The 72,089-nt window shown below is 41.0% G+C and overlaps 2 protein-coding genes across 4 annotated transcripts; both read right to left on the reverse strand.

Annotated features, from left to right (window-relative positions):
- Positions 1 to 5,205: 5,205 nt before the first annotated feature.
- gxylt1a (glucoside xylosyltransferase 1a) lies at positions 5,206 to 33,715 on the reverse strand. 3 transcript variants are annotated; one of them, XM_060914632.1, is made up of 8 exons: positions 33,383 to 33,715; positions 30,940 to 31,032; positions 30,532 to 30,718; positions 28,172 to 28,303; positions 27,676 to 27,927; positions 27,080 to 27,203; positions 20,652 to 20,824; positions 5,206 to 6,278 (listed from the first exon to the last, which is right to left on the reverse strand). In XM_060914632.1, exons 1-8 carry the CDS (start codon positions 33,565 to 33,567, stop codon positions 6,117 to 6,119), a joined length of 1,308 nt encoding a protein of 435 aa, XP_060770615.1. In that variant the 5' UTR covers positions 33,568 to 33,715; the 3' UTR covers positions 5,206 to 6,116. The 3 variants fall into 3 exon arrangements, with proteins under 3 accessions (XP_060770615.1, XP_060770613.1, XP_060770616.1); XM_060914630.1 differs by having other exon boundaries at positions 30,940 to 31,056; XM_060914633.1 differs by lacking the exon at positions 30,940 to 31,032.
- Positions 33,716 to 33,788: 73 nt separating this feature from the next.
- yaf2 (YY1 associated factor 2) lies at positions 33,789 to 41,665 on the reverse strand. The gene is made up of 4 exons (XM_060914634.1): positions 41,531 to 41,665; positions 41,142 to 41,267; positions 37,059 to 37,211; positions 33,789 to 36,694 (listed from the first exon to the last, which is right to left on the reverse strand). Exons 1-4 carry the CDS (start codon positions 41,554 to 41,556, stop codon positions 36,439 to 36,441), a joined length of 561 nt encoding a protein of 186 aa, XP_060770617.1. The 5' UTR covers positions 41,557 to 41,665; the 3' UTR covers positions 33,789 to 36,438.
- Positions 41,666 to 72,089: the final 30,424 nt, after the last annotated feature.

The raw sequence follows: 72,089 nt of genomic DNA on the forward strand, positions 1-72,089 counted from the left end.
ACGTTAGAGTGTCATGCTCTTCAATAATAATTAAGAATAATCTAACCCTTTGTTCAAAGAATTAACCTTGTCAATATCACAAAATTACTTACGTTTGAATAGTGACCGGGCAGCACGGTGGTGTAGTGGTTAGCGCTGCCGCCTCACAGCAAGAAGGTCCGGGTTCGAGCCCCGTGGCCGGCGAGGGCCTTTCTGTGTGGCGTTTGCCTGTTCTCCCCGTGTCCGCGTGGGTTTCCTCCGGGTGCTCCGGTTTCCCCCACAGTCCAAAGACATGCAGGTTAGGTTAACTGGTGACTCTAAATTGACCGTAGGTGTGAATGTGAGTGTGAATGGTTGTCTGTGTCTATGTGTCAGCCCTGTGATGACCTGGTGACTTGTCCAGGGTGTACCCCGCCTTTCGCCCGTAGTCAGCTGGGATAGGCTCCAGCTTGCCTGTGACCCTGTAGAACAGGATAAAGCGGCTAGAGATGATGAGATGAGATGAGATGAATCGTGACCTAGAAATAGTTCAGATTCTTGGATATCTTATTTTATTCTTAACTTTTGTTTATAAAATGAAAAACTAATTTCAGTCTTTCAGTGTGCTCACTGTATGTGATCCTATTTGGTTCCTGCCTTTTCATCAGAACCAGCATGAGTCTTTTCAAGCAGCATGTACAGCTGGCTTTCTTTTATATGATTCTACAACACACACCATGCTAGCGTAAAATTATTCATTTTCAAAACAGCCTCAATTATGTGAACTAAGATGTTGTGTGAACAGAGGCTGCCATTTAAATACCTCCATTTAATTGACTTTGATTTGACACGTGGGGAAAACTGTTCATGGTTTATCCATTCAGGAAGAATTTAAGTGGCACACCTTATGTGGCACAGAAAGCACAATTACAAAAAACATCTTCAATTGGCCATTTTCTTCCTAAAGCAACTCATCTTGCACTCCATCACCAGCTGGATTTTCAATGAACTGGGTCATTTCTCTTCAATTGATTTATTCTACGGTATGCCTCAGAGAGCCATTGAAATTGGCATTACACACATGAGTGTTAAGAGGACTATCCTATGGGCAGTGTCACGTAAAATGAAATAGAATGAGCCCTTACAGCTCCAATACATCACCAAACATCATTATTTCTCACCAGAAGCAGATATTCTGAGGAAGTCATCTTGCTAAGTGCTTTGATTTCAAGGGATTTGAATGATCCCTCCTCCTCATTTGTATAATTACTTTAGGAAAGCGATGAAAATCCCCCCCTTCAACATGATACCCGTTTCTGGACCAGTAAAGCTGGGGGCATTTAGCATTCATACTTGCCCTTAGCAACCCACTGGGTTTGAAAGAGGAGCTAGAAAGCTGATAATTACAGAAAAGCTTATTGTAATTGAGACCTCCCATGAAACTCAAAGCTGTGCGAAATGAATAAGGCTTTGGGTGGGAGATAGTTTCCACTCACAAATCAAGAGCAGAATTAATCCCTTCCTGCATAGAGAATCAGAGGCTTGACACACTGGAGATATAATATGACACTTTGGATGCGCTTGGATCTACATTTGTCATCAAATCTCCGACTACACAGTTAATATATGAAGTGAATTGCAGACTGATGGATGGCCTGAAACGAATGCATCCAAGAACCACATGTATTTTATTCTAAATCACAGTTTGTCATTTGCAACGAACTTTTGGGGTAGATAGATTTAAAGCTCAAGGAAAAAAAAAAAAAAAGTTTTCCACCCACACTAAATCACTTTAAAACCCAGAAGACTGAAAAAAAAATAATTAAAAGTGCAACATTTATTACAAAAATATACTGCATCATTCAAACATTTACATTCAGCACAGGTACCACGATTAACATTAATAGACAATATTCATGATCACACCACATGTCTGCAAATTAAAACAATATAAAATATTTTGTACATTCATAAAATAAGTGTTTAATATTAGGGATACATGTTATGCATCACAGTCACACAGTTATTCAATTCAGCAGGCACGTTGGCTATAGATGGTAACAAAAATGTCTAATTTCTGCTGTATGATCAGTATGCACTCTGGTTCATCACTCAGTGTTTAATGTCGAGGTGGGCATATAGAGCAAATGCTTAAGAGATGGCTTTGATTATAACTAATCTGTGACTTTCTTTACAGACCAAACAGTGAATCTAAAAATAGTGTTTCAGACTTAATCTGCATCTGAAAAGTGGCTGAGAAGTTAAACGGAGGTTTTTGGAAGATCCCGTCCTTTTCTAATCCATCTCTCGGACTAGAAAAGAACCAACAATCAAAGTATTTTATTTTAAGAAATTGTTTTAGAAAACTGTTGAGTGACTGCTTACTGAGTAGTGTAGAGGTTTACTATTAGTACTTTTTTTTTTAACATGATAACTTTTACTGTGAAAGTATAAACAATGCCACAGGAGACTTAAAATCCAAGGGAACACAGTGTAGAACATTAAAAATATTTGCAGTGTACCAAATTAAGTATTATACTAAACATTCAGCAAAGTGTGTTTTTTTTTTTTTTTAAATCATCTTCGGCATTTTTACTTTACTGAATTTTTATTTTTATCCATTTGTACTGGTATGCCCTGCGGCATTTCAAAAGAAATAACTGTACTTTTTTTATTTTAATAACATTACCACTTTTATCATCATCTTTAGATAACACCCGTCGATTGTTTTTAAAATTACAGCGTGAACTGCCTAGGAGAAGTTCATAAACACATTAAACTGATAAATTATCTCACAAGCAAAGTGACCCAACTGGTAATTTTTGGCAAAAGGACTTCCCTGTTCAGGAGAAAACCTTAAAAACAACCTTATAGCGCCACCATCAGGCCAATGCTTTCTCCCTCTTTTGGAGTAGTAGGAGAATACGGACGGTCCCTACCTGACAAATCTAGTGTTTCAATACCTCACTGTCTTCGTTTACAATCTCATTTCAAGAGAGAATTAAAAAAAAATCTTTAAAAACAATAGAGCTTTGGTGCTTGGACCCTTCATCATTTTACCTGGGAGAATGCCATTGTCTACTTGTACACAATTAAGTGATTATTAATGCAAGATTTGGCCCAGCCCTTGATGATATGGTCCTATTTTTGTTACAATGTCATGTTTTACGTATAACACTGAAAATCTGTAAACATTAAATCACCCGAAAGTGAATACTTGGTTCCTAATTGACCAGTAACAGCTACAAATGTCAACGATTCATTATCTTCAAGGTTGTGAGCTTATATCTGTAGGTTAATAGGCTTAACTGATGCATGTATGACATTGTATGTACCTATTAAATCCAGTGATTAGTTTAAAACATTATTGCTCATTATTGCCTACAAAAGGTTTAGTTAGGCTCATTTTCCAATCATAAAAACTAACAAACAATCTTAAAATAGCATCAGAAAAATACATTTCTAGGAATAAAACTGAACTCAAATCAGCAAACAAAACTGATTCAACTATCCCTGGATAGTAGGCATGCAACGATGTATCATACGATGATAAATTGCAATACAAATTTAGGAGGATTCAAATGGATAAAATAAAACCGGAATCTGGATCATCAGGCTGCATAATATCTCTAGTTTTTGCCAGCTGTAATTGCGTTGTTTAGATTGCAGAGGGTGCAATAATGTAAAATTGCAGGAACACACGTCACTTCACTACAGGCGGAAGTAACACAGTTCTAATGCTGCGACAAACAGATTTAACATGAAAGCGCTCTTTTACAGACTACCGAAAGCTAAAGAGGAGGGTAGGTGTTTTCTGTTTCAGCTGACTACAGCCTTCACTAACGTTAATAAATGTTTATTAAGAAAAGGCCCATTTGTTGTGTGTTTCATTTTTAATAAAAGGATTTTAGTTAATAGGCCATTATATTTTACTCCCACCTTTACAAATATGGGTAAATAATTACTGTTGGTTATTAAGCAAAATTATTTTTTATTTACCAAAAGGAATATTTAAAATAAAAAATAAATGTTACTTTTTTGGTAATAAAACATGCTTCATTTATTTTTCAAAAAATATAATGGGAAAATTGAATCATGAGCCTAATATTGTGAATTGAGTGAATCGTTACATGCCTACTGGAGAAATAAGGCTTCATGCTTAAAGTGAACTTTTACTCTGCATTACATGTTTCCTAATATTACTCAAAAATATTCACAGCCTGCAGTACCAACACATTTATTTAACTTCATCATTAGCTGAAGATTTAAAAAAAAAAAAAACAGGACAGACAGGACTGGAAGTGAGGAGCCGTTTCTAGAACAAGAATATTTGTCACATTTGGCTCTTCTTGATTACATGTAAAAGTGATTTCAGTGCCTCATTTCAACCTCCTTTTCACTCATACAGGTCTATCAGGATGATTTGAACCACTTGTTCACTTCTCCTGGTTTACAGTCATTTAGCACAAAAGTCTTTTCACACAAATCTAAAGTCCTTATGCACGAGTTCCAGGAGCATTTAATCTTTATTATAAATACCTACTGATCGTATTTAAAGGAACAGTCCACCGTACTTCCATAATGAAATATGTTCTTTTCTGAATTGAGACGAGCTTATCCGTACCTCTCCGAGCTTTGCGCGACCTCCCAGTCAGTCAGACGCGCTGTTACTCCTGTTTACTCCTGTTAGCAATGTAGCTAGGCTCAGTATGGCCAATGGTATTTTTTGGGGCTGTAGTTAGATGCGACCAAACTCTTCCACGTTTTTCCTGTTTACATAAGTTTATATGACCAGTGACATGAAAAAAAGTTCAGTTAAAAAAATTGAAACGTGGCGATTTTCTATGCTATGGAAAGTCCGCACTATAATGACAGGCGTACTAACACCTTCTGCGCGCTTTGACAGCGCATTGATACCGTCACTCCTGAGTGAAGGTATCAATGCGCTGTCGAAGCGCGCAGAAGGTGTTAGTACGCCTGTCATTATAGTGCGGACTTTCCATAGCATAGAAAATCGCCACGTTTCAATTTGTGTAACTGAACTTTGTTTCATGTCACTGGTCATATAAACCTATGTAAACAGGAAAAACGCGGAGGAGTTTGGTCGCATCTAACTACAGCCCCAAAAAATACCATTGGCCATACTGAGCCTAGCTACATTGCTAACAGGAGTAAACAGGAGTAACAGCGCGTCTGACTGACTGGGAGGTCGCGCAAAGCTCGGAGAGGTACGGATAAGCTCGTCTCAATTCAGAAAAGAACATATTTCATTATGGAAGTACGGTGGACTGTTCCTTTAAAAGGGCGGCACGGTGGTGTAGTGGTTAGCACTGTCGCCTCACAGCAAGAAGGTTCTGGGTTCAAGCCCAGCAGTCGACGAGGGCCTTCGTGTGGAGTTTGCATGTTCTCCCCGTGAGTTTCCTCCGGTTTCCCCCCACAGTCCAAAGACATGCAGGTTAGGATAATTAGTGGCTCTAAATTGACCGTATGTGTGAGTGTGAATGGTTGAGGGAAGAAAACCTCTATAATAATCCAGTAGAAGGCAACGGGAAACCACTACTGTAATGCTCCCTAGACACTTTGATGGCTGAAGCCGTTAGAGCAGCCACGTCACTGTAGTGATATGCTAAGATGGATGGATGGATCGTGTTTAAAGATGATGGATTTTTTTTAATGGAAGTTGCTGCTTTTCCGATCGAATATGAGCAATTGTATTTCGCCACTCCGCCACGTATGATGAAGCCCGCATGTTAGTCACCAATCCTTCCTTCAAACAATTTAACACAGTACACCAGTTCAGTGACAGTTGGCTTCCAGGTCTGTAATGTGTATGTGACAAATAAAGGCTTCTAATTCTTAAAAAAAAAAAAAAAAGCATGTCACATAAAATACAAAAAAATAAATAAAAATTGCAATGAAAAGAAAAACCACAGAGTGGTCAGCAATGGAGTTTATAGGCAGCAAGATGCTCCCAAAGTCTGGGTGAGCATGTGTGCATGCGTTTTCACTGCTTCAATGATTTTACAAACGCTTAACACTCATCTTCAGGGTTGTTTACAACAATTGTGCAAAAGGACTTTTGTGCTAAATGATCGGATAGCCTTCTCCTTAGCAACACTCTAGATGTAACTAACTCACATGGGCGAAGCTGGAGGAGATCATCTGGCATTGCGATTGTCATTCTGTAGGTTACTGATGCTCTCCTGTAATTTCTTAGTGAAAAGGTGACTGGCTCGTCCACAATATGTATGCATGGTATTCTTTAGTTTTTCTTCCAGAGGCTTAAGTAGAAAATCGACAACATCTTCTCCAAATGGGTACTGCAAAAAGGAAAAAAAAGGAAATAAGTCAGACCTGTTCAACAGCTTTCATCAGACGCATAAAATGATTCTGCACTTTGACTACAAGGCACAGTGCAAAACCTGTTTAAAACCTGTCTCCATTACACCCTAAGACTAGCATTTAGCCTCATAATAGCACCAGCTTATTATTCAAATTATTCCTCTGAAAGAACACTATTCGGTACCTGCTACAAATTAATCACTACAGTGAAACCAAGAGGAAAGGTATGTAGTTACAAGTATGAGAGTGAGGAATATAGGTGGTGGTAGTTGAGGTGTAGCTTGGCGTGGGCCTGGACTGTGAGGGAGGTGTTTGGGAACAAGCTAGAGGAGTAATGACAACCTGAGCCCTGTTATCATACGCATATTTATGTGCTCTTTCTCACCCCGAGTAGTGAGCCAAGTGTGTGTGAGGCCATAAGCAGAGCAAAACCAAAGCAAAATAGAAAAGTTACAATGACATGAAAAAGCTCATGTGTGCAATTACTCTGGGACTGCTGCATTCTCTCAGCCAACTGTTCTCAAAGTGGCATCTGAGAAACCCCCATGGGTCCGTGAAGGATAGCCGGGAGGGGGTCAGTGATTTTTTTTTTTAAATTTAATTACAGCAGTAACAGTAGAAATCACAGCTTTTTTTTTTTAACCAAAGCTATTAGTCTGTTTGACCGTTCTTTAATTGAATAGCTTCAATCCAAACTTCAAGGAACAAGTAACCTATAAATAACTTCAACTAAATAAATAAAACATTACTTCGGCATGTATATGTAGTGTGACAATAAATAACAATACAAATTTACAATCCCAATTCTTAAAAAAAAAAAACCTGGGACACTGTGTAAAACATCAATAAAAACAGAATGCGAAGATTTGCAAATCTTAGAAACCCAATATTTCACTGAAACTAATTCAAGAGACAACATATCACATGTTGAAACTGAGAAATTTTGTTGTTTTTTGAAAAATGTATACTCATTTTGAATTTGATGTCAGCAACAAGTTTCAGAAAAGTTGGGACGGGGGCAACAACAGACTGAAAAGTTGTGTAATACTTAAAAAACACCTAATTTGGTTAAGCCTAGGTCACAAATGGACGTACGATTTTTTGGCCATGCGATTTTTGGCGTTTCCCAAATCGCTGCGTTTTTTTTGTCCGTGGAGAAAGGCGCACTTTGGCCATAAGTTTGTCTTGCAACCTGAAAAAAATGTAAGCGCCCGTAGAGTTTGTTTGACATGACAAAGAACCTCTGCGGCCAGTCTGCGGCTCGAAAATCAGCACATCACACGCGCGCCCTCTGTGCGTTTCTTGCACGTAGACCGGCCGTAGGAGCACATACGGCCGGTTGTGACCGAGGCTTTAATTGACAACAGGTCAGTAACCTGATTGGGTATAAAAAGAGCATCCCAGAGAGGCAGAGTCTCTCAGAAGTAAAGATGGGGAGGGGTTCACTGCTCTGTGAAAGACTGCGTGGGCAAACAGTCCAACAATTTAAGAATAACATTCCTCAATGTAAAAATCGCAAACCAGAACGTCAAGGACGTAGTAGCTCATCTGGCCTGCCATAAAAACAACCTGACTACCAAAATATCAAATAGAACTGAAATGTGACAATATGAGAAAGGACCAACCTCGATGATAAATTGTTTACAACAGAGGACTAAGGCTACATCCACACGACAACGAGATTTTATTAAAAAATATATCACGTCCACATGGGCAACGGATCAGTAAAATATCAGGTACATATGGCAACGCAACGCTTGCTGAAAACGATGCAATACACATGCCACACCTCTACGTGCGCTGTAAGACGGTCCCATCGGAGACACCAGAACAACAGAAGAAGTAGGACGCATGCGCATAAACACCTTCTTCTACCCGGCGTGAAGTACTCACAGGAACAAACACACAGCAACAACAACAAGAAGATGGCTGTGACTACGCGAGGAAATCGTGCCTTCTGTGTGTACAAATTAGTTTTATTAGTGTGCATAGTTTTATATAACTTAATTTTCTTATTGTGTGTGAACATTTTGAAAAGCATTTTTATATAATTTATATAACTTTTTATATTGTGTGTGAACTTTTTGAAAAGCAGTCTTATCCAATAAAAAAAAAAAGAAATTAAAGAAATGGTTCAGTTACTTGTTTATTTAAAAGAAAAGCTGTATACAAAAGTGAATGCAATGCAGTGGTTCATACAAAACAGCGAGAGTGCTGCTTGTTCTAGTCATGTGGTTGTGACGTCATCGTAAACAAATCCATTCTACTCATCCAGACAACTTCGCAACGGCGCCGTTGCCAGATTTTTCCACTCTGGAACCCGTTCTCAAAAAATATCGTTTTGGGGCACCCAAAACACCGGTGCCGTGTGGACGCCAGGACGAAACGATAAACAATTTTATCAGATTCACTTGAATCTGTGGCCGTGTGGACGGCCTCTAAATTTTGTTCCCCAAGGGAAGATCTACCCAAAACATCGACCAGTGCCGTGTTTCCCAAAAGCATCATAGCACAAAGATCATCGTTAAATGGTAGAACGAGCAGCACAATGAACACACTCTCTCCTAATTAAAATGGAGAGCGTTAAGAGGCTTTTGGGAAACCCACCACAGAACTGAACTGGCATGATAAATGAGAGAGGAGATACAATTCTAGTCAGAAGAAAATTTGTTAAGTTGACCTAATTACTAATTTGTTCGCAAAAAATTGACAACAACCAACTTTTGTGCAGAAGTTCTCATCTCATCTCATTATCTCTAGCCGCTTTATCCTGTTCTACAGGGTCGCAGGCAAGCTGGAGCTTAACCCAGCTGACTACGGGCGAGAGGCGGGGTACACCCTGGACAAGTCGCCAAGTCATCACAGGGCTGACACATAGACACAGACAACCATTCACACTCACATTCACACCTACGCTCAATTTAGAGTCACCAGTTAACCTAACCTGCATGTCTTTGGACTGTGGGGGAAACCGGAGCACCCGGAGGAAACCCACGCGGACACGGGGAGAACATGCAAACTCCGCACAGAAAGGCCCTCGCCGGCCCCGGGGCTCGAACCCAGGACCTTCTTGCTGTGAGGTGACAGCGCTAACCACTACACCACCGTGCCGCCCATGCAGAAGGTCTAGTAAAAGTTCTTTCAAATAAAACAATCAGAACTGAAATCCATTGAGAACTGAGGGAGGAGACACGATTTAACTGAAAACAAACAAACAAACAAACAAACAAGTTATTAAATTGTTTATAACTGGAAAATCAAACAAATGACCAAGTTTTGTTCCTCAAGGGAAGAGCTACCCAAAACATCGATCAGAACTGGAATTGGATGAGAAATGAGAGAGGAGATAAAATTCTTGTGAGAGGCCTGGAAAATTCGTTAATTTGACCTAATTACTAACTTGTTCGCAAAAAATCTGACAAAACAATAACCAAAGTTTTGTGCGGCGTGAAGTGTTTTCAAACAAAACAATTGAAACGGAAATCTGTGGAGAACTGACGGAAGAGATACGCTTTAACTGAATTGTGGATGACGGACGGAAGCCACGCCAACAGCTCATCGGGTTTATGGCCAGATGAGCTAATGAGAATTTGGAGATCACGTCATCTATGGTACATAATATCATGAAAAGATTCAGAGAAGGCTACAAGAAACAAGGCTGAAAACTGACACTGGATGCCTGTGATCTTCAGGCCCTCAGGTGACAGTGCATTAAAAGCAGACGCGTCTGTAGTGGAAATCACTGTATGGACTCAGGAACACTTCAGAAAACCATCGTCTGTGAAAACAGTTCATTACTGCATCCACAAATGCAAGTTAAAACCAGATTAACAATATCCAGAAACACCGTCACCTTCTCTGGGCCCGAGCTCTTTTATGATGGACTGAGGTGAAGTGGAAAATTGTCCCGAGGTCTGACGAATCGAAATCCTTTTTGGAAATCATGGACACCACGTCCTCCAGGCTAAAAAGGAGAGGGACCGTCCGGCTTATTATCAGTGCACAGTTCAAAAGCCAGCATCTGGCATCTGTGATGGTATGGAGGGCATTAGTGCACATTGCATGGGTAGCTTGCACAATAGGGAAGGCATCATTAATGCTGAATGATCCATGCAGGTTTTGGAACAACATGCTGCCATCCAGAAGACATCTTTTTCAGGGAAAGCCTTGCTTATTTCAATAAGATAACAATAAACCACATTCTGTACATATAACAGCTGCATGGCTCCGTAATAAGAGAGAGTGTGGATGCTAAACTGGCTTGCTGCCATCCAGACCTGTTTCCCATTGAAAACATCTGGTGCGTTATGAAATGCAAAATACGACAAAGGCGGTCCAAAACTGTTGAGCAACTGAAACCATATAAATCAGGCAAAAATGGGACATTTCACAGTCAAAGCTACAGCACAGTCTCCTTGGTTCCCAAACATTTACAGAGATTGTTGTTAAAAGTAGAGGTGATGCAACACAGTGGTAAACATGCCCTTATCCCAACTTTTTTGAAACGTATTGCTGACATCAAATTCAAAAAGAGCATACATTTTTCAAAACAATAACACTTCTCAGTTTCAACATTTGATATGTTGTCTTCATACTATTTTTCAATTAAATGTAGATTTTTCAGGATTTGCAAATCTTCACATTCTGTTTTTATTGATGTTTTACACAGCGTCCCAACTTCTTTGGAACTGGGGTTGTAATTACAAGCAACCAATTATCATTTGTATAAAACCACAGTGAAAAACTAATTGCAAATGTCAGTGGAGCTAGCGAGAAAAATGTGTCATGAAACAGAAAATGATTCAGCAGCAGAGTGCCTGTGGAGCGCGCTGTACCAACGTTGGTAAATATGAAAAGGCAAACGATAAAGCTGATATTAACTTTTGGCTTCTAACAATATTGTTTCTCAAATAGATATTGTTTTGCAAGACAGACTTTCTATAATGAGAACCATTTACATTAACATCGTGGTTTGTAAGGGTTTTCCATCCAGATTCCTCAAAAAAAAAAACTAGATAGAACTCGTGGATGCCTCCGCCTGGTAGACTACACGCCTTAAGTTGTGATTGGGGGATGGACATTTGACCTCACAGTAATCTTGACCTGTGACCTTTTAACCTCAAAATCTAAATCAGTTAATGTTTGTCCCCAAATGCACAAATGGTGAAAGTTTGGTGAAATTCCTTTCATTTGCCTTGGGGATATTGTGTTCACAAGGTTTTTGGACAGACATTTGACCTCACAGTGACCTTGACCTTAGACCTTTAGATCTCAAAATCTAATCATTTCATCTTTGTCCCAAAGTGCACAAATGGTGAAAGTTTGGTGAAATTCCTTTCATTGGTCTTTGAGATATGGCGTTCACAAGGTTTGGGGATGGACATTTGACCTCAAAGTAATCTTGACCTGTGACCTTTTAACCTCAAAATCTAATCAGTTCATGTTTGTCCCAAAGTGCACAAATGGTGAAATTCCTTTCATTAGCCTTTGAGATATCGGGTTCACAAGGTTTCGGGACGGACGCATGCACGGACAGACAGACAACCAGAAAACATAATGCCTCCTGCACCTTAAAGTGCTGATGACACGTTTTTGACAACTTTGGCGATGTTTTATAACATAAAAAGTAATTCCCGATGATCCATATATTAATTCATGAAGGTGCCTATTTTACAAGTTATGATATAAAACGCGGCTAGTTGGGCAAATTTGACGGGGCTGCAGCACCCAGGAGACGAAGGAGGAGGAGGAGCTATATGACGTCAGCAAAAGAACCTTCCTCCTAACTTACCAGTTTGTTGTTGATGCAGCAGGTGTTCAGTTTATCATTATTAGTATTTTTATTAGACATACATACATATATATATATATATATATATATATATATATATATATATATATATATATAATGCCTTCACGTTGTGTTGCTGGCTTTTGCTCCAAAAGCCACAAGGATGGGGTAAGTTTATTCAAGTTTCCCAGAGATCCCGAGCTGCATGCGAAGTGGGTGAAGCAAGTCAGGTGCACTCGTGACAAGTGGGAGCCCTCACCAACATCCGTCCTGTGCTCTGAACACTTCGATTTGGATTGTTTTGACACCCTTCCCAGCTTAAAAGAATCTCTTGGGTGTTCAGTTCAGCACAAACGTGTGTTACTACAAATCAGCAGTGCCTACACAGTGTTGCCAGATTGGGAGGTTTCCTGCCCAGTTGGGCGGTTTCAAGTGCATTTTGGTGGGTTTTGAACATATTGTGGGCTGGAAAACGTCAGCAGTATCTGTTGCCAGATACTGCTGAAGTTTTCCAGCCCACAATATGTTCAAAACCCACCAAAATGCACTTGAAACCGCCCAACTGGGCGGGAAACCTCCCAATCTGGCAACACTGCCAGTATTCCGGAGGGGGTCTACTAGTAGCTACGCCGGATCCAAAGACAGTCCTCCTGTCAGAACATGTGTTGTGAAACGACATAAGATAAAGGTACGTAGAGCTATAGATTCTACATGATAATCATAAATGTAATCATAAAGTTGGATTTATATCAGTCATGTATTTGCTTGTGAGAGCTTGCGGCTTTCATGTAACTGCCGCCTAGCAACGAGAGGCAAAGAGTAAAGAGGGTAGGCTATCATAGATTCTATTCGGAAGAGATCAACACATGATTGCTTAAAAATTAGGTATTTTAACAATTTGCATCTGTTTTGTGATTATCGTGACACTTGTGTGTTCTATAGAACTGTATGTCTTATCAGCACATCGAGGATCTTCCACCGGAGGCTTTAGCAAGTACTCGTAGCAACACTACACTTTACCCTTTGCCATGCGTTGTTAGGGAACGGTAGCAAGTACCCCGATGACCGACTTCAAGAATATGTAGAAAAAATTTAGAAATTATACTTTCCAAAAGTCATTTGAGTTTAGTGCATTGCATTTCCATTTATATTGTAGGTTCTTGCTGATGTTTTTGCGGAGTATGACGCAGCTGCTGAATCAGAAGCTGCAGAGTTTGTATGTACTAGTTGTGAACATTCACATTATTATCAGTCTCATTTATTTAAAATCAGATAAAATCATGCCATCATGATCACTGCTTAAAGTACCAGTATTTGGTTGTTGAAGAGCTAGCACTAGAGAGTTCACCGGCGTTTTCATGTGCCATTTCCATTGAGTAGAACAGCCAGTGAACCGCAGCGTGTTCTTCCGCTGACGTCACAACATGGCCGCGAGCCACGGACCCAGTTTTCTTGCGCTGTGCAATTAAAAGTTGGATATTCGCGTAACAACAGCTTCTTTTCACGTAATTATAACAGAAATCTAACACGTTTGCCATGTTGTATAGTTTATTTAAGAAATTGCATAGAGTCATGTTCGTGTCATCAGCACTTTAAGGTGGCGGAGAGGCATTAAAAAAAAATTAAAAAAAACCACCTCCCGCCTCACTCTAGAACTCAGGGTCACATTTATTACATTTCTCTCCATTTTCTAAATATACAACACTTTAGTCTTTTGTTTAAATCCCTGAATAAGAAAAAGTGTGCATTTATAACCTGCAGAGTAAATAAAATAAACTTTTTTTTTATGGGGCCTCATTTGCTTTGTGCTCCTGTTTGGTATGAGATCACTAAAAAGTGCATTCTTCATGATCAATGATAGAACACACAGCACGCCTTGATGAAGTGGGGTTTACTGTCTCCTATTGATTTTTTATGGGACGGGTGGAGGTGCTGGATGCTGCCTTGCTTTCTCTTGGTCCCAAACGGAACATCGGTACTAAAGATTTTATGGTGCTTCTGTGAGGTTTGGCACAGTAATGGCGGGGTCTTTTACTGCCAACTGCACTCCTGTCTCTGTTAGTATGTCTTTAGGGAGTACATGTTATCATGAGACACAGAGAGGCCTGAGGTCTGGTGCACTCAAGAGACAAGGAAGAAGAAAAGCAGTAGAGATTTTGTGGAAGAAAGAAACTAGAAAAGGACACTTTTAAACCAAGACAACTGTGATCGACAATAGGTTACAATATCATGGCTATTTTTAACCCTCTGTGGTCGAGAGCTTTGCCAGTGAAGCTCGGCAGGTTTAGAATGAGTAGGTCACGTATTTAGATTAGGGATGGCGAAAACTAAAAAAAATCTTGACCGACCACCGAGCCTCATTAGCCGGTTAAAGTCAGTTAACCTATGAGTTTAAACAGGGATGCAAACAGCGCGCCTTTTGGCGGATGCCGCCTTTTTCACGGCTGAATCGTGCAGATCTGATTTTTTTTTTTTTGGGGGGTGGGGTGGGGGGGTGTTGGAGTGTCTGATTATAATTTCAAAGTAAATTCTATATTAAAATTACTAAATAAGCAAATGCCGTTACAGTCCATGAAAAATAGGAAGTATAAGTATGAGAAGAAAACAGTAAATCAGAAACCTGCGCACGTTTGCACAGCTTCCGCGAAAACGTGCGCAGCTTTCTGATTTACTGTTTTCTTCTCATACTTCCTATGTTTCATGGACTGTAACGGCATTTGCTTATTTAGTAATTTTAATACAGAATTTACTCTGATGAAATTATTCAGACACTCCAACGCCCCCCCCCCCCCCAAAAAAAAAAACGGATCTGCACGATTTAGCCGTGAAAAAGTCGGCATCTGCGCCTTTAGTTTGTGTGGAGAGATATGATCTGCAGTAACATGCATTGTTGGCTACAGACCGAAACATACTTTCAGAATGCACTGGCCAAGGCAGGACTAAACTCGATGTACCTTCTAATAATAATTTAAAAAAAAAAAAAAAAAAAAGAGTAGTAATTTGTAAGCTAAAAAGCCTATGTCTACACTTTCCTTTCGCTGAGTGGCAGCTGTTTTCAACTGGGGCGGGACATGACTGAATGGGTGTTTCTGATTTGTCAGCTGTCTTCAACTGGGGCGGGAGGGCGGGACATGACTGAATCAAGGCTGTGGAATAAAAATGACAAAATCCGAGGAAACAATTTTAGCAGGGGGTCTAGGGGGAGCAGTCCCCCAGGAGCCGGGGGCCCTAGAAGCTGAAAAGATTTTGTGTATATTGATAGATTTGAAACATCTCCTGAAAGCAAATATTTTCTCAACCATGCCATTTAATTTGAACTGTTTATTATTATTATAAATTGAATATATAAATGTGAACAAGATGGTCTACCTGGTAATCTATAGTTCAACAGCTTCAATTTCACCAATTCCGCATGTTTTTTTCCCTTTAACATGGTCAACCAAACGCGTTCTTCCACCAGAACCGTACTTCACATCCTGATGGCACAAGATGCAGTAAGCTTTCCCTGGTTCTTTTATCTTCCGTATGTGCTCATTCATTACCGACTTTAAACTCCAGCCATTGCCAATTCCATGGATTTTTGATGCCGTTTTCCTTGGCAAATGTTTTTGACATCGTCGGTCTCACCGTCCTCCCTCTAAACGATGTCCCTCCGTGACACGGACATACCGCGAAATTCTCCTTTTCAAAACCGTTGATATCGAAAGCATGTTTAAAGAGCACAAGATTCGTGCCGTGGTTTGTAAGCATGGAACAAATGCCGTAAACCGGTCTGTCATTGTCGCAAAAGAAACCTACCCCCCTCCCAATTTTTATTGCAAAATTAGATGATTTACTAAAATGATATTTTTGGCAGCCAAATTCACGGAATTCCGCGGATCCGCGAATTTTTCATAGCCCTGCTGAATGGGTGTTTCTGATTTGTCAGCTGTCGTCCTTACACCGCATGGCATGCCCCAAGCGTTTACAACACAGAATTCCAGGTTCTCCGCTCCAAAATCAGCAGCTTCAAAACGATTTATTTATTTATTTATTTATTTTAACCGACAACCAAAAAAAAATTAACCGGTTGACGTTGATTCGGTCAACCATCGGTCAAACGGCAGGGTTCTCGCCAGCGCTTTATATGGTTGCGGCCCGCTACGCTAAAATTTCAGACCGCAACGGTAATTTCCCCCCGCTACGCTAAATTTTTAATATAGCGTAACGGTTGTTTTCAGTTGTTCATCACCATCGCCAAAAGTTTTTTTTTCCTGCGCACTTGAGCAGTTTTCAAGGTGTCAAAATCAGCCTACGTTTGTTAGGAAACCCATGCCTGGAAATCAGTTCCGAGAGAGAGAGAGAGAGAGATCCTGGCGATAACTTTCTCTTGAGCTGGACTTCGGTGAATGACAATGGATGACGGACCCCCTCGCAAAAAAAGAGACATTCGCTCTTTCTTCACAGTTAGAAATGTAAGTGCACCACTTCTACAGGTTTTCCATCACGCTTGAAAACTTAACCCAAAGCCCTTTGATGAATGAAAACGTCTACTTTGTAAGCAGGTTTAGCAATATGACAGGGCGCACGTATCGGATGATTAGCGCTAATTTACTGGATCCCACTGTGGCTAACATTAACACACTGGTAATCTGCCTGCATGCCATCCATCGTTATATTTCTATAAGGAGACAGGCACAAGAGAGGTTGGAGGAGATGAAGGAAAGGACATAGGAGGCAGAGGAAAGGAGGTAGCAGATAAACGGGCAGAGGATGGAGGTAGGCCTAGTGGGGGAGAGCCCGCTGTTGGAGATAGAGGAGGAGATGGAGGAAGACGAGCAGAGGCTGGAAATTCACAGGTGAGAATGAGGTTAATGATATGATTTTAGTCATGGGATTCAGCTCCAATGTGCCAAACGTGATCGCCCTTGTGGCTTTAAATCAGAGAATTAACAGTGGTTACAATCAAAGTTACTCCCGTGGTGTTAACAGAAGACGGCGAACCAAAACAGGAGAAAATCGGGCATCGACCCGTTGTGGAAACAAGAATTATAAAATTTTATAATTTTAATTAGAATAGTAAATTTTCTATTAAACAAGAAATTTAATAGTTTTAGATTATATATTAATTATTTATTAAGGGGGCTGGGTGTATGTTATGCCTGAATGAAAATGCAATTTGTTTTTTTTTTATTTTTATGTGCTCAGGCATTTCTTAATTTCTTAATACAATAAAACATTCATTATCTCTTTGGTTGTGTCTGAGTTTACATATCTTTTGACAACACCCTTTGTAGTTCAGTGAAATACAACAGTAGGTAACACATTGCCAAGATCCAAAGATGTAACAATTTTCCATCAAGGATATACAACATAAAAAATGCAATTTATCCCCTCCAGGAACGTCAAATATGGCCAATTTTGGGCATGATTTTTCAAAATCTCCGCACCATCCCCCCGCTCGGTCGCTACGCTCCCTCGCCATAACCCATTACGCTAAAAAAAAATCCTGGTGAGAACCCTGAACGGTCATTGGTTAACATCCCTAATTTAGATAAATATCTTCATGACTTTTTCATCATACAAGCATGATAAACATATTGACAGAAACTTTATACTTTCCGATGTGCCCACTGCCAAATAATAATATAGTTTTTAAATTACCTAAATTAGATGAAACCTAAAACTTGTCACCTTACTCAGTCACACCGGAGTCAGCGCGCGCACTTACGCATTCAGAAAAAGCTGTTCACATGGTAACGGCATGATAATCGACTTTCATTCTCTTGTTTTCGATTGGTTTCTCTTTCGCGGTAGAAACGGCCACCGTAAACAGGATAAAATCTGCCAGACAAAGTTTAGGCTATTTGGAGGTAAAACTTGTTTCGAGATGGCATGCGGATTTTTACGTGCTTCAGATGACTCAGGACAGTGATTCAATTTTAGGACAGCAACTCAACTCATGATTCAGTGCAGCAATTCAGTTCAATCTTGAGAACTATGACGCAATGCATTTTTTTTTTAAACTTCAACTAGATCCAGCCAAAGATCAACTCCAGGAAGTGTAAATATTTCTTCTATTTCTGATGAGCATATCATTTGATTGCACAACAACGTACGCATTACACAGGAAAAATGACTGAGCAGTTTTTCCAGATTTAAAAATATTTTCCTCAAACATGGTTAATTTTGCTCGATTTTGAGTTTAGAGAGTAAAATTTGGAGTGGGAGCAAAATTGGAGTAATTGTGTAACAGGGTTGGTTGTGGCTCCGAACTGATAAAATAGTACAAGAGTTAATTTCAAGACACACTGAATAGAGTCAAATACCAAAATAGAGTCAAATACCAGATAAATGAAGCTGTTGTAAAAAGCAGTTTTAGACCTGTGTTGGAATGTGTGAAAAAACATGACCTTACCCACTGTGACTCGACCTGATGGGTTTAAGAGTTGGCAGTGGGAGGGGTTTTCACTCTTCTCACTGAATGGAATTTTTTCACACTTCTCACTGAATACCCCTCCCACTGCCAACCCTTTATCCCTAAACAATAGGACATACTTTTTTTGATGGCCAGTTAATTGTCCAGATCAATGGAGCAGATTTAAGTTTTTGTGCTTGATCCATTCCTAAGACTGAACAGGATCACCTCAAGTGATCAAAACAGTTCATCACAATGAGGAAGGTTATGTTTTCCCCCCATGCATTCCAACACCGTTCTAAAGGCCAATTTATGCTGACAACCCAGTCCTCGCAGATAGCGTCGCAGACAGTGTCTGCGTAGCCCCCCCACCTTCGCAGACGCTCTGCGCACACCTCCCAAAAATTGTGACCACCGCAGAAGCCTCGTAGACAGCGTTGCAGACAAGAGGGCTCTGATTGGTCCACTCTACATCCGCTGTACATGCACTTCCGCTTCCCTACTTTCCCGGTTTGGTTTGTTTTCATGACCGCCATTTTTAAAAACACGAGCGAAGATGGAGCAGCACGAAGAGCGGTTGATCGAGGAAGTACGTACATCTATACGACTCCAGTTCTAGTCATTATAAGTAACCGGAGGATAAACACTCCACTAACCACACCCACCAACTACTCCTAGCCATTTCGCGACTTCGCGCCCCCTTGCGTTGTAGCGGTGAATAACATCGCGCACGTCTATTACTCCCCGCTCAACGATAAATTACAACTGTCTGTGAAAAGCTATCTGTGAAAGCCTTGTCGCAAGAGCATGCAGAGGCCTTCAAACTGATTTTTACAACATCTTCATTTATCTGTTATTTTCAAAAAAGTACAATCATGACATACATACTACATAGATATTATTGTAGCTGAACTTGTGCTGAATACAAAAAAAAAATCAACTGCTTAGATTTGCTGAAATTGACAAAATCAGAGCATGTCAAAATACCCTCAGACCCCAGATGGTTAAAGCTACTCAACCTGACTGCGATATTCAGTCTTCCTTTTTTGTAGATGCCTTCCATGGCCAAACAGTGAATGTGGGCTTGGCCTGCATTACACACAGCACTCAGTTGAATCATGGGCTTCAACTAATGACAGACCTCATTTAGCTAATGGTCCAAAATGCTTCCTCCTCAGTCAAGGGCAAAAAGGTCTTGCCTGGCCATAATGACCAGAGACACAGATACACAGTCACTCACTCTCCTTCTGCTGATTAAATGAACAAAGAACTGACCACTCGCTACAAGAGGAAGGGAGGAAAAAAAAAAGTCACTCCTCAAGCCCTGACGAACGAGGGAGGGATGTACCGAGGAACAGAAGATGTGGAAAGAGGAAGAACGTAGCGTTGGCTTTAAAGATTAGCGCATTAGGAGCGATCGTTGCCCTTGATGAGGCTAACAGAGATTAAGTCTAGAACATGATGGTGCTGGCAGCCGAAGTTAACAGAGCTATTGATTTTCTAGCCCTCGGCTACAGAGCAAACGCAGAGCAAACAACCTGGGGATATAACCACAGATGTTAAGGTTTAGAAGTATCCAGAAATCACCATGCCACACAAATTCCAAAACAGGCAGCTGAACTTGGTACTGCCAAGGACCTCTCCTAACGGGGAGATAACTGTAAAGAGATACTTTATTTAAAACCGTAATAGAAATTTGTTCATGAATTTGTAAACCCTGCATGGTTTAACACATGGCTGAGTTGAAAGGGTTGTAGTGGAAACAGGAAGAAACGATAATGTCAAGTGAGAGCTGATGAGGCACACCAACAAAAGCCCACAGGGCTACAAGCGCAGGTGCTCTGTCTGAAAAATATTTGCAGGAACAATTCCTGATCCCTTCATTTTTCAGCCCATACTGTGCTTCCATTATGAAGAACAAGAGAGCTAGGCATGCTGGGATAAGCATTTGCCTGAAGGAACTTCAATATGGCCTTTCACAAATTAACCACGTTTAATTAGATTTTATCCTGCTTTGATGAAAGCTTGTATGATGAATAATGAAAAAGTGTGACATGTCTCACCTATGTTATTAAACAGTACACCTATGGAAAAAGCTACACAATTTTTTTTTAAATGACACTGTTTGTAAGGTGTAACCAGATTCTTAAAGCAAGAACTTACTTTCTGAATGGCTTCATAAATGGCTCGGAATGCGGGCTGTTTGTCGTCATGGTAAACACCTCGATTGCCATGGAGAATGTAAACTCCATGTTGTTCAGCAGCAGCACAGTTGCTGCCATAGATGCAGTGGTCTGGGCGATAGTTCCAATGGCACGGGAACACAAACAGGCTTTCTGTGGGGTAGTTAATCAGTAGTCAAAGATATGCATGTTTTTATACATTTGTCCTAAAGCTGTGTACACACAGGAAGAGATTAGCAGCGATGTAGCAACCAGAGACCATGAAATGTCAATGAAATTCGACGACTTGTACTGATGACAGGCAAAATAACCATTGGTAACGTGAAGTGGGTAGGTACAGAGTTAAACTAATCTCAACTTTGAGGCAATGTCATTAAGGTGACTACCAATGGGAGTGACGGATACCGTTGACAGACAGGTGACGCCCACACTGAGTTCCCCCAAACGTTTATCATAAGGAGTTCTCCCACCAGAATGTGATTATTTAGTGCCAAGACATCCGATTTGTTATTTTCGTGCAGTGCTTAGCCAGTTATTTCTCTTTCTATAGATTTATCTGATTTTTGATAGGAAGAATGTAGCAAGTTAGTTTACTGTGGCAAGTGATATAACCAGCCATTGTTTTAATTACTAGTGCATCTCAAAAAATTAGAATACCATGAAAAAGTTCCTTTTTTTTCATAATTTAATTCAAAAAGGTAAACTTTCATATATTGTATATTCATTACATGTAAAGTGAAATATTTAAAGCCTTTTTTGTTTTAATTTTGATGATTATAGCTCATGAAAATCAGAAATCCAGTATCTCAAATTATTAGAATATTCCCTAAGATCAATCAAAAAACGGATTTACAATACAGAAATGTCCAACTTCTGAAAAGTATATTCATTTATACACTCAATACTTGGTTGGGGCTCTTTTACCATGAATTACTGTATCAATGCGGTGTGGCATGGAGGTGATCAGTCTGTGGCACTGCTGAGGTGTTATTGAAGCCCAGGTTGCTTTGATAGTGGCCTTCAGCGTATCTGTATTTTTGAGTCGGGTGTTTCTCATCTTCCTCTTGACAATACCCCGTAGATTCTCTATGGGGTTCAGGTCAGGCAAGTTGGCTGGCCAATAAAACACAGTAATATCATGGTCAGCAAACCATTTGGTAGTAGTTCTGGCACTGTGGGTAGGTGCCAAGTCCTGCTGGAAAAGGAAATCAGCATCTCCAAAAAGCTCGTCAGCAGATGGAAGCATGAAGTGCTCTAAAATCTCCTGGTAGATGGCTGTGTTGACTTTGGACTTGATAAAATACAGTGGACCAACACCAGCAGATGACATGGCACCCCAAATCATCACAGACTGTGGAAACTTCACACTGGGCTTCAAACGCCTTGGATTCTGTGCCTCTCCACTCTTCCTCCAGACTCTAGAACCGTGATTTCCAAATTAAACTTTCATCTGAAAAGAGGACTTTGGACCACTGAGCAACAGTCCATTTCTTTCTCTCCTTAGCCCAGATAAGACACTTCTGACATTGTCTCTGGCTCAGGAGTAGCTTGATATTAGGAATGCAAAAGTTGTATCCCCTTTCTTGAAGATGTCTGTTCGTGATGGGTGTTGATACACTGACACCAGCCTCAGTCCACTCCTTGTGAAGCTCTCCCAAGTTCTTGAATCAACTTTTCTTGACAATCCTCTCAAGACTGCGGCCATCCCTGTTGCTTGTGCACCTTTTCCAGCCACCCTTTTCAGCAATGACCTTTTGTGGTTTACCCTCCTTGTGGAGGGCATCAGTGATCATCTTCTGGATAACAGTCAAGTCAGCAGTCTCCCCCATGATTGTGGTTGTGTGTACTGAACTAGACCGAGAGATGCACTGTGTTCATACTGTTTTACTCGAAATGAAATATTCTAATATTTTGAGATGGGTTTTTTTTATGTTTTTGTACTGTATGCCATACTGATTAAAATTAAAATAGAAAAATGCTTGAAACATTTTAGTTTATGTGTAATGAGTCTATAATATATAACATTTTCACTTTCTTAAATAACTGATGGAAAATATTGAATTTTTTCACAATATTCTAATTTTTTTAGATGCTCTAGTAAATAGCTCAATAGTTAACTTACTAGACAGCCTAAAATGTGCCTCAACATAGCATTACAGAAACCAGAAAAAGTTACAGCATTGATCTTAAACTGTACTATCTGTGAACTAAAAGAAATTAAACGTGGGTGAACTGTCACTGTTGAAACATAGCTCTGTTGATATGCATACGCTAGCAATATATTTATGGTCTTGTAGCAAACTAGCCAGCGACTGTTTGCTTCAGTCAGAAACATTTGGGATGGAAAATATCCAAGAGCAACCTAAGCAACCAGAGTTGTGACGAACAAATTGCTTTATGTGTGGATAGCCCTCGTGACCAACTGTCAACTACAGAGTGATGGAAAACAAGCGAATCACTGTGTGTGTGTGTGTGTGTGTGTACGCAGCTTAAGGTGATGGGGTGCTATTCAAGTATTGCCTGAGGAAAGCTGTATTCATGTTTTTGCCATTTGGTGTATACATCTGTTACAATAATTTGGAAATCAATTTAAGACGGGCAGTCAAACAATTACAGACAGATAACAGTGCAATGATAAATCACAAGGCAAAAGAAGATTATGAAGATTCAAATTGATTAAATAAAAAAATACAGTGTGATCATCAGGCTGCATAACCTCAGAGTTTTTTTCCCTAGTGGTAACTGCCGGACCCGGCGCCGTGGGGGGGCGAAAGGGGGTGTCGCCCCCTCGTGGCTACAGCCCCACCCTCTCAACGGAGACTCAGATCACTTAATTGTTTTCTTATGAAAATATAATGTATTATAGACGTATTAATAATTTGCATTTTCAAATACGAAATATTAAGTAGTTGCGCATTGCACAAAAATACATTTCACATAAATCACTACTAAAACTGGCACAGTAGAACAAATCTGATTGGTTGTTATGACACAAGTGCACTGTCTCTGCAATATCCTGTAATATGCAGTCAAGTTTACGGGAGTAGTCTTTCCCCCACCGAATTAAACGAATTCAATCACAATATTGTGAATCCATTTTCTCTCTTTGTAGACTAAGTTTATCTCCATTTACGTTGGTGTATGTGTTCATATGGTCCGCTTTGTGCGCAAATAGCGTAAGAATATGTGTCGTTGACGTCACCCCCCATGCAGCGGGGGTGAAAATTCATCACTTCAGAGTGTTTTGTCCCCTACACGCCTAAACTGGGATCGCGGATTAAGTGGTTAGCGTTGACTCGGTGCGAGTCAGGAAGGCTATTACTGGTGCAGCCGCGGGGTCTGTTGATTTTTTTAAATTATGATTTTGGCCGCCGAGCCAATTACCTTAGACTTGCATTGACGTTTTGTTTTCATGCCGCGGAGCTATTTGTATGTATTTTAAATTTAAAGGACTTGCCTGTAGGTTTGTGTGTGTTGTTTTATGTCTGGCATCTTTCCGGTTGTAATGAGTGTCTGTGAGAAAATTGGAGGGGAGGGGTAACAGGTAGGCACGGGGGTTGATAAAGCGCAACTGCCCTGGTAATATGCCACATGATTTTCCCGGACTAAAGCAACCTTCGGGGCCGTGGTTTTGTGGTTGGCGCAGTTAATTGAAACACGTCAGACCGCCATCACTACTACACACTATATGAAAAATATTTGCCCCCTTGCGATTTCTAATTGCCCCCTTAGTAAACTGTTCCTGGCACCGGGCCTGGTAACTGCATCATTTAGATAGCGGGAATGCTCGAGACTTCACTCTAGGTGGAAGTAACACAGCTCTAATGCCACGGGGGTGGCTCTAAAATGAGAAAGAGCTGTTGTGCAACTGACTACAAATAGATTTAACAAGAAATCAAAGCTCTCTTTTACAGACTGGTGAAAGCTAAATAAAATAAGCAAATGCAGGCAGTATAAACGTTCATAAAGTTTTATTATGAAAAAGCCTACTTATCATTAACTCATTTTAATAAAAAGAATATTTTAGTTTATAAGCTAATATTTTACTCCAACCTTTACAAACGTGTGCAAAAAATATTATTTTTAAAAAATTTTATTTAACAAAAAGAACATTCAAGTTGATAAAGAATAGGAAAATACATGTTTTGTTTTTCATCATAAAATTTTTCATTTCATTTTTTTCAAGTATATCATGGGACAATCAAATCGTGAACCCAAGATCATGAATTGAATCATGAACTGGGTGAACTGTTACATGCCTAACACTACTGTATTTGAATAATGGTGATGAAATGTATCTGTACAGTGGGGATCCATGGAATTTACTTAACAGGTCTTTGGCTGCAAAAAGTTTGAGAAACGCTGCTCTAAACTATGTACTACCAAGATGTACGAACAAGCAACGGAGATAATTAACATGCTATAGTCTGTCCCAGATTAACATGGCCCCAGAGAACTACAAGCTACACATATAAAGTACATAATTCAATTTAACCGTCTGGGGTCTGAGGGTATTTTCTGGCACTCTAATGATTTTGACATGCAGTGATTTTGTTGTCAATTTCAACAAATCTAATCAGTATTTTCAAAGTCATGTGACTTTTTTGTATTCAGCACAAGTTTAGCTATAATATCTATGTAGTATGTATGTCATGATTGTACTTTTTAAAAAGATGTTGTAAAAAGCAGTTTTAGAACAGTGTTGGAATGTGTGAAAAAACATGGCCTTACCCATTGTGACAAACCGTTTGTGTCACTTGAGGTGATTCCGTTCAATCTTAGGACTGCATCAAGCACAAAAACTTAAATCTGCTCCATTGATTTGGACAATTAACTGGCCATCAAAAAAATTATGTCCTATTGTTTTAGGATAAAGGGTTGGGAGTGGGAGGGGTATTCAATCAAAAGAGTAAAAAATTCCATTCCATTCACACAGTGGGTAAGGTCAGGTTTTTTCACACATTCCAACACAGGTCTAAAACTGCTTTTTACAACAGCTTCATTTATCTGGTATTTGACTCTATTTTGGTATTTGACTCTATTCAGTGTGTCTTGAAATTAACTCTTGTACTATTTTACTCAGTTCACAGCCACAACCAACCCTGTTACACAATTACTCTAAATTTGCTCCCACTCCAAATTTTACTCTCTAAACTCAAAACGGAGCAAAATTAACTATTTTTGAGGAAAATACTTTTAACTCTGGAAAAACTGCTCAGTCATTTTTCCTGTGTATGCACTACAGCGCACGCATATCAACTGATACACTCATCAGAAATAGAAGTAATGTTTACACTCAGGGCCAATTTATGCTGACAATGCAGTCCTCGCAGACGGCGTCGCAGATGGTGTCTGCGTAGCCCCCCCCCTTCGCAGACGCTCTGCGGGCACCTCCCAAAAATTGTGACCACCGCAGAAGCCTCGCAGACAGCATCGCAGACAAGAGGGCTCTGATTGGTCCACTCTACATCCGCTGTACACGCACTTCCGCTTCCCTACTTTCCCGGTTTGGTTTGTTTTCACGACCGCCATTTTTAAAAACACGAGCGAAGATGGAGCAGCACAAAGAGCGGTTGATCGAGGAAGTACGTACATCTATACGACTCCAGTTCTAGTCATTATAAGTAACCGGAGGATAAACACTCCACTAACCACACCCACTAACTACTCCTAGTGATTTCGCGACTTCGCGCCCCCTTGCGTTGTGGCGGTGAATAACATCGCGCACGCCTATTACTCCCCGCTCAACGATAAATTACAACTGTCTGCGAAAAGCTATCTGCGAAAGCCTTGTCGCAAGAGCATGCAGAGGCCCTCACTCGAGTTGATCTTCGGCTGGATTGAGTCGAAGTTAAAAAAAGGCACCTCTCATCATCACTGTCACAGTTCTCAAGATTGAATTGAACCACTGTCCTGAATCATGATCGTGCGATCTCGCAACAAGTTTTACCTCCAAATAGCCTAAACCGTAGCCGACACATTTTATCCTGTTTATGGTGGGCATTCCCACCGCAAAAGAGAAACCAACTGAAACCAAGAGTGGGAAAGTGATTATTACGCCGTTGCCATGTGAACAGTCTTTTATGAACGTGTAAGTGTGCGCTCAGAGCTCCGACTCCGGTGTGACTGAGTAAGGGGACAAGTTTTATGTTTCATCTAATTTAGGTAATTTTAAAAACATAATATTATTTGGCAGTGGGCACATAGGAAAGTGAAAAGTATAAAGTTTCTGTTAATATGTTTATCATGCTTGTATGATAAAAGCTCAAAGATATTTATCTAAATACATGACCTACTCATTCTAAACCTGCCGAGCTTCGCCGGCGAAGCTCTCGACCCCAGAAGGTTAATAGCAGTGACTTGTTAATAAGTTGAGTTAGAGGGGTCTAATGGCATGTGATAATGTACCTGGATTGTAGTGGAATATGATGTTGAGGAGGTCTTGGTCCCCCCATGTGATATTGAGCTTGTATTTCTGTAGTAGTGGCATAAGCAAGTCCGTCCATCTCAGGTGAACTGTTGTCATATCATTCTGGTCAAACAATGCAGAAACACCATTATAGTAAACAGTGTTTAGTCGAAAATTGTGCTTTACAAAACTAACTGTCTCATAGCTTTCCACATAGTGATTAACATTTGGGTGCTTTGATGAGCAGTGAATATAGCAAGCAAACAAAATACACAGCTTTTACTTTTTTACTTCATTATTCTGTGGCCTTCTGGTTGAATTGACACTGATATGTCTACATGTTTTAAATGAATATTGCTTCTTCCTATTTAAAGAAGGAAAGCATGATGAAACACTTTCAACAGCGAAGAAATCTGAGAATCTAACCAGCAGAATATCAGTGACCTCTGCTGGTTTATACTAGCATTAAAATCCCTTAAATGTTCTCATCTTACATGTATCTTAAAACACAAATCTGCCTTCTTAACTCTCGTTTCCAAATAACCAGATAAAACCCACACTCACAAAACATAAACACACACATTCCCTTATATACCTTGAAGCGTTTGGCTCTGATGCGCGTCATATTCATAAGCATGACTCCAGAGTTGACACCAGTTTTGCCATAATACGGGTGCCGTGCAAATCGGTTATACCAGCCGATTCTCGGCTCCTCGTGCTCAGGTGCCATGGCTGCCATGTGACTGCTGTTAAACTGGGAAAGAAAATTCCAGATCTGTTCTACTGGCTGCAGGAACAGGATGTCCGTGTCCACGTAGAGCAGAGAATCCACCTCAGCGAGGATGAGCTAAGAAAAACAACACCAGTAATGTTCACCTGCTGTGCTCAGGCCAGTTTTAAGGAATACAAGCAATTCAAATGAGCTGCTTAATCCTTCTCCTAATTAATTTGGCAGACATGTGTCAAGGTGAACCTGCTCTGTACATGTTTGCATAATCTCTGTTCTTGGTGTTTTCAAGCAAACTGATTGGAATGAAAGAATGATGCCTGAGGCCACACCAAGATCACCAGGATTATAAAAATATACTCACAGGCAGGAAAAGCCTTTGGGAAGCACAAGGTTTAAACAGTCTCTTCCATTCCTTGGCATTATCCCTGGGGAAGGTGATGGGGTAGGTAGTGTAGTTAAATTTAGAACGGAACCTTACTGGCCATGACTCCAACTGGAAAAGAACAGACACAGTCACAACACTGGATCATTAACACATACTTGCACAACCAAATTACTCCCCACACACCCCCTCTTTCTCTCTTGCCATTTTATCTAGATCACAGAAAGTCCGATAGTCCAGTGATAGCAAAAGATGAAGTACGACTACGGCCATGCCAGGGCGACAGATGGATGTAATGGCCGGAAGAGTTTTATTGAAAACACGCTAGCAAACAGGGCAGAGTCGAAAAACAGGCAGTAGCTGAGTGAGGCACAGACAAGATACCAGAGGTTATACAATACTCAGTCAAAAACGGAAACAGGGTCAAAACCAGAAAAGTGATACAAAATACAAGACTTTCACAAAGTCTGTGTGTTACTGAGAGTCCTTATATGTATGCGCTGTGATTGAGCTCTAATCAGGAACAGGTGCATGCTAATTAGTCCTATATGCATGTGCACACTTTACAGTCTGGCTGCGCGCTCTGAGCTCCAACATGCGTGGATGTGAAAGCTGTAACCAGACAACTGTTTGACACATCAAGTTTGTTATTCAATAGTAACTATACAGTAACAATGTAAAGTGAAAGCGCTGGTTCACTGCTGTCCACCAGGCACCCAGCAGAGTCACACCATAATAAATGTTGTGGTGTTGTTTCTGGTGCATGGCATGCGGTGTTAAAGAAAGGAATAAGTATGTATCGTAACTGCGATGCGCATCTCATTATCGGTATCACGGTCACAAGACAATGCAGCAATTTAGTGACGCAAAACACTACACAATTCGATGGCTTGTATGCTATAATATTATTATTATTATATCCAGGTTGATTTTGTGCCCTTGTAAATATTATTTCGCTCATACACTCATCGGGAGCTCTGCTTTTAGGCATTGCCTAAATATCTATCTTAGCTTGGATATCCATGTCGGCATTTCGCACTAGGTGTGACAAAGATTACTGCACAGCAATGCCTATTAGAGGTTTAGTTATTACATTTCAGTCAAGTTGATCTGAACACTGAAACTGCTGCTCCTGAGAAAGGTTGGAGTGTAAAACCAAGAAAATCATTTGCTCTTGATTTTTTCAGGTGTTCACACCGAGAGTAAATCAGTGGTTCTCAAAGTGGGGTCCCTGAAGCATAGTCACAGGGATCATAGCTTTATAAAAAATATAAATAAATAAACTGGTAGAAATCATAACGTCATACTGTCAAAGTTTTGTTTGGGGGTCCAAGCACAAAAGTTGACTCAGACTCACCCTGTGTCCGAAATCGCTCACTCGTTCACGACTCCCTATACAGGGAATTACTATATAGTGAGCCCATTGGTAAAATGAAAAAACGCTTTCGGACACTCGTCTGTCGCGCTGGTATTTATGTCATTACTGTCGCACAATTAAAACGTGCCAGATCAGTCGGCTGGTGGGTTTTCAAAATAATAAATACGTGCATGTATTTTTCTGATAAATACATATTATACTGAGCGTATTTCCCACATTAATAAATACAAAGTACCTGCATCCTTCATTTTTTTTTAAAATCAAGGCTGAATACTTCACTGCTGCCTTTTATTAAATCAAATTTGAGACTTTTAATTTGATTTCTTTCAGCGTGACCGCAATGCACGATGGGATATATTGCTTTAGTTAGTGACCATCGTTGTACACTACTTTTTGTGATGCACTGTGGGATACTTTGAGTGCATTATATAGGGTGTAAATAATCCTCACTAAGGTTTCAGACAGCACTACAAAACGACGTCCCCACTATACAGTGAGTAGGGAGCGATTTCGGACACAGGGCCAGCGTGTTCCGTCAGTGGAATTTTCAGGAACAGGACGTTCTAAGCTCAAAAAAAAAAAAAACATTTCAGTCTATACTGTGAAAGTCTGTGGAATCTATTTCACAGTTTAAGGGGTCCCTGGCTGGAAAAAGGTTTAGAACCACTGTTCGAAATAATTATGTACTGGACTAAAGTTGCAGATTTTACTTTAGTTACAGTAGCTCCCCAGGTAAATCAGACCTGAATAGCGTTCAGCCCAAAAGAAACCGCAAGTGGATAAATACTTCAAAATTCATCACATATGAAGGTGCATGTATTTTCACATGACTGCAGCCTGAAATTACTTTCTTTTACATTGTGCTTTGTTCCCGTCAATCATTTCCCTATTAGGTTAGAGTCTGTCTGTTCATCTAATATCCACAAAAACATCTTGAGAGAAATGTAAGCACTGAACTCACAGCATCTCTGAAGCCAGAATGAAGCTCATCCTCAGCAAAGATGTGAAAGTGGAGAGCTCTGTGACTAAAGAGAACTGCAGACTTTAGCATGGTGAGAGTCTCTTCCAGCCTGGGGCCACATGCCACCACTGCCAACCTGACCGGCTCACCTCTGTCCACCTCGAACGATGTTTTATCCGTAGCATACCTGCAGAACGGCACAACATAGACGAGCTGGTCAGACGCAAGACAGGCTGAAAAGATCAAGGGCCATGTGGTCATTCCTTTCAGGTAAGGTGCTTAGCACTGATGGGGAAGGACAAGAGAGAATCAAGATTTCGAGGATGCCTGGTTTAGAGTTCAAACAAATGTCAGTCTAACTTTCATGACTATAAACTCGCAACCAATGTTCAAGTCAACCCATCCTACCTACGAGCCGACTCCATAAAGCAGTTCTTTCCACAAACATCACGGGGCAGTCTCCAATAGGGATTCCAGTGTGTGACAGACATTGACTTACACCTGACAAAACGAGAAAAATAGGCTCTACATCAGGCGTGACGTAGAGCACTTCAGAGTTTAGTGCTATACTCACTCATCGAACACATCCGATTCATCACCTAATGACCAAGGAGATGAAATTGGTGTGCGCTACCCAAATTTCTCAAGGGTTTTTGCCTTCCTGGATAGGAATCTGACACTCCTTTCTTTAATAGCTCTGCTTCTCGTGAGTCCATTAACGGCAACGCAAATCTTTCACCATCAAGCTTTGGTCCAGATCAGCGATCACAGCAGTCAGGGGAAACTGACAGCCCATATACTCACTATCTTTGAAACAGAAATGCAAATACAGACTTGTAGCAGAAGGAGTATAGTGACAGGACTACGGTGGGGTTTACATTAGACCGTATCAGCGGATCATCAGATTAACGTTTTTAAAAACGATTAGCGTGCACACAGCAACGCCAATACACGATTCGCGTGCACACAGCAACGCCAATACACGGATACGCTAATCACACGACTAATTCGGCACGTAAGTTGAAATGTGTCAGTGCGGCTCATCGCTTCCTCCTCAGCGGCTGCGCTCCAAATCACTCCGCCCTGAACAGCGAGTGCCCTCTGGAGGGTGCGCACTCCGGCCCTGCGCAGCTCACAGAGCGCGCGAGTGTAGTGCACAAGCAGTGATTCGGGACTGAGCCGCTGTGCGCAAGTCACTTACCACTTGCAAGTGGAAGGATGGCAAGCCTAAAGACAATCATAACTACACAATGGGCAGTATTTGCATCAGTATTTGCAGTATTTTCATACTTTTATACTCTTTAATGAAAGGTGATACAAGGTGGAAGTCCGCGCCGTTTTTCAGCAGTCGCGTCACATGACCAACGCCAGCGAATCAGGAAGGTGGATGTCACAGTGACGTTGTCCAATGACGACGCCAGCTAGAGCTCAGCACAGCGTATCTGCGTATTCTCAATGTTTACACAGCACCGGATCAGACACGATCTGGATTGAATACGTGGACCCTGGCGGATTCCCGTTTCCCGGCATTTCCAGGCGGTTTAATGTAAACGGACAGTGCATCCGCGAAGAAAACGAGACAGATACGGTCTAATGTAAACTTGGCCTACGAGTATAGCAAGTGTGGTGGTGTTAAACTTGCTTGCACCAACCTAATTTATATTTATACACTACCGTTCAAAAGTTTGGGGTCACTTTGAAATGTCCTTATTTTTGAAAGAAAAGCACTGTTCTTTTCAATGAAGATGACTTTAAACTAATCAGAAATGCACTCTATACATTGCTAATGTGGTAAATGACTATTCTAGCTGCTGGTTTTTGGTGCAATATCTCCATAGGTGTATAGAGGCCCATTTCCAGCAACTCTCACTCCAGTGTTCTAATGGTACAATGTGTTTGCTCATTGCCTCAGAAGGCTAATGGATGATTAGAAAACCCTTGTACAATCATGTTAGCACAGCTGAAAACAGTTGAGCTCTTTAGAGAAGCTATAAAACTGACCTTCCTTTGAGCAGATTGAGTTTCTGGAGCATCACATTTGTGGGGTCGATTAAATGCTCAAAATGGCCAGAAAAATGTCTTGACTATATTTTCTATTCATTTTACAACTTATGGTGGGAAATAAAAGTGTGACTTTTCATGGAAAACACAGAATTGTCTGGGTGACCCCAAACTTTTGAACGGTAGTATATATATAATGTGTTGTCCATCCTTTTTTTAAACTGATATTAGGAAATATTCTCTAATAATTTGAAATACTGGATTTCTGATTTTCATGAGCTATCAGCCATAATCATTAGATTAAAAAAGGCTTGAAATATTTCACTTTAATGAATATAGAATACGTCTTTTTTTTAATTAAATTACGATTTTTTTTAACTTTTTCCACGATATTCTTAGATGCACTAGTCTAGTAGCCTATAGCATTTGCAACTGTGTATTAATCTGTATAATTAATACACCGTTCGCCAACCACCTTAATGCCTCAATTTAATTTCTGTGTTAATTAACTAAACTGCGTGCACTTTTTTTTTAAACTCGTCCAAACTACACATCCTGCTTAACATCATTAAATTATATTATCAGACATTAAAGTTTACGTGCAGCACGGTAGCTAAACAACCAAGCTACATGTTAGCATGCTAAATACCCGGTAGGCTAGTTAGCAAGATTTATAAGAAGAAATGTAAATATATTCATAGATATGTTTTACATCGAACCAGCGTTTTAATTTCACTACATATATATCTCATGACTCCGTTCTCTTTAAAACAGCCAGACCAGATATAGCCGACATTTTGTATAAACTTTTTGTTTATTAGTTGTTAGCTTGCTAACTTGCTAGCGCTACCTGTGTTCGGAGCGAGGCTGGCTGAGGCCTGCTGCACGCGCGCCTCGGCCCGGTAGCGGCTCGCGCCATCCGGCCTCGGTCTCCAGAGAGGACGCGAGTTGCTCAAACACGTACAGCACCGACACGAACACCGCGATCACACACACGGACACAACACGGACGTGTCGACGCATTTTTTGACGCATCTGAAAAAGTCACGTCATGGCTGACGGCTCCGAGACGTGTAGCTGACTACAGAGGCGAGGACACCTGAACATCTCGAGTTCGATTCCCCGTCTGGAGCTGCAAGGCCTGCTAACCTTCACATCACTGCAGCGCGGCTAATGCTAGCAGATTAGCACAACACTGCACTTAGCACAGTTTACACAAATAAAACACTACCACATCTACACACACACCTGGGACATTGTAGAATATTTTGCCTTTTTATTTGTAAATGCAATATAAACCTTAACCGAGAAGCACCACAGTAAATCTGAATTATTTGATTCTGTATAAAATCCTTGATAAAGGATTTCACATACACTACCGTTCAAAAGTTTGGGGTCACCCAGACAATTTTGTGTTTTCCATGAAAAGTCACACTTTTATTTCCCACCATAAGTTGTAAAATGAATAGAAAATATAGTCAAGACATTTTTCTGGCCATTTTGAGCATTTAATCGACCCCACAAAATAATGTGATGCTCCAGAAACTCAATCTGCTCAAAGGAAGGTCAGTTTTATAGCTTCTCTACGAGCTCAACTGTTTTCAGCTGTGCTAACATGATTGTACAAGGGTTTTCTAATCATCCATTAGCCTTCTGAGGCAATGAGCAAACACATTGTACCATTAGAACACTGGAGTGAGAGTTGCTGGAAATGGGCCTCTGTACACCTATGGAGATATTGCACCAAAAACCAGCAGCTAGAATAGTCATTTACCACATTAGCAATGTATAGAGTGCATTTCTGATTAGTTTAAAGTCATCTTCATTGAAAAGAACAGTGCTTTTCTTTCAAAAATAAGGACATTTCAAAGTGACCCCAAACTTTTGAACAGTAGTGTACTTAACCCTTTATGAGAAACATGGCTTTTCTTGCAAAATCTAAGCACTTTAATTTCAAACTGCTTCTTTACAGACACAAGAAACATGGAAAATAGAGCTACAGTTTCTTATCAAGCACTCTAACCAATATAATTATCTAAAAAAAATTGCTTTTAAAGTTCATATTGCAAAAGTGAGTTTGGGAGGGGAGGGGGGGTGAATATGAATAAAATGGTCTGGGATTAATTAACATAACACACAGTGCAATGCATATAAAAAGGGACACTCCAACCCTTCTCAGGAACATTCACTGCATCCAGCATGAATACACGGATGCACATCTGTCCAAAATAGTATTTTAAAGAGAGAGAGACATGCTGATGATGGACGTACAGAACACAATGATGGAAAACCCCTGAATATTTTAAGGTTTACAAGCTGATCAACAACAGTAACCCCTGGGAAGAAGTCTTTAACTTCTGAACTTTTTATAGCACTGAACACAGATCACACATGTGCAGTGTCGTAAAGTAAGAAGCAGTATAACACATTTTTTTTTTATAAAACTCTGTGACTGTAATATTTGATAAAGTAAATAGCAAACAACTTTCTCAAAACAAGAAAACAATGCCACGTACTGTGTCCAAATCATTTATAACCACGTCAGTACTTAAAACTAGGGATGCATCAATAGCATTTTTTCCCCCAGACCATCTACGTGTCTTCAGTACTCATTCACCGATATTGATAAACTGGGTGACCTATTTAGGATTAATTAAATCAGTGACATCATGGAGTATTTTTTGTTCACGTTGGTCGCTGTTGGAAATTAACTTCTCGGCTGAGTGTCATGTTTAAGGGCGCCCAAGCCGAGTAGCACTGGTGAGTGTGGTCATTAAAAATGAGGACAAAGTGCTGTGAATTATACCTTAACTTGCAAGCCAAGTGTAAAACATGCCAAGCGAGGGAAAAGGAAGTGTGCATGTCTCAGTGCTTGCAGAACTGAAGTGCTCTCGTTTTCTCTGCATGCTCACTTCACTGCTCCACGCTTGCGAATATCTTTGCGTGTGCACAATTCACAGTACCCTGCGGTTATTTGTAATGACCATGCTTCTCGATACTGCTCCGTGTGTACAGGTCAACTATGCCTGAGCACTACGGAAACATCATGTTTTATTAGGTTACTTGTACCGAAGATGCGGTTTTGATATTTTCACAGAACGCCCTTCACAGTCTGTCTTGTTTCGAGTCCTAATCATGAAATAAGTCCAGATGACTGTCTTTTTGTAATGTTTTGCCTGTTCAAAAGCATGGCAAGGTACATTAGGCTTCCATCACGATTACTGGATGCTGATAGTGGAACATTTTTATGAGTATAAGTAAATGAGCATGGTATCAAACCATTACCCAATACCAGTACTGATGCATCCCTACATAAAACTCTTCACATTTATGTTCTGTAAACTTTCCACTTTTGTGAAAATCATACCAAAATATTCCTCAATAAAAGAATGAACAATACAAACAATATTGAACATCACAATATTATGGCCATATACTCTATTAGTGGATCTCAAGCTCAGTCCCCATGCTTGTGTTCTCCTGGATCTCAGACCTCTAGCCCTCAGTCTCATCCAGCCCCCCCGCCCCCCTTCTTTTTCGTTTACATTATCAGTCAGGTGAGATCGAGCCTGGAAAGTACCACTTGGTACATTCTTTTTACTTCCAGAACACACATCAGTAACTGTCTGAGTCAGCAAGTTGTCCCATGACTTCAGAAAGAATGAGATGTTAATAAGAACAAAAACAGTCTCTAAAACAATATATTCCTAAAAATCACACTGATGGTTGCTTTACATGGGCAGTATTATAACTTCTGGCTACTCAACCGAGACCTTCCTATGAGCTTAGTGCAGTGACTGTTTGCGGGGAAACTCCAAACCCCATCCAGTCCAGTCAAAAAAAGGAGTGGGGATATGTGCGGGAAAAATCTTTGACCTTCAGTAAAATGTTGGGCTTATCAGAAGGCTAGTGTGCTTCTCCGTTGACTGATGAGCCTTCACCTCGAGGAGATGATGATCTGGAGACTGCTCTCTCAGTGTTATCTGAGCTGGATCCACTTTGGCTGCGCAGGTCTGCTGACGTGGCTGTGGATGAGGATGAGCTTGTGGAGGAGGATAAGGGCTTTGCTTTCTCCTTAAAGTCTGTGATGATGACTGTCAGGTCTCCCACTGTGACTTCCAGGTGCTGTGCACTGCTTCGGTCAATGTTTTTTAACCTTGGCCTGTAGACAACATGCGCAAAAAAAAAAAAATGTTTATAGGTTAATCAAATAAGGGATTGGGTCAGAACTTTGGATTGCTTTCCAATCACGTTTGGTGCAGTCTTGCACAATATTTTAATAAGCTGGAAAACTTGAAGCCATTTTCCATTAAAATCAAAACACTGCTGAAAATTCCAGTAAACTGACTGCTGGAAATGAAATGAAGTTGTGCAACTGAAGCCTGAGTAAGACTTAACATTTTGCCAATCATATTAAAAATAAGATGAAACATTTAACACATTCTCTGATCAAAACAATCTTAAACTAAATTTCATGCTACATTTCAAACACTACAGAGGTCTAAACCCAGTCGAAATTCCCCTACCTCATCTTTTTGTGGCTGTTCTTTTTCATTGTTGGCTCCCTGTCGTTTTTGTCCTTCTCCGTCTTTTCCTTCTTCTCTTTTTTGGGTTGTGTGGGTGAAGCAAACTGCGGAGGTACTTGCTGAGCCACAAGCTGTGAAACGGCACGAGGTTTCCTGGAAGAGGGTGTTGGATGAATAATGATGATGACATCATGGAGAGTGTAAAGTCAGGGCTAATGGGGTCATTAGTGGTCAGCACTAAACAAGGGGTTGTATTCCAAATCCCAAAACCTAAAATGCTGGGATCTTACTAAGCGGATTTCTGCTACTGGCAATACAAAAGACCAAGAGCCAAAAAGTAACTATAAACTGGCTGATTTGGGGAAAACTTTAAGTTCAAAGCATTTTACTGCTAAAAAACAGATCTTGAAACTATGACAACTGAAGCACAGTCCAGAGGACTATCTGAAATAGCAGATGCGGGCAACTCACGAGTCAAGTTATCACGGTTCAAAATATTTTAAGTATTCCATGGCAAAAGGCTTTTAAAAAGGAGATCTTTTGATGACCAGTAGACTGCAATGATTGTAATTCCAAAGGCAGATACCACAACTACCAGGAGAAGCTATGCATAAAGAGATTTTACAGCTCGCTGCTACTTACTCAAAGTAAAATGCAGTTACACACAGTGCACATGTGCTGAGACTATAATGTGATTAAATATTCAGTAAAAGCTCTTTTCAGACCACATACACACACTTCAACGATAACGGTATGGCTACAGCAGACTTTTAATCTAATTACGTAGTTATTAAATATAAAGTAAATGCTTGTCTACTCCAACTCAAAACATGCTATGCATTTATAAAGTGACCGTTAACCAAGCATAGACGGTATCTGTTTTCACATATAAAATTAAAGACGTGATCATTTTTCACCACCACGCTACTCTGTTAGCCAATCAGAAAATTCATCCAAAGTTATCAAAAACAAACCCACGACACTGGCTCATGGCTTCTTTACTGAAAACTCATCCAGTTATAAGCTGCCACTTTGAGATCCAAGTAGTAAGATAAAAAAAATTTTTTAATATAGTGCAATATCTGAAACCTACATGCTAATGCACGATTCATAATTTTTTTTTTTTTAACTACAAGCAAAGTTGCACGATGGTCCTTCTTAAGTCAATTCTAGGCCAGAAAACTAGCATTTCAAGTGCAAGTTATTCAAAAGCCAAAACTAAAAGCATACAGGATAAAAGTCATCACCTGGATGAAAGATCCTTTAACCAATAACATTTAGACAGAGTCAGAGTTTTAAGCTTTGTCTCTCTGCTTTCAGGTTTCATGTAACATACTAAACGACATAAAGACATTATTTGACAATGTAATTAATAAAAAAAAATAAGCAAGCGCAAAATGGTCAGGTTAATGGTGTGATCATTTTCTAACAAGCCAGTCGAGTTCACACTGTCCAATAGGTTTATCATCTTAAGACACACCAATATGCACTTTCATATTTATATTTCAATAATGTGTAATTACTTAAATTACAAAAAATGTGAGTAACAATTCTTCTGGAGGAGAATTATTTTTTGAGTATCAAAATCTGTCAGTGTCACCTTCATCCAGACTGCTCAGTATTCAGTGTCTATAGTTGCATTAAGACAAATGATCACATCCAGAACATTAACTCATTAAAGACAGAAAAAGGATACTTGCGGTTATGAATGTAAACCATCAAGAACTGATCTGAGCAAAACATTTTAAATGTAAAGTGCAGATGCTTGTAATGCGAAAATAACCTACAGACAATTTGTGTGTCTTGGTGTGGTATAACAACTACTGCTACTTTATTTTATTTTAGACAGCACCCTCCCACAGATCCAGTTCAGTCAAAGGTTTTTTTTTTTTTGTGTCATCTAATGCTAATATTCCTTCCCTCCTCTTCAGTAACTGCTTCATCCTGGTCAGTATCATGCCAGATCCAGAGCAGTGTCGCCAACTTAAAGACTTTGTTGCTAGATTTGGTTCAGATTAGACTTACAGACCAATTTAGAAACTTTAATTAAAAAAAAAAAAAGAGCCTCGTGACAACTTTTTGAGCACGTTAGTGACTGTGCTCTCCAGCTCACATCACAGCTGCTGATATAGGAGTTGACAGAGCAGGTTCACACGACATGCCAGCAGTATGGAAAGACCAAGTTGCGCTTATAACCAATCACTGATCAACACTTTCCCACCAACCACCTCACACGCCTTCAGTTAAAACTCTTCTTGGTGATAAGTAATAAAAGCAAATTATTCCATCTGCACCCACGCTTCTACTACCAACTATACGCCTCTCACGACTACTCACCATCACTGCTTCTTTTCTGTCTTGATAGAAAGCAGTCATTTGTAAATGTGGAAAAGTTTAGTTTGTGGTGCCGTGATCAAAGACGACTTTCTTCTAGAAGGATTCTAATCCATTACTTTCTATTCGAATAAAACTTTATTCTATTATAAATTTTATTGTATTCAAAAGGTCTTCAGAAAAATCTCTTTCTTCTTCATGTACCTTAAGTTACACTTTGACATGCCAATGATCAGGATGAATAAAGCAATATTCAAATTAGTCTGTGATGTCATCCGGTGCTTTTTTGAGCATGTTCTAACTACTTTCCTCTGAAAACAGCTGGCAGCACTGATTTCTACATAGATATAAAAAGGACCTTGATGTGGACTGTTCTTTTTGTCAACTGGTTCAAGAAAATCTAGATCAGTTATTTTGGTCTTGTACCTACTCTTGTACTTTTTGGCATGACGTCTGTACATTTATTTCCCAATATAATGATTCTGAACGTCCCCATTCCTATGGGAATATATTGTTTGGCTTTTTTTTTTTTTTAAACTTCCTCTTCTACCAAAAAGAATCAATAGCTTCCTATATCATCAGTTCACTTTTATTGCTTACAAAATATTAATAAATCTAATCTAATTTCAACAATCAATCTTCCTTTGTAACTTCTGAAAACAAAATCAAACCATTACATCAATCCTACACTCTGAAAATAGGAACGCTATTAAAACCTTGAATTTATGTACCCTGTTTAACATTTCCATAAGCTGATTTATGACTTCTGATCCCCTGGCATTATCTGTTTAAGTACTGTCTACATGCTTACTGGGCAGCACAATGGTGTAGTGGTTAACTCTGTCGCCTCACAGCAAGAAGGTCCTAGGTTCGAGCCCAACGGCCAGCGAGGGCCTTTCTGTGTGGAGTTTTACATGTTCTCACGGTTTGCATGTTCTCCGCTCCGGTTTCCCCCACAGTCCAAAGACATGCACGTTAGGTAAACTGGCGGCTCTACGGTAAGTTGACCGTAGGTGTGAATGGTTTGTTTGTCTCTGTGCACCCTGCCTCTCGCTTGCCTGCGACCCGGCTCTTTGGACTGTGGGGGAAACCGACATGGGAAGAACATGCAGAAAGCCGCTGGGCTCGAACCCAGGACCTTCTTGCTGTGAGGCGACAGTGCTAACCATAGCAGCTACAGATAACGGATAGATATATGTGCTGTTTGTGGGAAAAAAGTTGGCAACACTGATCCACAAGGTCCAAATACATCCTAGATGGGACAACGGTCTATCAGACAGGGTTCCTGTTCAGCGTCCAAGGCTGAATGGTCACTGAGCAGATAAAAACCATTCGCAGTATTTGAAACATACTGAAAAAACCTTAAACATCCTACAAACTTTTTGATCAACTGATTAAATCCCCTGACTCTTTTTTTTTTAAACTGGATGAGCAGTGTGAGCCCTGCACAGGGGACACTGCAGACACACAAACACAACGAGGGTCAGTTTAAAGTCTCCAGTGCAGCTACCGGGATGCTTCCGTGAGGAAACCGGAGGAAACGCACGAGACCCCGGGGAGAACCGGTGAGGAGCGGAGGTGAGGTGAGGCCACCCAGTGCACCGCCGTTTACACTATTATTATTATGATTAACTATAAGAAGATACAAACACTTTGGCGCAAACTGAGTCAAGCTGGCTTTACGACAGTGTGTGAAATAAGACTGAAAGCGAGTGGTGATGAGGATCCGGTGGCCGCTCGCGCTCTTACCGTGTGGATGTGCCCTTCCTAACGTCGCACATCATGCACTTGAACGCCTCGGCGGTGTTCCTGAAAGTGCACACACTACAGTCCCAACAGCCCTCGTCTGACGGCGGCTTGCAATGTCTCTTTGGCCTTCAAAACAAAACACAAAGACACAAGGGAATACGGTTTTTCACACATTCACACACAACAGAGACATGTGCCAGGCCAGTGACCCGCCACAGCTGCGCAGCCCGGGCAGCAGAACCTCGCCTGTTTATGCCGCTAATGGTTGTTGAAACAAAACAAGCTATCCGCCATGTACGCTTATGCGAGCGCCCCACGTCTGAACGCTGAGTTACAAACAAGCTACACAGGGCCTGGTTTTCACAGCGCTGCTACAGCCTGCTCTTTACCTTGTCGGACTCTTCTTATCGCCCATTTTAAACCGATGTAGCAGTAATTAAAGTGTACAGAAATTCGACCCTAATAACTCCCGCGGAACAACCGCTCTCCAGCTGTCGCGAAAACTCCAGGCGGAAGTCGCTCACGTGGTGCGAGCACGAGCCAATCACGAGGCAGGTTCTGGTGAGTTATGGATCGGGAAGCGCTGTGGCCACTCAAACATTGGGCAGAAATATGAGAGTTCGAATCCCACCATCATAAAAGTATGAAAGTCTGTTTCCGCCACTCGGAAAAAAAAGTATCTCGTAATTATGACTGTATCTCATAATTGAGATTTGTCATAACTATGACGTCATAATAATATTGAAATAATAATAAGTGTGGAATGGTGGTGTAGTGGTTCGCACTGCCGCCTCACAGCAAGAAGGTCCTGGGTTCGAGCCCAGCAGCCTTTCTGTGCGGAGTTTGCATGTTCTCCCCGTGTCCGCGTGGGTTTCCTCCGGGTGCTCCGGTTTCCCCCACAGTCCAAAGACATGCAGGTTAGGTTAACTGGTGACTCTAAATTGAGCGTAGGTGTGAATGGTTGTCTGTGTCTATGTGTCAGCCCTGTGATGACCTGGCGACTTGTCCAGGGTGTACCCCGCCTCTCACCCGTAGTCAGCTGGGATAGGCTCCAGCTTGCCTGCGACCCTGTAGAACAGGATAAAGCGGCTAGAGATAATGGATGGATGAATAATAAGTATTGAAAAAAGTATCATAAGCAGTTTTGCACTCAAGTTTCCATTAATGAAGAGTTATAACATCAACGAAATGGACTCATAATTGAGATATTATGTCATAACTATGATGTCATAATAATATTGAAATAATAATAATAGGGGCAGCATGGTGGTGTAGTGGTTAGCACTGTCGCCTCACAGCAAGAAGGTCCTGGGTTCGAGCCCAGCGTCCAGCGAGGGCCTTTCTGTGTGGAGTTTGCATGTTCTCCCCATGTCTACATGGGTTTCCCCCACAGTCCAAAGACATGCAGGTTAGGCTAATTGGTGACTCTAAATTGACTGTGAGTGTGAATGGTTGTCTGTGTCTATGTGTCAGCCCTGTGATGACCTGGCGACTTGTCCAGGGTGTACCCCGCCTATCACCCGTAGTCAGCTGGGATAGGCTCCAGCTTGCCTGCGACCTGTAGGACAGGATAAGCGGGTACAGATAATGGATGGATGGATGAATAATAATAGTATTGAAAAAAGTATCATGAGCAGTTTTGCACTCAAGTTTCCATTAATGAAGAGTTATAACATCAACGAAATGGACTCATAATTGAGATATTATGTCATAACTATGATGTCATAATAATATTGAAATAATAATAATAGGGGCAGCATGGTGGTGTAGTGGTTAGCACTGTCGCCTCACAGCAAGAAGGTCCTGGGTTCGAGCCCAGCGCCCAGCGAGGGCCTTTCTGTGTGGAGTTTGCATGTTCTCCCCATGTCTACATGGGTTTCCCCCACAGTCCAAAGACATGCAGGTGAGGCTAATTGGTGACTCTAAATTGACTGTGAGTGTGAATGGTTGTCTGTGTCTATGTGTCAGCCCTGTGATGACCTGGCGACTTGTCCAGGGTGTACCCCGCCTCTCACCCGTAGTCAGCTGGGATAGGCTCCAGCTTGCCTGCGACCTGTAGGACAGGATAAGCGGGTACAGATAATGGATGGATGAATAATAATAGTATTGAAAAAAGTATCATGAGCAGTTTTGCACTCAAGTTTCCATTAATGAAGAGTTATAACATCAACGAAATGGACTCATAATTGAGATATTATGTCATAACTATGACATCATAATAATATTGAAATAATAATAATAATAATAGGGGCGGCATGATGGTGTAGTGGTTAGCACTGTCGCCTCACAGCAAGAAGGCCCTGGGTTCGAGCCCAGCGGCCTTTCTGTGTGGAGTTTGCATGTTCTCTCCATGTCTGCATGGGTTTCCTCCGGGTGCTCCGGTTTCCCCCACAGTCCAAAGACATGCAGGTTAGGTTAACTGGTGACTCTAAATTGACTGTGAGTGTGAAGGTTGTCTGTGTCCATGTGTTGGCCCTGCGATGACCTGGCGACTTGTCCAGGGTGTACCCTGCTTCTCACCCATAGTCAGCTGGGATAGGCTCCAGCTTGCCTGCGACCCTGTAGGACAGGATATGTGGCTACAGATAATGGATGGATGGATGAATAACAATAATATTGAAAAAAAGTATCATGAGCAGTTTTGCACTCAAGTTTTCATTAATGAAGAGTTATAACATCAACGAAACTGACTTCATGTTAAAACTGTTAACATTATGGTGGTGTAGTGGTTAGCACTGTCGCCTCACAGCAAGAAGGTCCTGGGTTCGAACCCAGCGAGGGCCTTTCTGTGTGGAGTTTGCATGTTCTCCCCATGTCTACATGGGTTTCCCCCACAGTCCAAAGACATGCAGGTTAGGCTAATTGGTGGCTCTAAATTGAGCGTAGGTGTGAATGTGAGTGTGAATGGTTGTCTGTGTCTATGTGTCAGCCCTGTGATAACCTGGCGACTTGTCCAGGGTGTACCCCGCCTTTCGCCCGTAGTCAGCTGGGATAGGCTCCAGCTTGCCTGCGACCCTGTAGAACAGGATAAAGTGGCTACAGATAATGGATGGATGGATGAATAATAATAATATTGAAAAAAAGTATCATGAGCAGTTTTGCACTCAAGTTTCCATTAATGAAGAGTTATAACAACATCAATGAAATGGACTCATAATTGAGATATTATGTCATAACTATGATATCATAATAATATTGAAATAATAATAATAGGGGTGGCATGGTGGTGTAGTGGTTCGCACTGTCGCCTCACAGCAAGAAGGTCCTGGGTTCAAGCCCAGGGGCCTTTCTGTGTGGAGTTTGCATGTTCTCCCTGTGTCCGCGTGGGTTTCCTCCGGGTGCTCCGGTTTCCCCCACAGTCCAAAGACATGCAGGTTAGGTTAACTGGTGACTCTAAATTGACCGTAGTTGTGAGTGTGAGTGTGAATGGTTGTCTGTGTCTATGTGTCAGCCCTGTGATGACCTGGCGACTTGTCCAGGGTGTACCCTGCCTTTCGCCCATAGTCAGCTGGGATAGGCTCCAGCTTGCCTGCAACCCTGTAGGACAGGATAAGCGGGTACAGATAATGGATGGATGGATGAATAATAATAATATTGAAAAAAGTATCATGAGCAGTTTTGCACTCAAGTTTCCATTAATGAAGAGTTATAACATCAACAAAACTGACTTCATGTTAAAACTGTTAATGTTATAGTCATGGGTGGCACGGTGGTGTAGTGGTTAGCACTGTCACCTCACAGCAAGAAGGTCCTGGGTTCGAGCCCAGTGCCAGGCAAGGGCCTTTCTGTGCGGAGTTTGCATGTTCTCCCTGTGCCTGCATGGGTTTCCTCCAGGTGCTCCGGTTTCCCCCACAGTCCAAAGACATGCAGGTTAGGCTCATCGGTGGCTCTAAATTGACCGTAGGTGTGAATGTGAGTGTGAATGGTTGTTTGTCTCTGTGTCAGCCCTGTGATGACCTGGCGATTTGTCTCTCGCCCATAGTCAGCTGGGATAGGCTCCGGCTTGCCTGCGACCCTGTAAAATAGGGTCGCAGGCAAGCATAACTTCACTATGATACAGTGTAGTGTCACCAAACTCACTACACACTTCATTGGTCTCCTACAGATTACACTACAACACTTGTATCATAGTGAAGTTATTGATTAATATTCCTATTAAAAATTCCTGGAAATTATGAAAAATGCCTTTCTTTCAAATCAAGTGTTATAGTGTAATCTGTAGGAGACCAATGAAGTGTGTAGTGAGTTTGGTGACACTCCACTGTATCATAGTGAAGTTCTTGATTAATATTCCTAATAAAAATTCCCGGAAATTATGAAAAATGCCTTTCTTTCAAACCAAGTGTTGTAGTGTAATCTGTAGGAGACCAATGAAGTGTGTAGTGAGTTTGGTGACACTCCACTGTATCATAGTGAAGTTATTGAATATTTTTTGTAATGTCTCTTTTCGAGCCCTGTGATGACCTGGCGACTTGTCCAGGGTGTACCCCGCCTTTCGCTCGTAGTCAGCTGGGATAGGCTCCAGTTTGCCTGCGACCCTGTAGAACAGGATATAGCGGCTAGAGATAATGAGATGCGATGAGATGAGATGAGATGAGATGAGATGAGATGTCTCTTTTCGGTGTTGCACTTTATAGATGGTCCCTGCGCGCTGCTCTCACAGCCGGCTGCACGTAAACACTAATGTTCTTGGTGTGGCTCCGAGGATGGCTCGTTTTGATGAAAATTAGGTTGTAGCTCGTTGTCTATCTTACTACGGTTGAAAATATGCGTGTTTTGTGTTTTAACAACGTTTCACTTAAGAGTTATTGATCCCGGAAGTTCGAATCTGCCAATATTTTTCAACTTTACTGAACTGTATACAGAGCCTTTGGTCATGAAAATATAATGAAAGATACTCCAACATATTTATTATATGTAGTAATCATGTTATATTGTCACAAATTACAGATTGAATGAAGTCTGAAGTATTATTCACATGTATTCTATGTCCGAGTCAGAAATCTCGCCTTCTGCAGGCAAATCGTCCAGGTACGGCTCAAAATGATAAGGCAAAATGCCACCCACTGCTTCGTCTTCATGTAATCCGACATGTCCAGTGTCAACCTCAAAAAGGGCTTCAGTTTCTGAAGACTGGTCAGAAAATCGCTCTGTTTCATCGGCCATAGCTGCCTTGAAGGCCGAGCAGTCGTTCTGCATGTGACGTCACGGCAAATATGGCGGCCACTGACAGCGGCTTGGTGCTTGGCCAGATTGACGCAACTGCGCACAAAGAGTTTCGTTCTGTTGGTGGTTAGTTCTATCATGAAAGTGATCAGTGGTGTTTGTAGTTTTATTACAGAAACCTATTTTAGAGCATAATTTTGCTGTCAGGTGCCCTTTAAAGATACATTGCAGTACTCACAGAAGACAGGAAAGTGAAATACACAGATGAGACCTAAACAAGCTACCCAGGCAGGTTAGAAGATTATAGATGATGACTGAATGGCCATATCATGACATTACACAGATCTTGCTACCATTACTGTGTTCTCTTGAGTGCTATGAGAAAAAAAAAAAACAAACAGATGGAACAAAATCTGGATGATTACAATCCATAGGAGGTTCTCCTGATAAAGAGAAAGAAAAAAGACTAGCCAGACTAATTGTTTCACAATGGAAGCCAAGACTGGCTGTGCTTGCAATATATTTTGCTGTTTTCTCATCATAATAAGAAAATTTCATGATCTCGAGATAACGACACTTGTTTTCTCATGATAAAGAGAAAATTATTTATTCATTAATTCACAATTTTCTTTTTTATAAAGCCTACTATTTATTCATTTTGTTTCACTGTGAAAGACATGATTAAGGCTATCTGGTTTGTCCTGAGACTTGGAAGCTTGTCCCACTGTACACAGTGACCCCCACACAGCATTTCCACAGAGCCGACAGACACCTGACTGTCACGTGACCCTGGACTTTATTCAACAAATTTATGGCGTAATTTAGCGGGATGTCAAAGGTATGCAAATGAAAATGGATCAGGCCCACATCCCCTGAGGAGATGAAACATTTATTTCCTAAATAACCTTCTGGTTTCATATTCATTTAGCCTGTCAATAATGAATGAATGAAAATAATAAATATATTTAGGCCTAAAAATGCAGCCCCTGATGATTGTATGAGCAAAATATTTGCAAGGGCACAAAAATTACCCTGAATAATAATAATAATAATAATAATAATAATAATAATAATAATAAAGCATATGAACCATCGAATTATGTAGTTTAGTGTATTTTGTGTCCATAAATCGCTACATTGTCTTGTGACAGTGACACAAAAAATGAATTATGATACATATTTATTCCTTTCTTTGACACCACATGCCATGCACCAGAAACAACACCATGATGTTTATTATGGTATGACTCTGCTGGGTGCCTGGTGGACAGTAGTGAATAAGTGCTTTCACTTTATATCATAACTATATAGTTATGAACAGATATTATCAGACATAAGAATGAATCAATTTCAATCCGTGGTAGTTTTAAATCATCTACAACTAAGGAAAGGTGCTCATAAATGCTATTGAATGATAGCATTTATGAGCTATAAATGCTATCGTTAATTAATTATATAATTAATTATGTTTACATGAGTGTGCAGAGTAAGAAATCGTTCAAGTAAAAAAAAAAACATACAATGCAAAGATATGCTGCCCACAATGAAAAAAAACCCTGTAGAATAAAAACCTACTGGAAAATATACTCCTCAACCGATTGCAACATACAGTGGTGCTTGAAAGTTTGTGAACCCTTTAGAATTTTCTATATTTCTGTATAAAGATGACCTAAAACATCATCAGATTTTCACACAAGTCCTAAAAGTAGATAAAGAGAACCCAGTTAAACAAATGAGACAAAAATATTATACTTGGTCATTTATTTATTGAGGAAAATGATCCAATATTACATATCTGTGAGTGGCAAAAATATGTGAATCTCTAGGATTAGCAGTTAATTTGAAGGTGAAATTCGAGTCAGGTGTTTTCAATCAATGGGATGACAATCAGGTGTGAGTGGGCACCCTGTTTTATTTAAAGAACAGGGATCTATCAAAGTCTGATCTTCACAACACGTTTGTGGAAGTGTATCATGGCACGAACAAAGGAGATTTCTGAGGACCTCAGAAAAAGCGTTGTTGATGCTCATCAGGCTGGAAAAGGTTACAAAACCATCTCTAAAGAGTTTGGACTCCACCAATCCACGGTCAGACAGATTGTGTACAAATGGAGGAAATTCAAGACCAATGTTACCCTCCCCAGGAGTGGTTGACCGACAAAGATCACTCCGAAAGCAAGGATGTAATAGTCAGCGAGGTCACAAAAGACCCCAGGGTAACTTCTAAGCAACTGAAGGCCTCTCTCACACTGGCTAATGTTCATGAGTCCACCATCAGGAGAACACTGAACAACAATGGTGTGCATGGCAGGGTTGCAAGGAGAAAGCCACTGCTCTCCAAAAAGAACATTGCTGCTCATCTGCAGTTTGCTAAAGATCATGTGGACAAGCCAGAAGGCTATTGGAAATAATGTTTTGTGGACGGATGAGACCAAAATATAACTTTTTGGTTTAAATGAGAAGTGTTATGTTTGGAGAAAGGAAAACACTGCATTCCAGCATAAGAATCTTATCCCATCTGTGAAACATGGTGGTGGTAGTATCATGGTTTGAGCCTGTTTTGCTGTATCTGGGCCAGGACGGCTTGCCATCATTGATGGAACAATGAATTCTGAATTATACCAGCAAATTCTAAAGGAAAATTTCAGGACATCTGTCCATGAACTGAATCTCAAGAGAAGGTGGGTCATGCAGCAAGACAACGACCCTAAGCACACAAGTCATTCTACCAAAGAATGGTAAAAGAAGAATAAAGTTAATGTTTTGGAATGGCCAAGTCAAAGTCATGACTTAAATCCAATGGAAATGTTGTGGAAGGACCTGAAGCAAGCAGTTCATGTGAGGAAATCTACCAACATCCCAGAGTTGAAGCTGTTCTGTACGGGGGAACGGGCTAAATTTCCTCCAAGCTGGTGTGCAGGACTGATCAACAGTTAACGGAAACATTTAGTTGCAATTATTGCTGCACAAGGGGGTCACACCAGATACTGAAAGCAAAGGTTCACATACTTTTGCCACTCACAGATTTGTAATATTGGATCATTTTCCTCAATAAATAAATGACCAAGTAGAATATTTTTGTCTCATTTGTTTAATTGGGTTCTCTTTATCTACTTTTAGGACTTGTGTGAAAATCTGATGATGTTTTAGGTCAAATTTTATGCAGAAATATATAAAATTCTAAATGGTTCACAAACTTTCAAGCACCACTGTAAATAGCTCTGAGGGTTAGAGCTGCAGAATTGATATTTCAACTTGATATGTCAAACAATTATCTAGTTACAACTGTCAACTGTCCAACAAGTGGACAAATAAAACTGTTTTAACAAGTTTTATATGAAACTGTCATGAATATTTTCTTTAAAATGTGTTAGTAAATAATCCCACGTGGTTTTTAAAAAAGCAAATTAAAAATAAGTGCTCGATAAAAACCCATCTATCTTATGTAAATGAAGATACAAATTTAATTGTCTGGTGGTTAAGTGTTTTTGAGATATGTTGCCTTGCACTTAGGGTCGGGTTTCCTGTGGTGGTACACATTTGTCATTTGTATGGTCGCAAAAGCCATCAAAAATCAGGTCAATGCATTAATGTATTCTCTTAAGTATGTAGCTTTACTCCTTTTGTTTTGTGCACAGGGAACTCCGCTATGAAGAACGATTTATAGAAAGAGCTGGAAGTTAAATCAGCAGGCAATGCTTTTAGTATATTAATTTGTGGTGTATTGAAAAACAAAGCATTACATTTGCAAAGATCAAATACTAGGTACAGTGGTGCTTGAAAGTTTATGAACTCTTTAGAATTTTCTACATTTCTGCATAAATATGACCTAAAACATCATCAGATTTTCACACAAGTTCTAAAAGTAGATAAAGAGAACCCAGATAAACAAATGAGACAAAAATATTATACTTGGTCATTTATTTATTGAAGAAAATGAGCTAATATTACATAGCTGTGAGTGGCAAAAGTATGTGAACCTTTGCTTTCAGTATCTGGTGTGACCCCCTTGTGCAGCAATAACTGCAACTAAACGTTTCCGGTAACTGTTGATCAGTCCTGCACACCGGCTTGGAGGAATTTTAGCCCATTCCTCCGTACAGAGCAGCTTCCACTCTGGAATGTTGATGGGTTTCCCCACATGAACTGCTTGCTTCAGGTCCTTCCACAACATTTCGATTGGATTAAGGTCAGGACATTGACTTGGCCATTCCAAAACATTAACTTTATTCTTCTTTAACCATTCTTTGGTAGAATGACTTGTGTGCTTAGGGTCACTGTCTTGCTGCATGACCCACCATCTCTTGAGATTCAGTTCATGGACAGATGTCCTTACATTTTCCTTTAGAATTTGCTGGTATAATTCAGAATTCATTTTTCCATCAATGATGGCAAGCCATCCTTGCCCAGATGCAGCAAAACAGGCCCAAACCATGATACTACCACCACCATGTTTCACAGATGGGATAAGATTCTTATGCTGGAATGCAGTGTTTTCCTTTCTCCAAACATAACGCTTCTCATTTAAACCAAAAAGTTATATTTTGGTCTCATCCGTCCACAAAACATTATTTCCAATAGCCTTCTGGCTTGTCCACATGATCTTTAGCAAACTGCAGACGAGCAGCAATATTCTTTTTGGAGAGCAGTGGCTTTCTCCTTGCAACCCTGCCATGTACACCATTGTTGTTCAGTGTTCTCCTGATGGTGGACTCATGAACATTAGCCAATGTGAGAGAGGCCTTCAGTTGCTCAGTAGTTTCCCTGGGGTCCTTTGTGACCTCACCGACTATTATATGCCTTGCTCTTGGAGTGATTTTGTTGGTCGACCACTCCTGGGGAGGGTAACAATGGTCTTGAATTTCCTCCATTTGTACACAATCTGTCTGACTGTGGGTTGGTGGAGTCCAAACTCTTTAGAGATGGTTTTGTAACCTTTTCCAGCCTGATGAGCATCAACAACACTTTTTCTGAGGTCCTCAGAAATCTCCTTTGTTCGTGCCATGATACACTTCCACAAACATGTGTTGTGAAGATCAGACTTTGATAGATCCCTGTTCTTTAAATAAAACAGGGTGCCCACTCACACCTGATTGTCATCCCATTGATTGAAAACACCTGACTTTAATTTCACCTTCAAATGAACTGCTAATCCTAGAGGTTCACATACTTTTGCCACTCACAGATATGTGGATCATTTTCCTCAATCGATAAATGACAAAGTATAATATTTTTGTCTCATTTGTTTAACTGGGTTCTCTTTATCTACTTTTAGGACTTGTGGGAAAATCTGATGTTTTAAGTCATATTTATGCAGAAATATATAAAATTCTAAAGGGTTCACAAACTTTCAAGCACCACTGTATAAGTATCAGGGATGATGTTAGCCTTAAATATCTTTGCATAACTTGCCAGTGGAGGCTTTAAGAGAGTTGGCTCAGTTACTTTACAGAAGACTGTATTGGATCAGTATCAGGTTTCTTTTTTTTTCTTATTTTAACCAGATTGAATTTTTAAGTCAAGGCAATGCTGGTTAAACCTGTTCTGATTTGAATAATTTCTATGTTGGTTCATATGATTTGATTATTGTTTTTGTATCACAGTCATGTCTGTTCCATTTTGTATGAAGTAAAAATAATTACACACACACACACACACACACACACACACACACACACACACACACACACACACACTGTACACACACACAAAATATATTTTATATGACACACAGACACACACGCACTTCACAATATTCTCCTGAGCTGTAATTTATGTCTGAGTTTAATCTGAGACTAATGTATATAGTGGAGAGAAGACTTGTCTCTGGTTCTGCAGAGAAAGATCATAGCTAAGGGAGTGACCATGACACCATGGCTGTAGCCAGCTATGAGGCCCCCGAGGTCCGGACCTCGGTCATTTTTAAGAGCTGAAAATACATTTGTACGCTAAATATTCAACTGGATAAAAAATAAAGAATAACATTAAAAGGTCTCTGTAAAAAGTGCATTGTTAATTATGTTAAACGTTGATTCTGTCTTCTGTGTCTGTTTCGTGCGTGTGGCTCTGAGGCCAAGAACACAAAAACAAGTAAGTGCGCGACTTGGGGGAGGAACGCAGTGCAGTAGACACGTTTTTTTCATGGTAATCATCAGCGCACTTTCATGAAGCACACACACACACACACACACACACACACACACACACACACACACACGTACACAGTTGATAAGGCAAACTGTTCAACAAGTTTAAAGTTACCCCTACTCTTTATTTCAAACATGGTGGTGTATACTGATTTTTTCCCAGAATTTTTTTTTTTTTTGTATTGAGGTTTTTCACCTGACGTCACAGGGTCACGTGACGCCCCGGTGTCCGCCATTTTGAAGGTCAAGCTAGCTAATGTCAACAACATAGTAGCTGGTATGTTACTGTAGCAATGTTTACGTTCAGTCATTTGGATGACTGTTAAAACCTTTCAGTCTCAAGTTTTTCCTTTACTGTATTTACTAGTTTACTGTAATTATGATCCTGCAGCTATTTACACCGGATCCAGTGTAAATAGCTGCCGGAGCGCGCTCCGGCTTGCTCCCCCTCAAATTAAGCAGCGCGCTCCGGCTTGCTCCCGGAGTGCTCCGGCCGAGGTTCCGGAGCGCGCTCCGGCTTGTTCCCCCTCAAATTAAGCAGCGCGCTCCGGCTTGCTCCCGGAGTGCTCTGGCCGAGGTTCCGGAGCGCGCTCCGGCAGCTATTTACACTGGATCCGGTGTAAATAGCTGCCGGATCATAATTACATTAAACTAGTAAATACAGTAAAGGAAAAACTTGAGACTGAAAGGTTTTAACAGTCATCCAAATGACTGAACGTAAACATTGCTACAGTAACATACCAGCTATGATGTTGTTGACATTAGCTAGTGCTAACAGCTAGCTGCTAGTACACTGCTACAACACAGACACCGACCCTAATAATACAGTTCTTGGTCATTGCCTGGTAACAGCAAATTTATAACGGGCCATGTCTCAACAGACTAAGAAGTTATTTCAATGACATTTAATAACATTTTGTTTATCCTGAGGACCGAAAGTAAATGAAAATGTGAACAAACCTTAGCTGTAATAAGATGGCGACCACCGGCTCCAGGGACGACCCGCTGATGTAGGCATGTTACCCAGCCTGACACAAAATATTTGTAGGCATCCAAACTCTTATACGCTTTCAGATCAATACCTGTGTATGGCAATGGGTTTTTAACGACATAAGTATACAGATCATGTGGGCCAAAGTCAGGTAAAGACGAGGGCTTGGTGTACTTCCGTACGTCAGTGAACAATCCTGGTGGAAGCAGGTAAACGTCGTTCTCTAAGCCTGCTAACCTCAATTTTTGCAAATACCTCTCCCTCTGCTCGCCCTGTAAATGCCCTACGTCGCTGGATAGTGAAGGTGTTTTCTGCATCTCGCTCCTTTTTCTTTTATGTTTTTCATTTGTCGCCTTCCTCGCATTCAAACTGATTCGAGCCGTGACGTCCAAAATGGCGGCCTCACATGACTTGGTCACGTGGGTGAAAAACCTCAGTTGGTGTAACGGATGCCAGATTGTTAATGTATCTTAGTTCCATAGGCTACATGGTTAGGGTATCTTTTGTTCTCATTGCTTGGGCCAGAGCAAACCATTAAACAAGCTTAAATTATTCTTCCTCTTGCCACATACATGATTTTTTTTTCAAAACTGATGATATTCAGTTCAAACACCATTAAAAGTAATTTCAGGAATATATCTCTTGTGTGACGCTTTGCGCGTGCATCACAGACCTCGGTGATTTTAAAATGCTTTCTACGGCCCTGCATGACACAGTCATGGTAGACATACCGTAGATATGATCAGATCAGAGAGCATATCACAGACAGAGGGTTTTCTGTGTTGGAGAAAGAAGTGAAGAGAGTTTTAAAAAATAGCAAGATGTCTTTCGTAACATTTTAATACAAGCTATGACTAATGAATAGGATTATATTAGTTATGTTGATGGATTCTTCTCAAGAACTGCAACGTTGTGCACAGCACATGAAGTCTTCCAGCAGGAATGTCAGACTCAGGTCCTGAACAGCACAGCCTCACTGAGTTCCTTTTCTAATGCACTCTATAGTCTTTACCTCAAGGCTAAAAACTAAAATCTACAGTGCTCTGACCTTCCCAGACTTGAGTGTTGTAGCCTTGGTATATATAAATTTACACTATGGTTTTTAATAATTGTCTCCAACAATAGTGGTGTAATGTTAGACAGTTTTAAGTCAAGAAAAAAATGAGGGTTTTTTTTCAAGGCACAGTTTCTGCTAACATGAAATACAAAATCATGCAGGGACATCGGATCATTCTCCAAGCCTATATTGTTGTGTGATCATATTTGCTATCAACACATCATCACTGTGTTGTATGTGCTTTTATGATATAGACACGAGTGTTTTACTGGGAAATACGCCACTCATATGAACTACATCCGAGACATTGAGTAACATATTTTCCAATGAATTGTTTTGATTAACTCGGGTAGTTTTTGTTTGTGAATATGTCCATATAATAAAAAGAAAATTACATTTTAGTTTGAAGATATGAAGTTTATCTTCTCATGTTGAAAAGTATTTCACTTGTTTGCTATGCTCTCTTGTGAAATACAGCTCTGGAAAAAAAAATTAAGAGACCACTTCCATTGTTTCTTAAATCAGCATCTCTGTGTCTGGCAGCCATTTCATTCCAGTGTCTATACTGGAATTCCAACACAAGCACACTTCATTTTACTTAATGAGGTAGTGATTAGGTGATCACCTGAACCAAATCTTATTTAACAAGGAAAAGTATAAAAACCACTGCTGTGGTCAGCACTATCCTCTTGCAATAGGACCAGTTTGGATGGCAAAAACAGTGCTAGTAGTACCTTATTGGAATACAAAAATATCTATTCATCATGCCAAAAAGAGTGAAAAAGAGATGATTTGAGTGAGAAAAAGAAGGATTAAATTCTGGCTTTACTGGCAGAGGGATACAGAGAGCATCAGGTTGCTTCCATCCTCAAATTTTCAAAGATGGCAGTCCATAAGAACAAGGTCAAGCAGCAGACATTGGGGACAACAAAGTTACAGACAGGCAGAGGGCGAAAACAACTCTCCACTGACTGGGATGATTATTAACTCCTTGGAATGTTACTCAGCAACCGTAGGATGACATTGTTCCATCCATCCGTCAATTATCCATAACCACTTATCCTGTGTAGGGTTGCGGGCAAGCTGGAGCCTATCCAGGCTGACTGTGGGTGAGAGGCAGGGTACACCCTGGACAAGTCACCAAATCATCGCAGGGCTGATACATAGAGACAAACAACCATTCACACCTACGGTCAATTTAGTGCCACCAATTAGCCTAACCTGCATGTCTTTGGGGGAAACTAGAGCACCCTGAGGAAACCCACACATACCCCTTTTCCACCAAATCAGTTCCAGGGCTGGTTCGGAGCCAGGGCTGGTGCTGGTTCACAACTCATTCAACTTGCAAGCCAGCTGAGAACCAGTTTGCTTTTCCATAGCTTGCGGTGCTAAGCGGAGCCACGTCATTACGTCACTGTATACGTCATTACGTCGCTGTATACGTCAGTTACGTCGCTACGTTTGCATAAACCTTGGCGCGAATATCAAAGCAAAAACAACACGGAAGAAGCAGCAGCAGCAACAACAACAACAATAATAATGGATGACTTCGCGTTTGTATAGCTGCTGCTTCTCGTCACTTAAAAATGGCGATCTTTCGCGGTCTTGTTATTGTTGTTGGTCTTAACAACTCCGCCCCCCTGCTGACGTAAGCGGTTCTTTCCTCTGGCCCAGCAGAGAGTTGGTGCTAGCCTGGAACCAGTTTTTCTGGCCCCAGAGCCAGTTCTTTGTCAGTGGAAACAGAAAACCTGGTTCCAAACTAAGCACTGGCCCCGAACCAGCCCTGGAACTGCTTTGGTGGAAAAGGGGCAACAGACATGGGGAGAACATGCAAACTCCACACAGAAAGGCCCCTGTCGGCCACTGGGCTCAAACCCGGAACCTTCTTGCTGTGAGGTGACAGTGCTAACCACTACACCACTGTGCCGCCCAGGATGACATTATGACCTACAAAAAGAATGGCAAATGGCAGCTGGGGTTAAGCACATAGCAAGGACAGTTCAAAACACGCTCCTCCAGGTGGGGCTGAAGTCATGCAAAGCTTGAAAAAAGCCCTTCATCAAGGAGAAGCAAAGAAGAGCCAGGCTGAGGTTTGCTAAAGACCATAAGGATTGGATCATAAAGGACTGGAGTAAGGTCATCTTCTCTGATGAGTCCAATTTTCACCATTTTCAGCTTTTCCCATCACCTGGTCATCTAATGGTTAGATGGAGACTTGGAGAGGCCTACAAGCCACAGTGTCTTGCACCCATTTGGTGAAATTTGGTGGAGAATCGGTGATGATCTGGTGGTGCTTCAGCAAGGCTAGAATGGGGCAGATTTTTGTTTGTCCATGATTCAAGCCATGTGCAAAATTATCCTGGGAGAAAGCTTACTTCCTTCTGCTCTGACAGTGTTCCTTAACTCTGCAGATTGGCTTTTGCAGTAGGACAATGCTCCATGTCACATAGCCAGGTCAATCAAAGTGTGAATGGAGGACCACAAGATCAAGACCCTGTCATGGCCAGCCCAATCTCCAGACCTGAACCCCACTGAAAACCTCTGGAATGTGATCAAGAGAAAGATGGATGGTCACAAGCCATCAAACAAAGCTGAGCTGATTGAAGTTTTGCACCAGGAGTGGCATAAAGTGACCCAAGAGCAATGTGAAAGACTAGTGGAGAGAATGCTAAAACGCATGAAAGCTGTGATTAAATGTTAGGGTTGTTTCACCAAATATTGATTTCTGAACTCATCCTGAGTTCAAATATTAGTATTGTGCTGTTTAAAATTGAATATGATCTTGATTTCTATGCATTATTCAAGGTCTGAAAACACTTCTTTTTTTTTTGTTATTTTGACCAATTGTCATTTTCTGCAATTAAATGATCGAAGTGACAATATTTTTATGTGGAATTTGGGGGAAATGTTGTCAGTAGTTTATGGAATAAAACAAAAATGTTCATGTTCCTCAAACACATACCTATAAATAGTAAAACCGGAGAAACTGATAATTTTGCAGTGGTCTCTTAATTTTTTCCAGATCTGTATGTTCACCATTCAAAGATAAACCATCATATCTTTGCTCCACCATGTAATATCCTCTATATAATAACTTTACCATACTTGCTAAGGTAAATCTCACAATTAGAAGTGATGGAAATTGATAAAGGCAGAGGCACTGATCTAAAATGCATATTACATCTCATATTATTCATACATTTTATACATTAGTAATAAATATTAATCATTAATGAATTTCAATAGGGGGCGGCACGGTGGTGTGGTGGTTAGCGCTGCCACCTCACAGCAAGAAGGTCTGGGTTCGAGCCCCGTGGCCGGCGAGGGCCTTTCTGTGTGGAGTTTGCATGTTCTCCCCGTGTCTGCGTGGGTTTCCTCCGGGTGCTCCGGTTTCCCCCACAGTCCAAAGACATGCAGGTTAGGTTAACTGGTGACTCTAAATTGACCGTAGGTGTGAATGTGAATGTGAATGGTTGTCTGTGTCTATGTGACAGCCCTGTGATGACCTGGCGACTTGTCCAGGGTGTACCCCGCCTTTCGCCCGTAGTCAGCTGGGATAGGCTCCAGCTTGCCTGCAACCCTGTAGAACAGGATAAAGCGGCTAGAGATAATGAAATGAGATGAGATGAGATGAATTTCAATAGTTTTAATGAATTGTTATAACTGTTAAAGGCAAAGAACACTATTTGTGTTTTGTAATACAGTTGGATCCACATTTCGACTATAGATGGCCTGCAACAGGACAGGCTCAGCTTAGGTGAATCACAGTGTTTTGATGGCTATAAATCTGACTACTTTTAGCTAAACTAACCAAATCTGAACATATATAGTGATGGTCTAGTAGGGAATGATAGTTGAAAGAGTTGGCACATTAAACTGTCAAAGAAACAGTTTTAGGGCAGTGGTGGCTCCGCAGTTAAGACTCTGGGTTACTGATGTGAAGGTCAGGGTTTTAAGCCCCAGCACTACAAAACTGCCCTTAAACTTCTCTGCTCCAGGGGTGTCATATCATGGCTGACCCTGTGCTCTAACACTAACTTCATTCTCATACATTATTGATGGTAACAGAAATGGGAAATTTAATTAAAACAGCAAAATGTTGTTGTTGTTGTTTAAACTGGCAAAGCTTACAGTATTACAGTATTATATGCTTATTAGGCAATGGCAGACCACATCCTTAGAACAGAATGAAAAGTGCAAGACTAACTATGTAAACATCTGACATGCTGCAGATGGACATCATGGCCACTTTATATGCTTTCTGTAGGCATCTGTAATAATTCAGCCTGGTGCTGAAGTGTGCTTGCAGTGGCTATTGGTGCCCAGCAGAGGGTAGTGCATAATCATTTTTGAGAACATACTGTTTGTGTGTGTGTGTGTGTGTGTGTGTGTGTGTGTGTGTGTGTGTGTGTGTGTGTTAAGATGTTTCTAACTAATATATGTGTGTGTGTGTGTGTGTGTGTGTGTGTGTGTGTGTGTGTGTGTGTGTGTGTGTTAGAAACATCTTAATTTTGCATGCATTTCTCTGGCTTAATGTGTAGCATGAATCAATGACTTTTTTGGACTCATTTGGAGTTGACGTTTAGACTTGTTGCATGGTTTATTCCTTAACATCGACACATTGCTTTCACTGTTCCACATAAGGCATCTACATAATATCAGCAAATGGGAATAAGTTGGTGCAAGGTAAACACACCCATCAGAACGTTATTGCACAATCTCCTTGTCAGTGACTGAAGTCAGACCCCCCACACTGCACAACACTTGATCTCTCTACCAAACACATAGTCCAGACACCCGATCTCACTCCTTTCTATTACTTTTGGGCTTAACAGGGTGCCAATAGTTCATTGGCATGGTCTCCAGCTTTCTCCCCCACCCCATTTTGCCCTACATTATTCCCAGTGGAGTCGTACCAGATACCAGGCTTCGGACAAAGGGCACTACTGTGTGCTCCTGGAGCCAAAATGTTAGGCCCCTGTGAGGTCCAGTAAAAGGTAGCTGGTGTGTAGAGTGTAGAGACTGTAGTTTCTACACAGGATGTAAATATTTTTTGCTGCTTTTTTTGCTGCTTTTCATTTTACATCATAACTCAGCCTTTTAAAGACCAATGCTTCTTTAGTATCCATGTGGTCTCTCTTATTTGCTCGGATCCACACAGTGGTTTGTCAGTGGTCCGATCATGCTGATTAATTGCACAACATGTCTACGTAGTTGATGTTGACAGTACAACTACTGGTCAGAATGTTAAACTAATCCTCCAGAATCTTACTGATGTGTTATTAGGTTGAGCAATGACTATAAATCCACATTTATAGAATGTTACCATCAGTGTGTTAACCTTATAAACTCTCATTCAGTAATCCACCTTAAAGCATACTATAGATAGTTTTCACTGACATCACGGCATTCCGGGGAACGCCCCCCAGCCGCCATCTTGCGGGGCAAACAAAACGGACCATCGCCACTACCGGCTACGTTATCTCGGACGAATTTATGAAGTTATATAGTCAGTTTTCTAAAATAAAGATCAATGTTGGCAAAATCAAGCAAACAGAAGTATATAGATACATTAGACGACATCTCACGACAATGGTATGCAGCCAAACTGGCCTTGATTGGGGGAATTGACCACTACGAAGTGGACAAAGATACATTTTCAAGTGACTATGCAGGGCTGCCAAAGCCTGAAACTGCCAAAGCCTGCTCCAAAGCCTGAAACTGACTTCATCAAACTTTAAAGGCTGTCTGATATATACAACTTTATATATTCACAGCGCGCCTTTTGGCAGATGCCGCCTTTTTCACGGCTGAAATCACAAAGCTGCGCACATATGCGCAGTCCTGCACACCGCTCGGGCTGCGCAAATGTGCGCAGCTTTCCGATTTAAACTGTTTTTTTCCTCATCCTTATACTTCCTGTTTCATGGACTGTAACATATTTGCTTATTTAGTAATTTTAATACAGAATTTACTTTGAAATTATAATCAGACACTCCAACGCCCCCCTAAAAAAAAAATCGGATCTGCGCGATTCAGGCGGCATCCGCCAAAAGGCGCGCTGTTTGCATCCCAAACACAAATCAAATCATACAGAAGAGATCTAAAATGTTTTTCAAAAATGACCCTCGCGTGAGTGAAGTGACAAGTTTCAAATAGAAACGTGACAAACGAGCGATATTAAGTGTACATTACAGTGTAAACGTACACTCAGCGGTTCCAGTTAGGCATTCTCCAGAGATTGTTCACATGATGTTTTGGTTTCCAAAAACAAACTTAAACACAACTGATTGTTTATTTAAACAACTTACCACTTATAAAATGATCGGAGCAGACTTTGCTGTGTTTGGAAGGCTGATAATCCTTGCGGTTGATTCTCACAAGCCATAGATTTCTCCTTTGTATGCTGAGTTTGTTTGCTCGCCTTCGTGCTCCCGTACAGTGGGAATTCCATAAAAGCTCCACTTGACGTCATCATCTGACCTATTACGACAGCCGTGAATACAACAGGTGTGCACCATTGCTAGCTTTAAATAGCCTGCTTGGGTTCTTTTGAAGACTTTGTACTCGCGCGTTACAATGTGTGCTCAGTCACCCGTACGGTAAGCTTGACCCGCAAGATGGCCGCCACTAGGGAATCCCCGACTCTGTGACGTCATGTGAAAACTATCTATGGGGCTCAGTTTGTCTTTGAGATTGATTATCTTGGGCTATCTGGTTCAAAGACAGTTGAAGTGGAAAAGTTTTTTCTTCCTGTTAAAATGGCTACATCTGTGTGTTCTACTGGAAATTTAGAGATGGAGTTTTGGCTGTACTGCTTTCAGGCTTGATGATATAGGACATATCTGAACATGTACATTTTAAATTTCCCACCAATTTGAACCTGATAGTTCTGACTGTGAGAAAACATTTTCATGGCGACGCCTGGCAGGTCTGGCATATCATATGACTCAATAAAGAAAAGAGCTTTAATGTAGATGTATTCACCAAAACCCCTTATGGATAACAATCTATCAAGGACCGTGACGTCACCCGGCATGGCGCAGCCAGGGCCCCACCCTGGAGCCAGGGCCGGGGTTGGGGCTCGTATGCGAGCGCTTGGTGGCTGGGCCTTTGCCCACGGGGCCTGGCCGGGCTCAGCCCGAAGCGGTGACGTGGGCCCGACCTCCTGTGGGTTCACCACCCACAGAGGTAGCCGTAAGGGGCTGGTGCAGTGTGGATTGGGCGGCAGTCGAAGGCAGGGACCTCGATGACCTGATCCCCGAACACAGCGGCTAGCTGTTGGGACATGGAATGTATTACTGCAATTATTATATTTATATTCATTTTTTTATTATACTTATAATTAATATTAATCATTTTTGTGATGTGTTATTTGTGATTCTGGTACGTATTCTAAACTCATCAGTAGGTTAAACCCAATCGCCTGGCTGTCCATTACATTGTCCATAAGGTAATGTTTAATTATGCAGGTGATAGAAGACATCCATCCATCCATTATCTGTAGCCACTTATCCTGTTCTACAGGGTCACAGGCAAGCTGGAGCTTATCCCAGCTTACTATGGGTGAGAGACGGGGTACACCCTGGCCTGGACAAATCACCAGGTTATCGCAGGGCTGACACACAGAAACAAATAACCATTCACATTCACACCTACAGTCAGTTTAGAGCCTAAACTGCATGTCTTTGGACTGTGGGGGAAACCGGAGCACCCGGAGGGAACCCATACAGACATGGGGAGAACATGCAAACTCCACACAGAAAGGACCTCATTGGCTGCTGGGCTCAAACCCGGACCTTCTTGCTGTGAGGTGACAATGCTAACCACTAGACCACCATGCCACCCTGATAGAAGACATATTTGATTATAAATATTTTGTGTCAGACTGTAGTTGGGTGAACATTGCCATAGCAATGACACCTTTCTGTTTTAGCCAGCATTAATTTTTTCAGCAGTTTGTGCTACAGTCGCTCTTCTGTGGAATTGGACCGTGTGGGCTAGCTTTCATGCCCCATGCGAATCAGTGAGCCTTCAACACCCATGACCCTGTCACCGGTTCACCGGTTGTCCTTCCTTGGATCACTTTTGGTAGGTACTAACCACTGCATACCAGGAACACCCCACAAGATGTGCCATTGTGGAGATGATCAGACCCAGTCATCCAGCTGTCATCATTTGGCCCTTGTCAAAGTCACTCAGATCCTTACGCATGCCCATTTTTCCTGCTTCCAACACATCAACTTCAAGAACTGACTGTCCTCGTGCTGCCTAATATATCCCACCCCTTGACAGGTGCCATTGTCAATGTTATTCACGTCACCTGTCGGTGGTCATAATGTTATGTCTGATTGGTGTATATAATTAATGGGATTGTCATAATTAGAAACTCAACACATGAATACAGTGTTTCTTAATCCTGGTGCTATTGTAGGGGAGAACTGATACAACTGTATCTTTTTTTTTGGTCAAAGTTGAATATCTGAACAATAATTTAAATTACAGACATTTTTCATATGGGGCGGCACGGTGGTGTAGTGGTTAGTGCTGTTGCCTCACAGCAAGAAGGTCTGGGTTCGAGCCCCGTGGCTGGCGAGGGCCTTTCTGTGCGGAGTTTGCATGTTCTCCCCGTGTCTGCGTGGGTTTCCTCCGGGTGCTCCAGTTTCCCCCACAGTCCAAAGACATGCAGGTTAGGTTAACTGGTGACTCTAAATTGAGCGTAGGTGTGAATGTGAGTGTGAATGGTTGTCTGTGTCTATGTGTCAGCCCTGTGATGGCCTGGCGACTTGTCCAGGGTGTACCCCGCCTTTCGCCCGTAGTCAGCTGGGATAGGCTCCAGCTTGCCTGCGACCCTGTAGAACAGGATAAAGCGGCTACAGATAATGAGATGAGATGAGACATTTTTCATACATTTTCACTGAAACCAAACAGGAGACCTGCGTTACAACTGCCCAAGCAAAGCGACATGATTGTAAAATAGCATGAGTCAACTGCAACACCAATCCAAAAACATGTAAAATATAAAATTATCTGTACATCAGGAACCATCAATGTTAAACCATCATACATATTTCTCCATATAATATTTGGAGATTTGATGGTAGCTTGGCAAATATTAAGTAATTACATTAGATCACTGGATGTCAATCACACACATGCAGAGAGCGATCACTCTTTTAAAGATATCACATTTCATGACTGGCATTTAGCAGACGCTCTTATCCAGAGTGATAGACAACATACCCAGAGCAGCCTGGGGTGCCTTTTCTTTTTTTTTTTTACCTTGCTCAAGGGCACTTCAGCCTTTCCTGCAGGTCCAGGGAATCAAACCAGCAACCTTTCAATCCCAAAGCTGCTTTTCTAACCATTAGGCCATGGCTTCCAAGATATATTGTAAAGACATTCACATTTTTGTTGTTGTTAGTTTTGCCTTTTAATTTCCTGAGAGCTTGTAAAGTAGACTTCAGTACACTATAATTATAAGAGGTGCTACAAGCAGGTCACACCCTTGCTTTCTCAAACAGAATGAGCATGCGCAACCTCAGAAAGCTATGCTAACAGTTAGTGTAGATCTAAGTGTACAAAACTGCATAGATTTCAGTTTCTGAACATGTAAGGGAAAAATAATATTCAGAAACCATTATATATTTATATATTCTAAATATATATTTTTTGGCACAAAGTGGGTTTTTCACCCACATCTCCAGCAAGAGTGGGTGAATCACTTTTTTTTTTTTTTTCCAAAATGGACACAAAGAACTGACGCACTTGAATATGCACACTAGGATGTTACATATGTGCCTTTACAGAAAGCATGTGTGTTACGGTTGTGTCCTGCCCTCCTGTAACTCGCCCAGTTCAGCCTAGTTCAGGCTTGTTCGTTAGTTGATGATTTGGGAACAAGAAAAACATGAAAATGTGCAGGACCAGGATTGAGAAATCCTGCACTAATACATTTGCTACAGTGTGTACACATGTGCACACAATACCTACACTCAGTGGGTGTCCTCAGTTGTTTGTCAAGGCCCAAGGCTGTAATGATATTCTGGGCAAAATGGAGCTTCGGTAAGAAGCGGAGTATCTGCTCCGCTGTGGTTTTGTGTGACCTCACATGGTGAATAGTGGATAATGAGCCAAAATAGCCACCCTGTCAGGCACGTTTGAAGTGCAAATTGTAGGCAGACAGCTTCCCTTTGAACCTTCGAAGTCACCTCACCAATTCTTTAATGATGAGTACATACACTCTCAGAAAACAACCCAAGGGCTTAATTTTGTTGTTAATATTTTATATGTTGGTTTCATGGTAATTATCATTTAATGATCTCTCCAGTAACGATGCAGATGAAAGCTGGATAAAAGCCTTCCTGATTGGGGCAACCCATTATCCCACCAATTTATTTTTGATATATTTGAAGTCTTCCCTGTATTAACTTTATGGCCTAAAATGTCAGGTAAGGTACTTTTTTTTGTGGCGGAGCAGGTAAAGTTGGCACGTCTTATAGGATTACAAGGATCTTCTTGCAGATCTGTTCTGGTTGCTTTAAAAGGTATGCAAACCCGGAGCAGGACTGTCTGGGATCTGTCATGCCCATTTGCAGGCCTGCACAGTTGTCTGTCCTGCTGTGTCTGAAAGAGCATTTCTGTTTATTCTGCCTCTACTCAGCGCTTGCAGCTCTCTGTGGCACCCTGTTGCAGTCACTGTAGTTATCTGCTGTTTGAAGTTCCTCATTTCATGCTCCTGTCAGGACAGAGCTGCACAAACAAACACACACCTGTCTCAGTGGCTCAGCACCAAATGACAAATAAAAGAGTGTTTCTTCCATTAACTTTGGGCCAAATCATGTGATGCGTCAGGCACCATTAATGAAGCGAAGCATGCGTTTGGAAGAAGCTTTCTCTTGTCGAAATATCCTCAAAAAGTCAGCTCTTCTCTTTTTTATACCTTATGAAGCACGAGTTTTCTTTTATTTCTACCTGCAGTGCATTTAACCTAATATGTAAATTCAAACTGAGAGGTTTGACACAGGGCGAGTGAATCAAGGAACCTCTGTGCAGCAAATGGTAGATGGTGTCTGGAGTGTTTCAGACAGGCCTTAGGTCATTAATGTCCTTAGCCACGTTAAGCCCACTCTTTGGTTTGTGGTCTGAGTTCAGCCACAGGTCGTGGAAACCAGGTGCCTTTGGTTCATTTATACCTTCACTGCATTGTTAAAGCCTTATGGCACGTCGTAGAGGCACTGCTAATCAGGCCACCAAATCAAAGGCATCAGCAGACACAACAATGAGCTCTCTAAAGCAAGTGCTCTGTTTTACAGCTGCTGCAGCAGATATGACTGAATGCAAATAACCAGCGAAGGAAACAATGACATCCTGGTTGAACGTTATTCAAACGGCTTTTCCATTACACTGAGCGGCTCATGCAGCAAATTCACTTTCCCAGCATGTTAATTAATGACAGAATTTGTTCATAGACCTACAAATAGCTTGAGTTCCTTTGGACTGACATTGGAACTTTAGTATAAGTTTAGATGTGAGTCATAGGCCTTGACTCTGTCATGCACTACATCTGTGTCCCATCCAATTCGACGACGCGGCCACATCATGACTGCGTGGCCTTTTTCCCAAGAGGCAGAAATGTCAAAAGGTCATTTTTCGGTGTCGCTGACCTCTGGTCCGGCAGGCTCCAACTGCAGGCATGAAAAGCCCAGGGTAAACTTCTAAAATAAACAGTCAAATTAAAAGTAAGGGATAGATGCAGGGATTGTGTTCCTCATTGCCCTCTGCTTAACCTGAATTAGACTGAAGAGTAGCAGTGGCTGAATGCTGATAACTCTTTCAGATCTCATCTGGAGCTTTTTGATTATTCGTGCCTTCTGTAAAAACAGTATTAGTTTTTAGAGAAGTAAAGTAATAGCCAGAGCAAAAATGGATTTGGGGGGACTTTTTTAATGGGGAAAAATTAAATGAAAAACAAACTTGTTTCCTTGATAGTTTTAGATAAAGGAGCCATAGATTGTTGCTTGAAATTATATTTATAATGCCAAGGACAATTTTTAGGGATGCCTTATATTAGATCAGAATAATATCTAATCTAATATAAGAAACTGACCTGATACTGACATCCTAACAGTAATCAAAGTGACTCAGTCTGCAAGTTACAGACAGTTCCAGTATGTGCAACATCACATCACAGACATTATTGTGTCCTGAGTTTGCTTGCGATATCTTAGTTGTATCAGTAAAAGTATGTCAAACCCAGTCCAATACCAATCCAGTATTCTATTCGGGGGGTTATTTCTAAAAACTCTGCTGCATCTTTTGATAATGTGCAACCCTCGTTCACCTGTCATATTCATTAAAGATTTGTGATCATGCTGTTGTCTTGTATGTTGAAACCTTAAAAATACACCCACACTCTCACAAATATCTGTCCTGTAATTTCTGATTTTTAGGAGCAGTGACAGCGTGACCTCTCAACCCACTGACTCGGGTCAAAGGTTGCTCTCTCACCGTTCACTCTCCAAGGCTATAACCCAGAGAGGATCGAAAAGACAGCATGATGTATGCGGTTATGGATCTTAACTGAGGGTATGTACCAGAGCTTTCTTGAGTAATGGCATTGTGTTTACTGATTTACCTTTTGTTTTTTTTTTCTTTTTGTCAGACTAGTTATAATAACTAAATTAGTCAACTGTCTTTAACTTGCATTCCCATGATATAAGAATGAACATGAAGGTATGAAGTGGAATGCTCAATGTGTCCCCATTCATGAGTGTACCACAGTGCAGAATGGAGTCCATCACTGCACATACACAATCCAATCACAGATACTATCCTGACTGTTGCAATACTGGAGTTCCTTGTGCCAGCGAGTCTCAGGGGCATTTCGTCAACCAAGGTCAAAGGTTTTTAACGTGCTTGAACTGTGTATAGCTCTCTGATTTTACATAAAGCAGAGCAAAACTGAGGTAGCTCAAATAACAGGACACTCATTGGGAGTTATAGGTTATACTGTATAAACTCAATTTGTTCTTATTGAAATTACTAAGCCCATGGTTCTCAAATGTGGGTCTATGACTTATAGCCAAGGGATCCATGATTTTTAATGGTAGAAATTGCAATCCACTGGTTTTTTTTAATCAAAATTATATTCATTATTGAGTTTTTATAGTTATTCACTTGTTTGGTTGCTTGACATCAGTGATCCCAAACTCAGGAAACGGGTAAACCTATAAATCACTTGAAATTGCATTTTTGCAGGGAAATGCAAGCGTGATTGCTCCACAGTGAAAAAAAAGATGAGTGTGGCTCATGACGGATGGATGTTTATGTGGGGTGAGTTGGGCTGAGCTATGAAATGAAGTTTGGTGACTTTTTGATGAAGCGTGACTGAGCTGGAAGACTTTGATTCCAAAACTCTATGGACTGCCACCAATGGGAGAAGAGGGATGGATGAAAAGCAAGATAGAGATGAATGTGGGCCATAGCTGATTTCATGGATGTGTTGGGTAAGTTGTCTCAAGGTGTCACGTGTCCTAAAGAGTTTAGTGGCTTGTTGATGAAGTGTGTCTGAACAAGAAGAAGACTTTGATTCTGAAACTCCATTCATTTCAATGGGGAAAAAAACAACAGGAAAATGAGAGAATGAGCGCGTCTTTCCAAAAGCTGTATATTTGGCACAGTATTCGGGCACAGGACGGATGAGTTGAAGTTGGTTTGGGGTCAATATCTCAAAAACTGTGGGAAAAGAAGCAGGACAAATAAAGTGGTTTGACGGATAATTGCACAATAACAGTGTGTTCTATGTGTGAAAATTCAGAGATAAAATGCTCTATATCTGCAATAAATAGTCAAAATATTCTTGGAAACATTTACATAATGTGAATATGTTTGAATAGTTAAATTAGGTTCATCTCATCTCATTATCTGTAGCCGCTTTATCCTGTTCTACAGGGTCGCAGGCAAGCTGGAGCCTATCCCAGCTGACTACGGGCGAAAGGCGGGGTACACCCTGGACAAGTCGCCAGGTCATCACAGGGCTGACACATAGACACAGACAACCATTCACACTCACATTCACACCTACGGTCAATTTAGAGTCGCCAGTTAACCTAACCTGCATGTCTTTGGACTGTGGGGGAAACCGGAGCACCCGGAGGAAACCCATGCAGACACGGGGAGAACATGCAAACTCCGCACAGAAAGGCCCTCGCCAGCCACGGGGCTCGAACCCGGACCTTCTTGCTGTGAGGCGACAGCGCTAACCACTACACCACCGTGCCGCCCCTAAATTAGGTTCATATAAATAAATATTTACGAAGGACGTCTGTGAAATTTATTTATAGTTAAAGGGATCCTTGGTGATAAAAAGTTTGAGAACCCCTGTTCCAAGCCCCTTAGACGTTTATTTTGGCTAATTTGGCCTCCCACATTGGAATATTTTAAAAAGTACTTTTCATTTTAGCACCTCCATGTTACCATATACTGTACTTATTATTATTATTATTATTATTATTATTATTATTATTATTATTATTATTATGTGATGTTATTAGCTACTCTTGATTGAGAGAGTGAACTTCCAGCTTTAAGATCTGTGTGACTTGTTTTCATGTTAGGTCTCTGTGCTTAGCAGATGAAAAAGCTGAGTTCTTGTAAAATGCTTAAACTACACAATGATTAACCAACATTCCATTTACCCAAAACCTCATGTTCTTGCTCATTTCCTTTTAGCACTTTACAGCGAGTATCCATATCAACATGCTCTATTTTTAAATTTGTGCATTAGTAATTTAAAGTGAAGTCAGTTTATTTTTTGAAATAAATAAATAAATAAATCTCATTCTCCTTAGTGGTGAGGGGAGCTAAAGAGCTTCTGGAGTTGTGTATTTGGTTATGGCATCAGAAACCTGAGCAAGCATGTCTAATCTCTGTGCTGCAGCCCAGCCTGGCTTGATACCCAACTGCTTTTGAATTTTAAAAGTAGGTTGAACTGTAAAGGCTGAAATATAGGACTGTAATCTCATTTCATGTGCATCTTTGCTCTCTCTCAAATGTGTCTGATTGAATTTTTTTCTGTTAATACAATTTTACATGGTGTTCACATTGATTCTAGACACAGATTTACTGTGAACATACACTGCTTAATAATATGTGTAGACGGTTGTGAGCGCTGATGAAGTGATTGCAGTATATCATTACATAAATCCCAGACAGCAGCAGCAATGAGGAATTACATTTTGGGACCTCCCAACCCACTGGAAAGCGCATCTGTTTCTGTGTGTGTGTGTGTGTGTGTGTGTGTGTGTGTGTGTGTGTGTGTGTGTGTGTGTGTGTGTGTGTAATGCTCAAGGCACTTTAAGACAGTAATCACTCAGAAGTGAGGTATAGTGTGCTGAACTTTTCTAGCCATTTCGATGTTTGACCTTGTGTTCATATATGCAGGTACATGCAAGTATTCCTGAGTGTTTCAGGAGCAGCGTGTGTTCAGATTTGATAAATGTGTCTGTCTGGGAGCTCTTTAAATCACTCTGCTTGTGCTTCACCAAGCTTCTCTATTTTTCAATCTCCCCTAAAATGTTTTCATACAAATCTATAATTGCTATATATACACATATTCACTCTATGGCCAAAAGTACTGTATCTGGACACCTGACCATCACATCCATATGTGGGTCTTCCCCACACATTTGCCACAAAGTTCCATCCATCCATCTATTATCCGTAACCGTTTATCCTGTGCAGGGTCGCAGGCAAGCTGGAGCCTATCCCAGCTGACTCTGCGTGAGAGGCGGGGTACACCCTGGACAAGTCGCCAGGTCATCGCAGGGCTGACACATAGACACAAACAACCATTCACACTCACATTCACACCTACAGTCAATTTAGAGCCACCAATTAGCCTAGCCTCCATGCCTTATTGCTGTGAGGCAACAGTGCTAACCACTACACCTTGTCGCCTGCTACAAAGTTGTAAGCATATAATTGTATAGAATGTGTTTGTATGCTGTAGCATTACAGTTTCCCTTCACTGGAGGCCCAAACCTGTTCCAGCATGACAATGCCCCTGTGCACAAAGCAAGCTATGGTTTGCCAAGATTGGCGTGGAAGAACTTGAGTGTCCTACACACAGACTTGACCTCAACCTCACTGAACACCTTTGGGATCAACTGGAACACTAATTGCACACCAGACCTCCTCATCCAACATCACTGAGCTCACTAATGCTCATGTGGATGAACAAGTGTAAATCCAAAATCTAGGAAACCATCCCAGAAGAGTGAGAGTTAATATAACACTAAAAGGGGGCAATTAACTGGGAATGGGATGTGCATGTAGTGTTATCATCAGGTCAGGTGCCCACCAACTTTTGGCCATATAGTGTATTTACTGTATAGTGCCTAACATAAAATTTGAGTAAAGTTGATTTTGTATTCGATATTCACTTCATGTTCACATGTCAAATACTAACAGCATTTAAAGAGAGCATGTGAGAGGTTCCCTTTACATAAACTATTAAAAATGAGACACATACTCATCTCTCATCTCATTATCTGTAGCCGCTTTATCCTTCTACAGGGTCACAGGCAAGCTGGAGCCTATCCCAGCTGACTACGGGCGAAAGGCGGGGTACAACCTGGACAAGTCGCCAGGTCATCACAGGGCTGACACATAGACACAGACAACCATTCACACTCACATTCACACCTACGCTCAATTTAGAGTCACCAGTTAACCTAACCTGCATGTCTTTGGACTGTGGGGGAAACCGGAGCACCCGGAGGAAACCCACGCAGACACGGGAAGAACATGCAAACTCCACACAGAAGGGCCCTCGCCGGCCCCGGGGCTCGAACCCAGGACCTTCTTGCTGTGAGGCGACAGCGCTAACCACTACACCACCGTGCCGCCCTACACATACTCATGTCTTCAGTCATTTATTTTACATTCATATCAAACAGTTTTTCGATTTCTTTAATCAACATTGTATTTTGACAAACAGATGCTCATTATAGCTACTAAGAACAACTAGTACATGCAAAAACCTCATGTACAGTGGTGCTTGAAAGTTTGTGAACCCTTTAGAATTTTCTATATTTCTGCATAAATATGACCTAAAACATCATCAGATTTTCTCACACGTTCCTAAAAGTAGATAAAGAGAACCCAGTTAAACAAATGAGACAAAAATATAATACTTGGTCATTTATTTATTGAGGAAAATGATCCAGTATTACATATCTGTGAGTGGCAAAAGTATGTGAACCTCTAGGATTAGCAGTTAATTTGAAGGTGAAATTAGAGTCAGGTGTTTTCAATCAATGGGATGACAATCAGGTGTTAGTGGGCACCCTGTTTTATTTAAAGAACAGGGATCTATCAAAGTCTGATCTTCACAACACATGTTTGTGGAAGTGTATCATGGCATGAACAAAGGAGATTTCTGAGGACCTCAGAAAAAGTATTGTTGATGCTCATCAGGCTGGAAAAGGTTACAAAGCCATCTCTAAAGAGTTTGGACTCCACCAATCCACAGTCAGACAGATTGTGTACAAATGGAGGAAATTCAAGACCATTGTTACCCTCCCC

The sequence above is a fragment of the Neoarius graeffei genome, chromosome 2 (assembly GCF_027579695.1).
Source record: "Neoarius graeffei isolate fNeoGra1 chromosome 2, fNeoGra1.pri, whole genome shotgun sequence".
NCBI classification, from domain to species: Eukaryota; Metazoa; Chordata; class Actinopteri; order Siluriformes; family Ariidae; genus Neoarius; species Neoarius graeffei.

Excerpts from the sequence above, each read along its gene's own strand:
- gxylt1a (XM_060914630.1), bottom strand. The coding sequence starts at position 33,567 with ATGCGTCAAAAAATGCGTCGACACGTCCGTGTTGTGTCCGTGTGTGTG. Across the intron at positions 31,057-33,382 it reads CAGCCTCGCTCCGAACACAG|AGCCTATTTTTCTCGTTTTG; the intron begins GTAGCGCTAGCA and ends CGCCTGATGTAG. Across the intron at positions 27,204-27,675 it reads TCAGAGCCAAACGCTTCAAG|AATGATATGACAACAGTTCA; the intron begins GTATATAAGGGA and ends TTGTTTGACCAG.
- yaf2 (XM_060914634.1), bottom strand. The coding sequence starts at position 41,556 with ATGGGCGATAAGAAGAGTCCGACAAG. Across the intron at positions 41,268-41,530 it reads GATAAGAAGAGTCCGACAAG|GCCAAAGAGACATTGCAAGC; the intron begins GTAAAGAGCAGG and ends TTTGTTTTGAAG. Across the intron at positions 36,695-37,058 it reads AACAGCCACAAAAAGATGAG|GCCAAGGTTAAAAAACATTG; the intron begins GTAGGGGAATTT and ends TGTTGTCTACAG.